Source organism: Enoplosus armatus, chromosome 16 (genome assembly GCF_043641665.1).
Source record: "Enoplosus armatus isolate fEnoArm2 chromosome 16, fEnoArm2.hap1, whole genome shotgun sequence".
Classification (NCBI taxonomy): Eukaryota; Metazoa; Chordata; class Actinopteri; order Centrarchiformes; family Enoplosidae; genus Enoplosus; species Enoplosus armatus.
In genome coordinates, this window is record NC_092195.1 from 5,581,686 (window position 1) to 5,653,774 (window position 72,089).

At 41.8% G+C, this 72,089-nt stretch overlaps 2 protein-coding genes across 2 annotated transcripts; one reads left to right on the plus strand and one right to left on the minus strand.

Annotated features, from left to right (window-relative positions):
- The first annotated feature begins 1,117 nt into the window (after nucleotides 1-1,117).
- adcy2b (adenylate cyclase 2b (brain)) lies at nucleotides 1,118-44,105 on the plus strand. Its single transcript, XM_070922342.1, has 25 exons — nucleotides 1,118-1,381; nucleotides 11,002-11,199; nucleotides 14,393-14,554; nucleotides 15,419-15,568; nucleotides 18,551-18,699; nucleotides 19,949-20,060; nucleotides 21,389-21,516; nucleotides 22,533-22,691; nucleotides 23,903-24,035; nucleotides 27,232-27,408; nucleotides 27,503-27,543; nucleotides 27,646-27,726; nucleotides 27,945-28,014; nucleotides 28,364-28,461; nucleotides 29,141-29,225; nucleotides 31,641-31,781; nucleotides 32,922-33,074; nucleotides 33,728-33,912; nucleotides 37,169-37,253; nucleotides 39,316-39,474; nucleotides 40,336-40,482; nucleotides 41,312-41,419; nucleotides 42,768-42,882; nucleotides 42,974-43,098; nucleotides 43,186-44,105. The coding sequence occupies exons 1-25, from the start codon at nucleotides 1,118-1,120 to the stop codon at nucleotides 43,336-43,338; spliced, it is 3,378 nt and encodes a 1,125-aa protein (XP_070778443.1). The 3' UTR covers nucleotides 43,339-44,105.
- A 1,897-nt stretch (nucleotides 44,106-46,002) lies between these two features.
- Nucleotides 46,003-49,010, minus strand: cfap90 (cilia and flagella associated protein 90). The gene is made up of 3 exons (XM_070921346.1): nucleotides 48,894-49,010; nucleotides 48,283-48,399; nucleotides 46,003-46,182 (listed from the first exon to the last, which is right to left on the minus strand). The coding sequence occupies exons 1-3, from the start codon at nucleotides 49,008-49,010 to the stop codon at nucleotides 46,003-46,005; spliced, it is 414 nt and encodes a 137-aa protein (XP_070777447.1).
- Nucleotides 49,011-72,089: the final 23,079 nt, after the last annotated feature.

Below are 72,089 nucleotides of genomic sequence, written 5' to 3' on the forward strand. Positions count from 1 at the left end.
CCTCCCCCCCGTGTTTGAAGCACCAATCTCTCTTCCTCCCACACTCTCTCTGTCTCCTGAGGTTTTTCCTTCCTGACTTTGTTTCTTCTTCCTCTTCCTCCCCGTCCTTCCCCCTTCTCTCTGTGTGTGTGTGTTTTTCTTGCCCGTCTTTTTATCTCGTCACCGGCTGTTGGATGGCATTTTATTCTCTTTCCCTCCACACTCTGCTGCTCTTCTTGGTTTAGCACAGCTGTTACAACCCTTCTCATTCACTCGCTCTCGCTCTGCTTGTCACACACACACACACACACACACACACACACACATGCTGACAAACACACACAGTTCTTCTTCTTCCTCTCCTCTGCTAACTTCACACCTTTTTCTCTCTTATGTAAAGTCTCTTCATTTTCCTGTACTTTGCACACACACACACACACACACACACACACAGTCTTGAGTCATATACCACTTCTCTCCACATAGGCTAATCTCACACATCACAATTCTCACATTTCCTCTCGCTCTGATAGGTACAGCTCACTCACACACACTTTTACCCACAAGCTCTCTCCACCACACACATTGGTACACACCCTCTCTCCTCTCTCTCTCTTTTCTCCCTCCCAGTCATACACATTCTCTCTCTCCCTCAGTCCTCATCTGCACCTCAGCAGAATAACATGTTGCCTCGTCGCAGCTACAGTGCCGAGCGGTAAGCAGAGGCTCCCTGCTCTCTCTCTGACCAAACAGAAAGACCAAACAAGAAGGAGGAGCAAGAGGAAGGGAGCTGAGGTCTCATCTTTCCTCTTCAGCGTCCGACCACTTTCTTTGAGAGGAAGAACAGGAGGTGGAGGAGAAGGAGGAAGATCCGTTTTCACACTGTCCTGACTCAGTTTGTCACCTCAAGCTGAAGGAGCGGCAGAGGATGCAAAGGAAACCGGAGGAGCTGAAAAGTTGGCTCCCTTTCACTCAGCTGTCCATCCATCCCACACAGCTGACCAAACTTTTCTAAGCGAAGAGGAGGAGGAGGTGGAGAGAGAAGGGGAGTGAAAGCTTCCCTCACCCTCGCTCACTTTTGTGAGCTCGTGTTTTGGTCAGTAAGAAAGCAGGACCGTCCTTCCAGAGGCAGCTACCCATGTGGCAGGAGGCTCTGTGGACCCGCGGACGCTACCTGCTGGAGAAGAGCGATGGCGGCGAGGGTGCCGAGGGGCCCGAGAGCCTGGGAGACGGGTGCCCGGGGTTCCAGGGTGAGGTGTGCGTGGAGGGCGAGAAGCCCCAGGACTGGCTGTACGAGTCCTACTACAGAATGAGCCAGCAGCATCCGCTGATCGTGTTCCTGCTGCTGATTGTCATGGGAACCTGCCTCGCACTGCTGGCAGTGTTCTTTGCTTCAGGACTGGTGAGTGACTGTGTGTGTGTGTGTGTGTGTGTGTGTGTGTGTGTGTGTGTGCAGAGGTAAGTGTTTAAACAGGTTTTTAGAGGTGTGAGTAAGTTTATCCATCAAGAAACAAGTTTCATCTTAAATATAAATGCAGCACATCAGTGCCAATAAAGAGGAACTGTTATCACTGTTGTGCATTTCACAACATTTTCACAATAGTAACAAACTTAATCTCTGACGTTTTGTCACATTTACATGTTTTCCTCTGTTGTCATCAGAAATCACTTCTTCTGAGTTTTTAGAATAAATAGAACAAGACACTGGTAGTTAAAGGAACAGTTCAACATTTTGTTAGAGTTAGATAAAAAGATGGATACCACTCTCATGTCTGTTCAAACATTATGAAGTTGGAGCTGGCAGCCAGTTAGCTTAGCATAAAAACTGGAAGCAAGGGGAAACAGCTAGCCTGGCTCTGTCTGAACTGAAATCAGCTTAGGAGTTCTTCTAAAGCTCATTACTGAACATGCTTTACTGGGGGTTATGTGCCAGACTATTCTTTAGGCTATTTGTTTCCCTCTGTTTCCAGTCTTTATGCTAAGCTAAGCTAACTGGCTGCTGGCTCCAGCTACATACTGTATTTATTGTACAGGCAAAAAGATCAAGAAAGCGTGTTTCCCAACTATTCCTTTGACATGAGCTGCAATAACCAGCACAGATGTAATGTAAAAAGGAATGTTTTGAATTAAATATGGCACCTTAAAAAATTCTAGTCACTTTAAATTTTGTTTTTGGGTATCCACCCTAAACCATCCTTCTTTGCCTCATTCCACTCGTGTTTCTCTCTGGTAGGAGTGATGACCAGAGTTGCAGCCATAGAGCAAGACCAGAGTTACATTTATTTCTATAGTGAAGCATAAAAAACATTTCATTACAGCAACACAAAAGAGTTTGCATTGCTACAAGCTATGTCAGATAGAAGCCTTCATGTTAGGACCACAGAGGCGTCTTAGAATAAAAGAAGAGTTCTGGTTTCAGCACAAGACTGAATGAGACAGGGAGGCCCATGTGCATGTGTATGAATATGTGTGACAACATAAGAGGCCGTGAAGCGGCACTTTAGATTGCAACGCCGAGTTTGCAGAGTGGATCAAGAGCGGGATGAGAGTGTAGTTCGCAGCTGTGTGGGTGTTGCTGCTTTTGTCAAGTGAAAAGTGCTGTTTTGGCCACAAACACTCAAACACAAACACAAGCTATTGTTTCTCAAGTGCTGCTTTTGTGTTTTTATGAAATCGCCATACAAAAGGAAGCCCACTCATTGCTGTGGTTGTTGTTTCAAAATGATTGTTTTGCTGCTATATGTTCAGGGCGATCTCTAGACACTGCTTTTCCGTGTGTGTGTGTGTGTGTGTGTGTGTGTGTGTGTGTGTGTGTCATGTGCTCTCAAACTAGCGCCTGGAGGCAAACATTCAGTCAGACATTGGGATCAAGCCCTCTTAACAAATTTATTAGACCACCACCCAGTGTAAGGTGGTTGCCACCGCTGCCCTAAATGAACAGTATTGCTGATATATAAAATATTTGATGTTTCTGTAATGGTTAATCCACCAGTATGTGCAAGCCAAGCTCTTTAATCAAAATGATATCTTTAATGCTAAAATATAATTATTGTTGTTATCCATGAATTCTCAAATTAACTGTCTTATAAAAAAGCAGAAAAAAATAGTAAAGCAGAAAAAATTGTTTTGTGGTTGCAAGAATGCAAGCTGTTATCAGGGCCAAAGGAGGTCATACAAAATATTAAGATATTTGGTTAATATATGTGAATAAGGACTATTTAGTTGTTCCAGTTTGTTATTTGCCTAATAAATAACAATACAATTTTTAGTTTGAAACAAGTTTTTGACAGATTTCTAAAATATTTGTGTTTTCTCATTTTTATGACAGGTGGTCTAATAAATTTGTTAAGCACTGTATATATATATATATATATATATATATATATATATATATATATATATATATATATATATATATACAGCATCACTGTTCACTGTTGCTGGTTGACATGTAAACCAACACGAAGCAAAACGAGTTCATGGACCATCCAGTGTATTTTGGAATCAGTTTAACACTGAATAGTGAAGGAAAATAAGCTTTCTTTTAGCTTTTGGAGGCAGTTGATGGCTGTTTTTTACAAATATTTTGGGGGGATTTCCATTTTTCTTGTATTGGGGGGCGAGACCCCGGCCCCTGATGCGATGACTTACTTGCTGGGGGCTGTGTCTTAAGTCACGTTACATTCAATCCAACTCAATAACACGGGCGTCCCCTGGGGGAGAACCTTCACCGATTCGATTCCTTTACTTCTATTTAAGTCAAATCAATAGATGTTATTACCCCAGCCGGTCAATTTCTCCAGGTTGTCCTCTCCTCCTGGGTAAGTCAAGTATACAGCGACTTGTGTGTTCACGGGTTAAATTACAATCTCCCCTAATAACTTCCCATCATCCACAATGTCGATCGAAATCATTCTTCTTCTTTTTTTGTCTTCCAATGTGTTGCTATTAAATGACAGACAGTCCAGTCTGTACTCATGGAGCGGTTGTTCAGTGAGGCATGTGTATTTATTACTGCTGGACAAAGAAGAATGGCAGGAATAAATAGAGGGTAGGTTTGGGGCTGGGCGGTGGAGGGAGGGGAGGATGTTGTTGTAAGTGTTCTGGCTTTATCAGTGAGCCAGCAGAAACCCAACCAAAGCAGCACTAATGCTCCCAAAATGACTCTTATCTTTGTCCTCAGATCAGGGCTGGAGTGGATGAATGTGGTGGTTTTTAGACATAGACTTCTCCACCCATACTGTACAGAATGTGTTTGTGTGTGTGTATGTGCTTGTGTGTGTTGGTATGTACATGTGTATGCTTGCACGTGTGTTCATGTTTGTGACTGTATGTGTGTGTGTGTGTGTGTGTGTGTGTGTGTGTGTTGTTTGGGTGTGTTTGTCTGAGGAAGTCTCTCATTTCCGTCTTAGGCTTATCTGCAATTTTTAGAGAAAATAATTCTTGTTCTTTCTTGTTGCCTAGAAGTTGTATTGATTGTAATGCGCGTAGGTATGTGTGTGTGTGTGTGGGTGTGTGTGTGTGTGTGTGGCCAAACGTGTGTGAGTCTGTACAGAACCAGCAATTACATGGCAATATTTTAACGTAATGACATTTAAATCACCATTTGACAGTTTAATAGAGATCAATATTATATCTGCTAATGGAACATTGGAAATCAATGAATTGGACAAAAGAGCTCCCATTATCTTCCTGACTTAGGTGATTGATTACACTGTGCTTTTAATGACCATAACGTTCATTTCAGTTCATGTTTTCTTTCCAGTTTTTGGACATATGCAACACACTTTTAGTCTTCGTATGTTAAGAATGTGTTGATATTATATTAATAGCATCTGTAAACACTGATTTGGTTCCACCTCGTTGACAGTTTGATAGATGCGGAGCAGTGAGAGGCCTGAGAGTGTTTTTGTAATGATGGATCACCAATGTATTACCGAGGGCAGGAAGGTGAGGGAATGAATGAGGTGAAATAGATGCTCACGCGTCACTGAGTGAGGTGTGGTCAGAGCTGCAGCACAACACGCAGATACAGGAGTGCAGAAACGTTGAGTTGAATTGTCAAAGTATTCCATTTTTAGATAAATCTGAAAATAAATGTGTCGGTTCTTTTAACAAACAAATCCAGTTATTTTACTTGCTGGGTAATATTTCTTTTTAGGTAAAGAGCATGGTTTGTGTTAAAGTGAGTACTCCGTTAAGGTTGGGGTTCTTTTGTTACAATAATAAACACTTGGTTAAGGTTACGGAACGATTGTGGTCATGCTTAATGGTCGGTTGGAAATGTGAAATGAACGGCAGTCTCCTGTGTTAAAGTCTTAGGTTTTGTTTGGCCCATCTATCCACCCGACCTCCTCCCCACGCAGACATTGTTGCTCTCTAACGTCAGCGGACTTCCTCCAGTCCTGCTGTCATAATTATTACTGTAGGGCTGTCATTTAGACGTAAACATACTGTATATCGTTATGGGGCACTTGCTGAGATGACGCTCTGCTGATGCTGTGGTTCTTCTTGGGAGGACAGTCTCTGACTGAACTGACTTTGATGTGTAAAAGTGGTGGAGTGGCCCTTTAAAGTTGACTGAGAGGTGTGACTGTGATTTTAAATACAGGAGTAATTCCATTTGCTTTGCATTATTTAGTGCTGATTAGCCCTTTAAGCCTTCAAGCTAACATTCAGATTCCCTTCAAACTCTTACTATTAATAGAATACCCACTTCCTCAGTTACAGTTTCACTAGTGCCATATTACCATTTTCCTGTGGTCTATCTTCACATGTATATATTTCATTATTTAGACTGTGGGAATCTTTGCTTGTACGAGTGCGTTTCAAACTGGTTTGATCCACTCAGCAGCGACGGCCCTCTGCTGTGCCCTTTGGCATCTTTTTGCCCGATTATGAAATGACAATTTCTTCACCCCATACTGATGAAGTCCTCCCCTGGGGTGCTGTGACGAATGGATGTAGGATCACGCAGCTGAAGTACCAAAATCTCTCAAGATCTCTTCAGTAACAATAACCTCAATACATGATGAACGAGGGCTGTATTTTGAAATATTACGTATTGAAATGTGTTGGGTGTAAATCCACCAGGACACTATTGACTCAAATAGTCCAACGGATATTCATAAGCATTGGAAGTATCTCAAACTTCTCCTTTCATGACAATAGATCCTCTGTAAAAGTGATTAGGACTTCACATAAGCTACCAATTAAGCTTGTCATCAAACTTGTTTTAATAATTCACATCATAATCTTTTGGGTCAAATGCTGGATGCTCTGCAACCTTTGGCCTGTTTCAGCAGGGTGTGTTAACGTTCCTCTACACGGCAAATGGAGCACTCGAGGAAAGATTTGTTGATTATTGATGATTTTCATAACCAAGCTGAGAGCAGATTGAAGAAATCTGCCACGAGTGCCGCTTCATCAGGCAGGATAAATATTAAACAGGCACCAAAACCTGGGAAGTGCATACACTATCATGATTTCAACACAAGCCTCTGTACCACCTCTCCCCTTCTCCTCACTTTCTGACATAATGTGTTTGGTGTGTTTGTGTCATTTCACTGCTGAATAATTAGATTTCTGCATCTCACTGTCTCTTTCTGCTGCTGCTGCTGCTGCTGCTGCTGCTATGTCTCTCTGGTCCCCCTTTTTCCTCCCAGTATAATAGCTGGATAAGCCAGACTGGGCTAAAAAAGGAAATAATTGTTCTGGATGACAATGCAGTATATTATGGCAGGCAGGCACAACTCCCTCCCTCTATGCCATGTCGAGGGAAATGGCTTTAAATGGCTTCAAAAGGGTTTTAACAGGATTAGATGGCCTACAATCAGAAATGTGCAAAGTGCAGATGCTTCTTTTTTTTTCTTACCGCAAATAAGTGAAAACACTGAAGTGGCGAGAGAGAGCGGCTTTCTCCCTCCCTAACCTGTGTGTGCATGGTTGTATGTGAGCATAACCTGTATTTAATGCCAAAGGAAGGGTCCCTCTCGTGTTTGAGATTGCAGTCTTGCTTACGTCCTCATTGGGATTCAATCTGCACTCCGGGCTGACTGTATGGCTGGCGTGGCGTCAGCAGCCAGATCTCACGGGATCTCTTTGCCAGACCCTGACTCATACTACCTATGCTGCATCGTGCTGCTGCACTAATACACAGCAAAACACTCTGTTCCTGCATTTGCTCTGGCCAAATAGCTTCTGCTATACTCAACAAGCAGCTCAAGTCAATAAACTGTCGAATCAGCCACAAATTCAAGGTTGAGTCTGTGGCGCCTTTTCATTTTGTTACGTAAAAGCTGCTCCGGGGGAATTGCATGTTAAGAGAATCAAACACATTTCTATGCCCACACTGATGTTCATTTTACTGTAAAATCTGTGACATCTAATCACACAGTGGCTTGCTAATTTAACATTTACAGCTGCTGGACCTGTCAGTGCAATCATGACTTTGGAATAACTTCAAATAGTTTACGTGGGTGTCGGGTAGGATCAAGTCTGTGAGAGTGGGCTCAGTGTGCGGAAGCTCTCAGTCCTCTCTTTGAGCAAATGATGGTGATTTTGCTGCTGTTCCATAATTTACACAGCCTGAAGAGGGCAAAAGGACGTAGAGAGTATTTTACGCTTACCCTGACCACATTTGCGTGTGCATGTTTGTGGGATGTGTTTGTGAGTGATGGGATTTTTATCTATTATTGTCTATTATTTATCATTTATATAATTTATTGTATAAAGTATATTTTATTATAAATCAGAAGAGTTTCTTTCACCACAGAATGTACACTTAGAAATATGCTTAGGACACACACATGCAGAGGTTACGGGCAGGTCAAAAGGATGGAAGTGTTCGGGATGACGACATTAAGGGGAACTGAAAGGTGCTGCAGTCTCCTCCTGTTAATAATTCATCACAAAGACACAGATGAATCTAACTTTCCTGAATCTTAACAGATAACTGCACAAACATTGGTTCATAATGTCTCCGTACTGAGAACAATTTCATTCACCCACGAACCACCCATCCCACCATGAAAGTTTGCTGAGAATATTAGTGAAGTCATTGTGAGAATGATGGACATACACTTTAAGCTGTAAAAAAGTTTTAAAGAGTCATTTTGTCTCATATGAAGTCATTTTTCTTGAAACAAATGAAAAATTCTGACAGCTATGCGAGAACGCTTGCACTTGATTTGGAAGTTTCAAAGAAAAAGAATCAGTGTCTTCACAAGGCATAATGGCAACAAGATATGAGGAACTCTTTGAAGAAAACTGCCTTCTAAGGATCAAACTACTGCCAAATTTGTCCCTTTTGTAAAATAACTGAGCTGTTAGGGTGGACAGTTTTTGTTGTGTACATCCTCCTAAACTAGATGTTGCAATCTCAGACCACTTCTGCATATTTCTTAATATGACCTGGCTCCCTAAGCATGGCAATGCAGTCAAACCCGTAAGTTAGCCTTTTTGTCCATGAAAATGCAATAGGTGTATTTATCAGTCAGTATGCTGACATGGAGCGCCCCACCCCTGGCAACATGCGACGCCATGGTGGATAACTTCAGCTGTGTTCTTGGTCAAATTATTGACAGCATTGCACCCATAAAAACCAAAAAGGTATCTATAACACCAAAAGCTCCTTGGAGAAATGGGGTAAGAATAAAAATGCTAAAGAGAGCCTGTTGGAAGGCTGAGCGTACGTGGCGGAAGACCAAGCTGCTGGTTCACCTCGACATCAAAATGCACTTAAGAGCTATAACAAATACACAAAGCTTTCTAGACATTCCTACATTTGTCAGATAATGCGTGGTGACCAAAACTATGCTCAATTTCTGTTCTCCACTACTGACAAACTGCTAAACCCAACAAAATCAATTCCTGCTTCGCTTCTCACGCCAATGAAACATCAAGAATTTGACACCTTCCTCGTGGAAGAAGTCTCTGATATTAGAACAAATCTAACAATTTCACAGACTAATGGATCTGGCCTGTCTCTGCCGCTACATCATCATACCACCGTGGGCACAGTGCATCATTTTTCACCTCCTATCTCTAATGATCTAGAAGAGGTGATATGGCAGCTAAACCTGCTCCCTTGACCCAGTTCCCACAAAACCTTTCAAACGTGTATTGTGCTGTCTGTCACATATTGAATGTTGTAAATAGTTCTTTACAATTAGGAGTGTTCCCCTCTTCCCTCAAGCATGCTATTATTACACCATTACTGAAAAAGAACAACTTAGACCCATCTGTGGTGGGTACTACAAGTACTAAGTAGTAACTACAGGCCAATCTCCAACATCCCTTTTCTAAGTAAAATACTACAAAGGCTTAGGTCTACAAACAGCTGCATAGTTACCTATTGCTCCACAATCTGCATGTAACTATTGCTCCACAATCTCTTGTCTCTTGACAACTTTAAAACTGGCAATTTTAACATTTGTTGTGGGGTCCCTCAAGGCTCAGTTCTAGGCGCATTACTGTTCAGTCTATATATGCAGCCACTTGGTTCCATCATACAGAAGCACAACGTATATATTCATAAGCTGATGATACACAATTGTATATTTCACTTTCACATGACCTCAGCTCTATAAATGACCTTGTCAACTATCAGATTAGACACTGGACGGCCCTAAATCTTCTGCAGTTAAACAAAGACAAGACTGAGATCCTTGTTTAGGCACTAGAGGTCAGAGACAGGAGATCCACTCTGATCTCGCTGTCTCTGAAACCCAGTGAGCAGCTTAGAAATCTAGGTTTTATCCTGGATTCACAAGCCATGTTACAAGTATAAGTAGGACAGCATTATACCACCTAAAAAATATTTCCAAAGTTAAATCCATGTGGTCTCAGTGAGACACTGAAAAACTGATTCATCCATTCAGCTCATTCAAAATGCTGCAGCCAGAGTACTCAAGTACTCTCTTGGACAAGAAAAACTGAACATACTCCTATACTCCTATACTCTTCACTGGCTTTCCTACAAAATACAGAATTGATTTCAAAATGTTGCTCACTGTTTACAGATCACTCATGGTCTAGCTCCTAAATACGTCTCTGACCTGCTCACTGATTACAAACCCTCCAGGTCTCTCAGATCATCACATCTGGTCTCCACAACTGTGCCGTCTTTTAAAAGCAATCTTGAGACCTACTTGTTCTCTCAGGCCTATGGCTAGCTAGTGCCTTCATCTCTCTGTCTGTCTGTCTCTCTCTCTCTTTGGGTATGTATGGTATGTTTATGTTGGCGGGTGGGCAGGGGATGAATAATTTCTAATTTAAATATGTCTTCATGTCTTTTATTTTGTTCATATTTGTTGTGTGTGAAGCACGTTGTGCCTACATGTATGAAATGTGCTATATAAATAGATTTGATTTGACTTCAACTGTAATGTTAACTGTAGAGGATGAGGAGGTGGGTGAGGGAGGTCTGGTCGGAGTCAGAGAGTGTGTATATTTTTGTGTGTTGACAGCTTCTAAATGCTGACTTTGACAGTGTGAGTACAGAAGTGATGCTGTAGCACATTCTCTGGGCTCAGACTGTCTGTCTGCCGATCTGTGGGCCGTCTGTTCATCTGTTTGTGTGTGCGTGTTTCCCATGTTGCGCCTCTATCTTTGTGAGGACTGAATGTCTCCTAGGACACAAAAATAAGGAGAATTCTCCTGAAGTGTGTACATTTTTAAGTTATTTGTTTTGTTGGGTTTAAGGTTAAAGGAAAGTTAGGGGTTAAACTGATCTGTAATAAGTATTTAAAGCATATCCAGAACTCATCCATGTGCCTTTGGTAGATCTTTCTTTGGTCCTCCATGCTAACATTGTAGCATTATTTAGAGTACATGACTCTTTAGAGTGATGCATGTTACAAATCTCCTCAGTGGACGGTCCCCACTTGTATATTAATACAGACTGTATATGTGTGAGTGGCCTATGAATATGCAAACAGGGATATACTGCAAGTCAGTGTTCAACTCCACCAAACTCACCTGAAACTGTACAAACCAGTAATTCTTTGTCTCTCTCTCCAGAATACAGACGACCACTTGACGTTCTTGATCACGGTTCCCGCTGCTCTCTTCCTCTTCCTGTCCATCTTCATCCTTGTCTGCATTGAGTCGGTCTTCAAGCGGATGCTCCGTCTCTTCTCTCTCCTTATATGGGCCTGTCTGGTCACCATGGGTTACCTGTTCATGTTCTCAGGAGGGATACTCAGCCCCTGGGACCAGGTAGATAAATCTGTGTGTTTGTTTTATATGTGTGTGTATCTGGATGTGTGTGTCTAAAAGGACGCACTTACCCACTGTATATATACAATATATAAACACAGAATTTTTGGTTGCACATGTGTGAGTCTGCAATCAATTTGGTTGACTGTTTGCTAAGCTCCACCCCCCTTAGCCCTTAGTTACTGTTGCTACGCCTGTCGAGTTTACTGTTCTTCGAATATCATCGAAATTCGTAGTAATTTCTGAAACAATGGGTCCGTGATATCAGACAGAGGGAGACAAAAGCAGGCTTCTCATTTCTACATCTGTCCGTCAGTTTATGTGATTGTATAAACATGCAGGATTGTGTGTGTGTGTGTATGTGTGTGTGTGTGTGTGTGAGCGCAGAATTAATTCCACGTGTGACAAATGTTAATGAGGCCTGATGAGAGCTGGAGGTGAGCAGATCAGCAGACAGACACATTAGTTTTCAGTGCCAGACTCCTTCTCTCTCTCTATCTCAGAAATCCTATTTTCTCATGCTACCGCCCTGTCTCCCCCTATTCATCAAATCCCATTTTTCTCTCCCCAGCTTCTCCACCTGCCTCCTCCTCTCCTGTTAAACCCCCTCTACCCACCCCACCATGTCCAAATTTCCTCTCTCCCTTTTTTACTCCCCTTCCCTCCTTCCCTCCTTCCTCTGGGGTGGAGATATTTTTATCATCAGACACCTGTGAGAGCATAATCATTCTGCATTATTAATCACTCTATTCTGCTCCCATGACAAAGAAAGAAAGAAAGAAAGAAAGAAAGAAAGAAAGAAAGAAAGAAACTTGTTGGGGAGCAGAAACCTGGTGAAAAGAGAACAGCTGGAATTGCAGCCCGCTCTCAGTGGGTTGGATTGATTGTGATTACTGAGAGAACAGCATGTCTGATGGAGCACACAGAGCTAATAACAGTGAAGGTCTGAAGAGAGGAGAGCCGAGAGATGAAGAGAGAAGCTGTGCTCTGCTCGGTCATTCACTTTCAACTCCTCCACCCCACCCCAAACATGCTCGCCTGCTCGCCCTCTTTCTGTACACACTAAAGAAATATCTTGTCCACATACAGTACAAGCCATGTCTGCCACCATCTAGCTGCATGATCCCGTTAGTCTGGGCTTTATTCGATTCCTCTGAAGGCCGCGGCTCTTTCCAGAAGGCAGATTGAACATGGCTGCCACACCTGGCACCCCAGAATCAAGACGCAGCCACACTGACCTGTGTGTGAGCGAGTGTACGTACATGTGTGTTGGCACATACTTGCAAGAGACGAGGGCGCTCGTAAATGCTGAAGTGAGCAAAGAGCAAAACATTTTCGATGTGGGTATTCAAGCGTGCGTCTGTGTGTGTCTGCGTTTGGGGGCAAGTGAGCGTGTGCTGCATTTGTCTGAAACTCAGAGAAGGGGTCGTGCGCTTGCAACAAGAAGGGGGGGGGCGGGGGGGGAGTAATCGAAGAAGCCGAGGAGAGATGATGGCTGCAGTTCCCATCTGGAGGTGTTTGAGGGCGTATTAGGATTCAGGCCGGAGTGCTGTGGAGATGGAGTGTTTTCTGGCTGCCTGCGTGGCAGACAGAAGCAGGTGACGCACCTGAAATTGGACTGCCATTCTCGATTCCCGCAGCCACCCAAACAGACTGGACGTCACACAGTCCGACTGCCCTCTGTCCTACGTTGTTTTTCAGGGGTGGGAGTTCAGGGTTAGGAGTTGAAGGTTATGGCAAAATGTACAGGACCTTCAAAACACCACATCTGCTCCGACGTTAGCATCCTTCCCTATGTTGGTTCCCCTGGCAACAGAAAGTCTAAGCCTACACAAAACACCTCTCTCTCTCTCTCTCTCTCTCTATGTGAAACTCTGTCTGCCAAACAATCACTTATATCCAATGTTCTTTGCTTGATAGAAAACTATATGTCAGTGGCAGGGCTAATAATACCTTTGTAACCCGGTCACTTCAAATAATGTTTATAATGCTGATGTCATAAACACTGTGAGTAGCATGTGAAGAGCACCTGCTCAAAGGAAGCAAGAGACTTTCATGAAAGTATTTCAATGAATGTCTTTTTATAAATTGTATATGTATAATAACATGACACATTGGGGTCCAAGCAAGATCAGTTTCTGTCAAAGTCTGATTCACTCCAAGCTGTCACTCTCAGTAGATTCCTGTTTGCAGACCGACTCTCTGAACCTAAAAGACACAGGAAATAAACAGACAGGCAGGAAGGTCAGAGTTCATCTGGTGTCCCAATTGGAACTGTGACCCTTTGGCGGCTGGTCGGCAACCACAGCCACCATAACAGGAAGGGGTGGACTGACAACAGGGGAAGTGGACAGGGACGAAGCAGAAGGTTAAGGCACAAGGTATCAATGAGCAACACAGTAGGAAACACACATCTACACGCCTGCACAACACACAGGATCATGCACACACACACACACACACGTCCACAGTCAGAGCAGATGGGAGGTCACAGTAAGAGGCTTTGATGGAAACCTGGAAAGAGACAGGACTGATTACAGTAAACAAGCAGGAAACTCCTTCTAAATGTTTTCCACAGTAAAGTTCGACAGTCTTGTTCTTATTCCAATATGTAAGGAAATATTTGAGCAGTCATTTTATCATACTTCAGTATTTTTGTGGTGCTCTGATGTGTTGGATTTTGTTTTCAAAGCAGTTCATCACAGGATTTTCTTTTTTTTTTTTGGCCATGCTGAGCGAGCAGCCCACTCATCTCTAATCATTTATCATAGGATCAGCAGTTTATCGCTGGATCTTTTTGTGAAGAAGAGTGGGCAGCCCATTTAACTCTTATAACTGTATTCTGCATTTAGACAAAAAGCAGACTAAGAGGGAAGATGCAGAACATAAATCTCTGGTGAGATTCAATCGCGGGCATTTTTGTGTTTGCTGTGGTTATTATTTGGCACTACTGCACTACTTGTATGATCGCGCATCCCATCAGCCCAGAATTGGTTGACCTATGATGCTAAATTAGGTAACGTGAGGGAAAACAAATTATGTAATGCTCTCTGTTCACTTAGATTAATAAAGTTAGAGCTACACAGTTGAAAGAAAATGTGAAAATGTTTCAAAACATCAGGAGCTTTGAACAGATCTGGTTTATTTCAGACAAATTTGCTCCTTTTTTTGTCTCCCGGTTTCCCATTTCCAGGTGTCCTTCTTCCTGTTCATCGTGTTTGTCGTCTACACCATGCTGCCCTTCTCCATGAGATGGGCCATTATTGCCAGCGTCATCACCTGCTTCTCGCACACAGTCACCCTCAGCGTCTGTCTGGCCTCCACCGCCACAGAACTGGAACCTCTAGTCTGGCAGGTAAGACAGATGATTGTTCATGTTGAATCTCAAACTTTTGAACATGCAGATCAATGCAGGACTGTTGAAATCTACAATTTGCACAACACTTCCTGCTTCTATGGCAGATGTAGCCGAGGTGAGTCTGCTGTGAGCTTCCCGTTTTGGTTTTCTAAAGGCCTGAATGATTGCTTCACTGCACTATTAGCTGCGGCACAGGGTTAGTTTCCTAAACTGAAATTGGTAAGGCTGTTCCATGCACGATTAAGAATGATGAGGTACGACATTTTAATAAGGTCTGGGTTGTAAAACAGTGAACCTATCCTGTATCATCGTGACACAGCACATTCAGCACATCCAGAGTCAAATGAACTGCCTTTTAATGTACTCTTAAAACACAGGCTCTGAATGAACGTACTCTCGGTACAAAGGAAATCTCGCCTCATAGTGCTTCTATTAATACACACTGACACAGCTTTCTAATCAACCACCAAAGTAAACACACTGATAACACTCAAACCACGATAGTCTCTCTCTCTTCTCTATCGTTCATACACACACACACACACACACACACACACACACAGTGGAACAGCACACCAACAATAAAACATGCTCATTGCCCTTGGATACAGCACCAAGGATAACCTATAGATATGCAGGGCCGCATTTTAAAGAGCCGGAGGTTGACACAGTGGTGGAAAAGCACAGTCCAAGTGTGTGCTCCGGCCTGGTTTTACGAGTTAATAATGTAGGCTTAAGAGGACGGAGGTAGATATGGGAAAATTACACGTACATGCATATGTGGAACATGTGTCACCTCCTAACATTATTTTAACGCCGTGTTCTTTGTGTGCTTATATGTGCCTGTGGTGTATGTGGCAGATCTTAGCCAACGTGATCATCTTCACCTGTGGTAACCTGGCCGGGGCGTACCACAAGCATCTGATGGACCTGGCTCTCAAGCAGACCTACCAAGACACCTGCAACTGCATCAAGTCCCCCATTAAACTAGAGTTTGAGAAGCACCAACAGGTACACACACACACACACACACAGATTTGAAAGTAACTCTCAAGGTTAGTTCCTGCCATCAGATTGCTGAGGATGTATGAACTTCCTTTTTCTGTTGTGTAAAATGTTTCAATATAAGACTGCAAAATCTATTCAATGCCTTAGTTACAACTATATGAGACATTAACTTAATGTCAAATGTCAGATCAAAACGCATTTTATTTCCAGTGCCAGTCTGCAGCACTTATGGCATTTCCATCGGCCTCAGGTTAGCGTTCAGTGCTAATTAGTAAATGTTAGCACGTTAACTAATATGGTGAACATGGTAAACATTATTCTCGCCAAACATCAGAGTGTTAGCGTTGTCATCGTGAGCATTGTTTTACGTTTCAGCTCAAAGTTGTCCACCCTCGCGGAGCCCGCTAGCTTGGCTGCAGACTTGATATTCTTATCTCCCTCTCAGAGCTTCTCATACTGGACGAGAGCCCAAATGAAATTCAAACTGTTTTATTGCCAAAATATTTCACTTCTCAGTTTTGTCAGGGATGAGGGGCTGGTAAGTCGGTCATGTCTAAAGAGGTATTATGCAGTGGCATTTGCTTGACATTAGCGTCTTTGCCCTGACATTAGCCATCCTCTCTGTCCAGAGAAATGACACATAAAATTACACAATTCAGTAGGGATCAGCTGTGGTTATGTCTTTGGAATTTTAAGATAATGATAAAGATAAAGTGTTTTCTCACTAATGGTGAAACACATCATTGATCATTAATATATCAGGTTTAAATGCATGTCTTTGTAGAAACATTACAAATACCCAAAACATGCAAATGTATGTACAAGTTATTATTCAAGTTATTTATGACATATTATGTATGCCGTTGATTCTAGAGGTGGGCAGTACAATCTCATTTGTTTATCTGAGTTATTTTTTCTTTTTCATGTGAATAGAAGTAATTGTAAAAGATTTATTACACAGTTACACACTTTTGTGGTTGTGTTTGATGATATTTGAACAACAGAAAATATTCACCTTCAGCAACGGTCTTCATGTTGGATGTATTCACTGGCATATGTTGCTCTGCGCTCGCACCAGACTGTGCGTGCGTGTTTGAGAGTGTGTGAGGTTGCACGCAAATGCCAGTGTATAACTAAACAATGCCAAATCTCATTCAGTAGCTGAATACAGATCACTTTAGTTCATTACTCAAACACATGATTAATAAAGCCAGATCCCTTCAGGCTATTATGCCCCCTCTGCATGCTCACAGTAAAGTGTTCATATTGTTTCAGTGCTGAATAAGTAAATAAGTGCGGGTGGTGTTGGTTTCTATTTTTAGTGCCCCCCCCAACCCCTTTCTCTACTTAATTTGCTGCTGTGTTTTAGGAAATGAGCCTGTGGTGTGTGAACAATGTAATGACCCTCTCTGCTGTGAGCCGCATTTATGAGTCACACCCCCTCAGGCAGCTATTCACTCTCTCTAATATGCACACACAGACCCACACACATGCCCGAACGCTCACGCACGCACACGCACACCAAAATCACCCTCATACAACCCACCATCCGATGTGTATGGTGCTAAATTAAAGCAAAAACCCACAGCTTACGTGGTTACACAACAGCTATGGGTGATGGATCTTGCATCTCTGGTTCTCCATTTTTTCTTATTCCCCCAAATAACTGACTATATTATACAATGACTCGTGTTGTTTAAGATATTTCCAGAGCTGCTGCAGGTGAACTTGACAGTGGAGAATATGAACATAAACAGCAACCATCAAACTTTGGTGTCAGCGTCTCAGAGTCAAACAGCAAGGGCTTTTTTCTATAGTCGCCTTTTCGCAACAACAATGTAGCCCACAAGAATCCTACAGAGAGAAAGCCACTGAAGTGGACGTGGTAAAGAGACGGGATTCGCTGCCAACAACCACCTCAGAGCAATTTAGCCATAACACATGACACTTTTTGAGTACGGGACTCTCCTGCAAGTATGGATGTGCAGCAGTGTTCAATCTTACTCGCTGGGTTTTATAACTATTGTCCACCTGAAGGCGACTAGTTTGCACCTCGCCTCTGGTGGTGGTTAAAGGCATTTTGGGGAATGTAGCAAATTGCAAACTGAACACAGATAATACATTTACGGTTATTTACGAGTCTATCTGACAAGTATACTTCAAGTTTCATGTGTAGGATCACAAGCAATCTATAAATGGACAGAACGTGCTCCATTGCTTTCCTCTGCCAGGCAGCATATTTGAAAATGAAGAAAATGCCTCAATCGCTCTTCTGTACTTGACTTTAGCTTCCTGTACTCAGTGCTGAAAGATTAGCCCCGATGAACCATCATTAGGGATGTAAAAATCTATTAAGGAGGTTAAATATTAGCTGTGGACGACAATGGCTATATTTATATGCAGTATTAGAGAATAGAACCCAACAGAACAGAATATAATAGAACAGAACTTTTCCTTTCTGTTCTGTTCTGTTCTGTTCTACCCTTAATAGAATAGAACAGAACAGAATAAACTGGTCTAATGCCACTTACATGTTTTACATGTGAACAGTATAAAACTCTATATTCCTCTGTACGGATCCTGCATATAGTCCAACAAATAGTGTAAATGTGCAATAGCACTTCTTAATTTGTGGAGAATTCTGATCATATTAGTAATAATAATCATCACTTGCCGATATGTTTTGTCTTTGACTCAAAATGCATCAGTTGTGTGAGTCAGAAATCCAGAGTTTAGCTGAATATGTCCGGCCACATTAACTCAGAGAGGCAAGCGTCCTGCAGGCGTATCAAAGTCATTGGATACATTTAACAATGTTGTCCCGTCACTGTCACTATATCATCATGTTAACGTGTAAATCCAAATATTCCCTCCTTTTTCTCATGTTCTCAACATGGCAACAAAGTTCATTGTCTTTTTTCCATATTACATCCTAGTTGCTTGACTCTGCCTTTCATCCCGACCGTCCCCTCTCTCTGTCTTCAGGAGCGTTTACTGTTATCCCTACTGCCAGCTCACATAGCCCGGGTGATGAAAGCCGAGATCATCCAGAGGCTGCAGGGACCCAACTTCGGGCGAACCGAGAGCACCAACAACTTTCACAACCTCTATGTGCAGCGGCACACCAATGTCAGGTGAGGATCCTTCTCCTTTATCTGCGCCACCACGTAATAAAGGTTATTATTTCCTGCTCTCATCTCAGCAGTTGATTGCTCCTATACCACCCTGTCCTCCCCCTCGCCTCCCGTCACCCCTCGTCTTCTTTTGTCCTCCCCTCTCCACCTGCTCTCACTTTTGGATTGCTCCTGCACCCTGTGCTCCTCTCATCCTCTATCATCTCCCAGTATTTTCCTCTTCTCCTCTCCTCTCCTTTTTAGCTATCAACTCTACATCCCATCGTCTTATTCCTTTTCATTGCCATGGCCAAATTCAATTCAGAATTAATCCGCCTCCATTGTACTCTGAGGTCACTTTGCCAAATGAAGAGGAGCCTATGTCCTCTGTTCTCCAGGACAAGAAACAAATCCAGGCTAACCATAAGAGCCTCTCCATAGAATGTCCTCTAAAATCCTGTTTTCCGTCATGACAGAAACAGCATCACTGTGTTGCCTCAGGTGTGTGTGTGTGTGTGTGTGTGTGCTCATGTTGATCTGCCTATTATCCCTCCAGTAATAACAAATCCTCACATGGTCTAGCTCACAGTGAAGAGGGCAATCTCTCCAGAACAAAGAGCTGACACCCAAGGACAGGTGGCATTGTGATTCTGCTGGGATCCTCCTACACTAGACAGTTAGTGGGGAGCCCGACACAAGCTGCTGCCTCCACTATCCTGTGTGCTGCTCTAATAATTGCTTGTTGGTGTTGAGAAACAGGTTATATTTTGTGTTTTTATGCTTATTGAAATATCATTCCTTCTGTTTGGGAAACATCCAGGTACTCATAGAGGTTTTGCAGACTTGTCACATTTCTGAGCAGCTGGATACAGAATGTCTGAAGAGATGTTTGTGTACGTTTCTAAACTTTATTTTTTTTTTCCTGCATTTTAATGTGATTTAAAAAAAATATAAATGTAAAATATTAACAGGAAAGGAAGTGCACAATACCAAAGTGATGGGGGAAACAACAGATTAGGTGCATGGTCCAGGTTACATGCTACACTCTGGACATAGAAGTGTTTCTTCAGTCAGACCGGTTAGATTTGTAGTTTGAATCCAAAGGCTTCTTAAAAGGTCTCCTCTGGTTAATAAAGTTAATTCAAAGAAATTGCATCAATTCAATATCCCAGACAGTACAACGAAAAACAAAGAGTGCAATGAACGATGGTTGTGTTATTCAGTAATTCAGTAATTCATTGTTTTATTTGCTGTTTCTTCTTTTCTGCAGCATTCTGTATGCCGACATTGTGGGATTCACCAGACTGGCCAGCGACTGCTCCCCAGGTGAACTTGTGCATATGCTGAATGAACTCTTCGGCAAGTTTGACCAGATCGCAAAGGTAACCCAAGACAAGTCCATCTCCATTATATATCACATTTTATACGCAACTCACATACGTACACCGCAAGAGGATGTTCATCTCTGTCTTTTCCAGTCCAGAGATTCTCTCAGGAAAAAAGATTTCATTTTACAACAGACCCGTAAAACATCCTTTGTGTTAGAGAGGGGTCGATTCAAATATACTGTACTGTGTGGCGTTTAGGATCCTCCTTATACAGTATGTGTATTAGGTAGGCTAATGCAGTCTCGTCCTACAAGAAGCTGCTTCACAGCTTCGGCTTGTGTAAATATTCATATAAATATTCAGGGAGACAAGAATGTGCCATTTAAAGTACCTTAAACTAACCCCCTTTCTTTATTTTCAGTTCAAGGTTTTATTAAGAAGTGGTCTCAGTCAGATTTCATTGAATGGATTTTAGATAAGTTATGACCATGCAAACCATGTACACCATCATCATGCATCATACTGAAATTAGTATGGCATTTTTAATCAAGAATTCATTTGGATTTAATGGAGAAATTAAAGCTGGAGTGCGGGACTTTTACATATGAATGAGTGTCACACAATGCTGATTACGTTTATCACGGCAGGCTTGTATGTCTGTGGAGACATCCCCGCGCTGGTGCACCGATTTTTGGTTAGTTGGACAAAAGTCCCGCACTCCAGCTTTCAGGATGTTTAAGACATAAAACAAGTGCTATCAGCTAAAGCCACCTGAAGTCTATGACAGTCGACCTGATTGGAATAGCAAATTGGCTGGTTACAAAATAACCATAAGAGAGAACAGAGTCTTGTGCTGTCAATCAGATGAAGCACGGCCTTGAAATAAATGTTTTCTCTGTCCTGCGGCCAGCGTCGGCCTCCGTACCTTCCCCGAGCGCCGTGCATGTTAACAGCTGCAGGTTGCAGCAGTGTGGGCTGGTCAGAGTGTATCTCGCGGTCTCATGGGTACTCTACTCGGGTCTGAACAGTTGAGTCAGTCTGTCTCTCGGCTTTGTGTCCAGCAGCTCTGTCCTCCCGCCTGGCGAAAGCTGCCTTTATATAAACTCGTTCCAACGGTGAGCTGTTACACATCCCACATGTGGAATAAAATTTAATGTGTTATGTGTGGGTGTAGGATTTTGGGCTTGATGGATATGACTGTGTGTGTGTGTGTGTGTGTGTGTGTGAGGGTTGTGTGGAGGTGAGAAAGCGCATGAGAGCAGCATTTTATAAAGGAACTAGTTAACAGTTACTAAAGATATTGATTCTGTTGGACAGATTATGGAGTCCGATGATAAATGTACACTTCTTCCTGTCTCTCTTTACCTCTCGCTCTCTTTAAGGAAAACGAGTGTATGCGAATCAAGATCCTGGGAGATTGTTACTACTGTGTCTCTGGTCTGCCTGAGTCGCTGCCTCACCACGCCAGGAACTGCGTGAAGATGGGCTTGGATATGTGTGAGGCCATCAAGTAAAATACCAGATCTCTCTCTCTCTCTTTCTCTCTGTCTCTCTGTCTCTGTCTCTCTCTCTCTCTCTCTCTTGCACAAACGGAAACACAAACACAAACACAAACAAACACACGCCTGTCAAACAGATTGAGCAGAAGGAATGCCAGACTTGATTTCAGCTCTGTTTGAACTCCAGAGTAAACACAATGTGAATTCAATATGATAAGCCTCCCAACTGGACAAATAAAGATTTCAAACCAATGAAAATCCAGCCTCTTTCAGCTCTGCTCTCTTTCACTCATGCATTAACACACATATTAGTTTTATAGACCAACATGTTTGCTTGCCGGGCGCTGACCTTTAATCACAATCAGATTAAAGATGCCATTCGGTGTCGTCCACCTCTGACATGATGAAGCACTGTCTGCATTTCAGTGCTGTTGTGGAGGATTTTCTACCCTGGCTAGAATTACACTGGAGGAAGCACTGAATCATTTTGACATGTGTCACAAAGCACAATACTGGTTACTGCAGCACTGGCAGTGGCAGTCTATAATTGGCTGGGTTAGGGTTATATATGTTAGTTTTTAAAATGTTCAACATTTTGGGGGATATGCTTGATTAGCCAAGAAATAGTTCCTGCATGTAACGCCCCATAACACCACAAATTGTCATTCTTACATCTCTGTTTGTGTGCAGATATTATAAAGGAGATATTATGTGTTATTTGTAATGGGACCAACTTGAAAACGCCATGGTACATCTTTATCCTGATGCTATAAATTAAAGTAATTTTTGAGCTGAGTGTTGATGGGTGTGTTTTTGAACAGACATATCCAAGCTAGCTGTTTCCTAATGCTTCCAGTCTTTATGCTAAGCTAGGCTAACCACATCCCAACTCCAGCTCTGTGCTCAACCTTGCGCCTGATATTAATCCTCTCATCACACTCTCAGAAATAAAGCAAATAAGCACATTTTCCAAAGTGGTGGAACTACCCCTTTAAAGATGAATTCTTTTTCTGTGTGCTCTCCCCAGGAAGGTCCGAGATGCCACTGTAGTCGATATCAACATGCGTGTTGGTGTTCATTCTGGGAATGTCCTGTGTGGCGTGATTGGCCTCCGGAAGTGGCAGTATGATGTGTGGTCACATGACGTAACGTTAGCCAATCATATGGAGGCAGGAGGTGTGCCAGGGTAAGATATAACCAATACTTCAAGGAATGTTTCTGTTTATCTCACTGCTGTTGAAGTGCTGCTTTGCAAATCCTTAATTATTGAGTGGTTGGCAAACTAGAGGCATGTACCTGCAAGGGTGCCAGATTTAGATCGTAAACCAGAGAGGAAGCTATGCTTTGGGATTTGACTAACACTTCCCGCTCTCTCAGTGATTAATGTTGAGTTGCACTTTAGCAAGTCAGTGAATTCCCATCTGCTCCACTGCAGTTCCATGTGGCCTAAAGTCGATGTGACTAAGTCCCAGTGGCCAGCAGTGCCACAGCATCATTATCTTGAGTTTCAGTGGAGAGTTAGTCTCTCAAGGGGGACTTATTCAAGGCTTTTTCACACTTCACAAAGAAAATGACTCAATGCTTTTTTTTTGCTCTTTTCACTTTTTGGGTGTTGAAATGGTCAGATGTTTCAGTAATCAGCATGAAATAGGCATAAATATGTCGTCCAACCTGAGAAAATATTCATATCAGAGTCAGAGCTCTAAAATCAATGTTGGCTGAACCCCAGTAATCCACCCCCTTAGAACCAAATATGAAGATACACCTGAGGGAACAACATATTGATGTGTTGCAGCAGCACCAAGAACAGGCACAATCAACACTCAGCTGAAAATATGTATGTATATATATATATATAAGTCTACTGGTTGAATAACTTCTTCCCCTTGCCCCATTACCAACTTGTTTTCAGGAAATCAGGAGATGCACGTTTACAGACTGACATGGAACATGGGATATGTCTCGTCTAATTCTGCGCTGTTATGAACATTTAAGTCAATTATAGCCACCTCATTTGACCAATCAGCTCTACATTTGTTATGTGGCCATTAGGTCTGCCTTCCGAGCACTGTAACAAGCATGGGAAAATTGGCTGGTGGTTATGTGTATGCTACATTGAAAATAAGCTCTCCAGTGCCACCACGTTGTCTCGCCGGCTGCTAATGGTTTGTCTCCTCTTATGCCTCCTGAAAGGTATCTGAAAAATATGCCCGCTGAAAAAACATATTCCCATCTCCATCACTCTCTGTTTGCAAGGGTAACAAACAAAGCTGAAGAGGGAGAATTGCACAGGTTAGAGTAGTTATAGAGCTGGAATGAAAAACAATATGTTTGATAGAGCTGTTAATGGCACAATGACGCAAGCTCTTAACCTCTCATCATCTGTCTCATCTCTAGGAGGGTCCACATCTCTTCTGTGACACTGGAGCATTTGAAGGGCTCATATAAGGTGGAGCCAGGGGACGGACAGAGCCGAGACTCCTACCTGAAAGAACATGGAGTGGTCACCTTCCTGGTCATCAACCCCAAGGTCAGAGACCGTCACTTATATGGTTTTACACAGACTGAAATATCTCAGGAGCTATTTGATGGATTGTCGTGAAACATTCATGGTCCCCAGATGATGATGCCTACTTAGTGAAATGTCTCAACAACTATCAGATGGATCGCAATGAAAGAACTACAATAACTGCAAATACCTGCAAAACGAATGGCGTTCCCTATCAGCCTCAGCTGTACTTTGTGTTCATTGCTAATTAGCAAATATGAGCATGCTAACATGGCAAACCTAGATGGTGAACATGGTAAACCTGTAGCTAAACCTTCATAAGCACCATTGAAACACCACTGCTGCACGAACATTTCTATATGCAGGTCAAGTTCACACAAAATATCCCACGCCGCCTTTTCATCCTGCCAAGAGCTCAGTAGGCAGCTAAACAATTTTGACAATGTCAGGTGTCAAGTACAGGAAAACAGTATTAGTGTGTAGTGAACCAATGGCAGTATGTTATCAAATGAACAACATCTCAGCAGGCGTTCAGTCAGTCGCTCTACTCAGATTCAGTTTGAAGTCCTTCTTTACTGCTTGAGGCTCCTCCTGTCAAAACCAGGACACAAAGGGCTGGTTAAGGACATTTAAGAGATCTGCCTCTTCTGTGAACTTCCTGCTGAGAACGTCTCTACATAAAATATGTTATTGGCATCCAGTCTCAGTGTTTTTGGCTTGGCAAACGAAAAACCGTGCTTAGCAGTCCTCTGCCTTCCTAATCCCTCCATAACTTGGCTAAGATGCACCCACCCCCTTAAATATCTGCAATAAGACCTTCCTTTTTCCTCTTTCAGGCATCCTGTGCTCACTATCTGCTTGCTTCATAGACCTCTGGGTTCTCCGTGGCATCTCTCTTCTGTAGAATGAAGGCCTTTATGCTTTCCAGTTCCTCTTTTGAAAATGCCATCAGTGACACAAAAAGCCACGGTGTCTTTTCAGCATTGATTCCTCCCATCCTGGTGATTTGGCTCCGTTCTCATCTTCTGATTCCTCTCCAAAGAGCTTGACCAAGGATTGGTAGCTTTCCCCTTAAAGTCATCACATCACTTTAAACACTCTCCCAGTTCCCAGAGAGCAGATTCCCAACTCAGCAGCACCACATTGCAGTTTCTGTGTGAGGTTTTGCAATAACAACACGTAGAGGGAACAATGTATTATTTTATCACACAGGAGTATCAGATGTTGCGTGAATTCAAACAAAAAGCATGTTTTGTTTGATACTGTTGTGATTATCATCTATCAGAAGAAGTCATCTATCTGTGCTGACATCTTCCGTCCAACAAAAATAAACATATTTTGACACACTTTATTATCAGTAGGCAACATGTTTTCAAGATCCATGATGCCGAGTTATTGCAACTCCACCAGCTGTGGCTCAGTTTTGAAATGAGAGCTTATTTGGACAATCATACAAGCTGCATGTTACCAGCTGCCTTTTTAATAGCACTCTCTGTTCTCTGTAGTGTAGTAGTGCCTTTCATGAGAGATCAAGATTGGCACTTGCATATTTTTCATTTAACTTTTTTTTTTTTTTTTCTGATTTTATAGGATCCCATTTATGAATGCAGAGTAGCAACACTTGAGTAGAGAGACCTAATTTACTCTCGCTCCATACAGCCCTACAGTAATTAACTAAACCAGCAGTTTCACGCCTGACCTGAGCCTCTGGATATTTAAAATGTGGCAAATTGTCTTCTTATAACACAACATTATGAGCTCATAGGTGGTCTATACAAAAGATGACAACATGCATCTCTGTATCCTTAATTGATTGTCACGGAGATAGCTTTCCGGTATCCTATCAGATTTCGGAAAAAAGGCTGTGGGTGCTCGTGACATTTAACAAGAAGCCCTGAATGAATCAAGGCCAAATATGGAGCATGGGTCGCAGGAGGTTTCATCTCCACTGTCATTGTCATTGATTGTCACTGTCAGAGCTGCTCAGTGCACCCGCGGGGAATGAACATCACCATTATGGACAGTGTCTATTTCAATTCTTATAGGCTCATGTGTCGTGTTTGGTCAGCCACGATACCTGTCTCTCCCGGCAATCGAAATAAACCACCAGAGGAATGGAACAAGAAACATAATCTGACTCCATTATGGCATAAATGTTGGAAAAAGGAAAATAAATCGCTTTCACTGCTGTATGGCTTAATGCAGGGCACTGTTTCAGTCAGCAGTAAAGTGGTGTGGTGTTTGTCAGAGAGAAGCACTCAGCATACATGCCAAAATAAAAGCAGAGCTGCATCATTTTCTAAAAGTGTTTTTAAGTGGCTCAAAACATTGACAGGCAGGTCACAGATGTCAAGAGCTGTCAATTGACCACTGTTCCCAAAGTACCTAGTCCTTTTTACTTTCCACCCACTGAGTGTGAGCATTAGCTACTGTTCAGCTTGGTCAGAAATGAAGTTAGTTTCTACTAAGTTGTGTTCACCAGCCCAATATGTTCTAAATGTAACTTATGTGGTCTCGCTTTCTCTTTGTGCATTATTATCTTTTGGTCCCAGAATATACAAAAGATCATTTAAAAATGTTTTCTCAATTGCTGTGAGGTTGGCTTTTTTTTTTTTTTGGAAAACATATTTTTGGATGGTACATTGCAGGACAAATTCATATTGTAGACAAATTCAAATTCAAACAGTGTGATACTGACATCGTGCATGGTGCATTGTTCACTTTAATTCAGTTTATTGCACCTCAGTTCACCTATGTGATTCACAATGAGCATTGTTTACATGACATTAATTAACAAAACATGTTCACAATGAGAGGAAATTATTTTCTGGACTATCTGGAATTGGAAAGTATTAACGTGGATTGCAAAAGCGAGATATTTAAACTTGGAAAAAATAAATTGGAAATAAATTGGAATTCATAAGCAATAAAAGTCACCCATGCTCAAATCAATACACTCAGGGGTTTTGAGGCTGAAACTGATGACACACACAAACTGGTGCGACTAGTAGCTTATGTTAGCTAATATTAGCTAACTTTAGATAGATTTAGGTATAACAGACATTACGGAGTCAGCTCACTGACTTGATGACTGTTTTCTCACTGCGCTACCATGTCACAGTTAGATAGTCTCACTCTGCTGGCTTGGTGTGATTCAACTCACAAAGAAAGGTCAGTGATCGCCTGTTTCCTTCTCTATTCCTGTTGGTCGTCACAGACTGAGAGGCACAGCCCTCTGTTGGGTGTGCGCCCTCGTCCCTCTCTGGACGGTGGGAAGATGAGGGCGTCTGTCAGAATGACCCGATACCTGGAGTCCTGGGGCGCTGCCAAGCCTTTCGCCAACCTCCACCATCGAGACAGCATGACCACGGACAATGGCAAGATCAACACAACTGTAAGTCCAACACAGTGCTCTCTGTATTTTGAACATACACACACGGATGCAGACATCAGTCATAAATGGTTGAATGGTCTGATTCCTGTTTCAGGACGTTCCAATGGGGCAGTACCACTTCCAGAGACGAGAGAGGTGAGCTAGGAGCAATACTGCATTCATAATCGTCATGTAATCTCTTTGACTTTTATTCTGTGTGCAGGTTTAAATCTGTCCTCCCCTCCCTTTCGATCCCAGGTCCAAATCTCAAAGGAGGAGGTTTGAGGAGGAACTCAATGAGCGAATGATTCGCACTATCGACGGCATCAACTCGCAGAAGTGAGCATCATGTCTGCTGCACATGCACTTTGCACTTTTCATAAAATCGTAGCTATATTAAATGTGTAATAAGTATATATATTCAATTCATACATTACTATTTGGCTCATTGCAGCACCGTGAAGAGTTACAGAATAGTTTTCAGACACCACGTAACAAAGCCCGGAGCCTGGTCCCTCCACATTGTGTGAATGTGTGTGTTTCGCTTGTGTCTCCAGACAGTGGCTGAAGTCTGAGGACATCCAGAGGATCTCATTGTTCTTTCACAACAAAGCTCTGGAGAAAGAGGTAGGCGAATGCAAACAAACCACCAGCCAGCATTGTTCATTGTGGAAACAAATCAGTGGGACTGTATTGTTCTGTTATCAGTGGAATAGAAGTCATTAAGGAGGCTGCACCTGAACCTGATAGGACACTATATATATATTCCATACAACAACCTCAAATTTCTATATTTTTCTCATTTATAGATTGTGTTTTGTTTCATACTTGTTTCATTCAGCACAGAAGCTGTGTATATATTTTATATTGTGCACGCTCAGTGTGAATTTTGCCTTAGCATGTGTTACTGCTGCTACATTACACATCCTCATAACGTTGTACCCAACTTTCCAATTGCTTATTTTTCTCTCAACAGTACAGATCCACAACATTACCAGCCTTCAAGTACTATGTCACCTGCGCCTGCCTCATATTCTGCTGTATATTCATAGTGCAGGTCCTCGTCTTGCCCAAGTAAGTCTGCACCGCTTCACAGGATTTATACTGCACAGTTCTCATAGCGTCAGCAAACTCCAGCTGTGGCAGCGGGTTGATGTGAGAAAAGCCATTTGACGCCAGCTGTCTCATCAACAGGACCACGCTGAAATGAAAGAGGCAGGGGAGCAAGAGGCAGAATGCTAAAAAGCAGATCGAGATGAAAGGGCACCGTGTCTGGTAGTGATTATAGATCAGGTGAATCAAAGTGTGTCGCCTCTTTAATGGCGAGGAGAGAAATTCACGGTCATGCTAATTTACTGCCTCTGGGAGCCAAAGGTGTAATTCAGCATCTGAGAGGCCATTGATTGTCTAATTCGCCTCTCTCTCTCTCTCACTCCCTTCGCCGTTGCTCCGTGTGTCGCAGCATCGCTCCGCACAGTTAGACGTGACATCATCTGTTTTATGGCAGGCATCCTTAAATCAGCCACACTGTGTTCCTCCTTAGAAAAAGGGATGCGTGGACATAACTGCATTACGGAGCACATACAGTAAGCTGCTGGCCAATCCGCGGTTGTGCTTACTCAGTGTAAATGGATTGCGGGTCTGAGGCAGAATACATTAGAGCCTTCATTACATTTATTGCCCTGGATGGCACTGCAGATGGCCGAGAGGTGCCAAGAGGGTTTAGAGTAATGTGTGTGTGTGTGTGTTGCAGAACTGCTGTGCTGGGGATTTCCTTTGGCCTGGCATTCCTGCTGTTGGCTTTGATCCTGCTCCTTTGCTTCGCTGGCCACATTCTGGTGGGTTTGCTTGGATTTATCAGTGAATACACACACACACACACACACACACACACACAGTTGCATGCACACACCCTCGCCAAATCTGTGTTTGAGACAAAAAATATTGAGTATTTTTTCTTTTTGTATAGACATTCTGTACGTGCGTGGTCCAGTTGTCTTCTATATGCTGATAACAGAGTAATTGTCCTACAGGTTTATGTCATTAACCCTAACCCTCTCTGCGGAACACTTCCTTCAAAGTCTCCTGCAGACATCTGCCATGCAACTCTGACTTTGTCAAACCAAAACAACTTTACAGAAAATGACTTGATATATGTCTGTTAGGTATATATAGATAAGGAACTATAAATGCTATATCTAGTTTATCTGCCAAAATCCATTCAGAATATCTACATTTGCAGCATTAAGCAGTGTCTGAGTTTTAATATTCTCTACAAATCTCCCAATGTGGTCTCTTACGACAGTGGAAATCATGGGGCAATAGGAAGCAGCTCACAAGATACCCTCTGGACTCGTTATAGTGTTGTACTATCACAAGATGCATTGACCTTTCATGAATTATGTGGCCATTAAGTTTTACTTTCAACTTTACAACTACTGTGGAAAAATTCCCTATCGGCCATGTAATCCTTTATAGGGTTTTTAAAATGTATTTTTTTGTCATTTCGACATACATTGTTTGTCTCATTTTAAGGGTGTTTTTGTCAATTATTGGTGTGGCAATCGTCAATTGTTGATGCGGTAATCATCTCAGCTGTTTGAGATTTGAGACCCCACATTTGATTGGCTGTTATAGCCTGTGGCTTTAGTATAAAGATGTGTTGTTTCACAAATTTGATGCCTCGCGAGGGTCCGTGAGCGAAACGTTGTATCTCTAACAACAGTGCGAGAATTCATTTTCCTACGCACCTGTCTACTCGGTGTGCACTAGATAACGCTGAGCTGGCAGTTCCACCCTTCGCTTGATCTGTTCCCAAGATGCAACCTAACAAGATAAAGCCCCATTTTACTGAAACTGGGTGCAAGTGCAGAAAAGTAGACTACTGTCTGCCTGTATTGTAAATGTATTTGTGCTACCATTGGCTTTTGTGTTGTCACTGTATCACCTCACCTGAGCTATCCAACAAGCACTAAACCATTCCCAGTGGCGGTAATCAAGACAGTCACCACTGTGGTCAAAATAAAAGATTTCTATGGAAACATTTTATGAGATTTTTCATGTCAGAGTCAACGCTTGTCTTCTACACATTCCCTAAACACGCAAGCACACCATTTTTACTCTGAGGACCATTTTTAACAGCTGCACAACTCAACAATGACATGCCCCCCAGTTATCTTCTGCGTTTTGCTTTTCTTCACTAGGTCCTATATTCTTCAATTCTGGTACTCCTTTGAGGCTTTCATATTTGGCATGAATGTGTTTATTTGTGCTGCAGAACGCGAAACCTGACCAAAAAAAAGGATTTAACTGAGCCGCCCAGTAAACTGTAATGTATAATATCACTTTTAACTGTTTAGCTATTGAAATAACAATGAAATGAATCATTCTATATTTGTGAAACACAGAGTGTATTTCCTGAAGGGATGTTTCTGTCACTGCTGGAACACTGTATCAACTGCAGCCAGTTGTTCTATATGTTTATATGAGCTGATCTACCTTTTCTTTTCCTTCATACAGTAGTTCATCCATCAGTTCACTGCTGTTGATTGTTATCCGGCACAAGTGGAGGGATGGGTGTTATTTACAAGCTGCTCCAGCTACCTGTCACAAGTGTTTTATGGACAATCAATAAATGGTTTCTCCTCCAACAGCCCATATTCTCAAGAGGGTATTGTCACCCAGTAAGTGGGTCTCATTAATGGGGGGGTTATCAATAACCTTTGGTGTGCCCTGACCCAGATATCAGCGTTATACACTGCTTCAATAAGAACCAACTGACTCAGGTCATGTTTAACTGAGCTCCATGTGTCGCTTGGGTTTGTGTAAGTAATTATTAAAGGGACATATTATAGTTAAAGGACATGCTCTGTTCATATGTGAAAGAGAGCATTACACAGCTAGTGCGATCAAATGCTTTTCTTGGAGAACGTCTTTTCAAGTCAAATGAGCTTAGCTGGTACTAAGGAGAAAGCACCCCTGAAACCACCAGACAGAAAATCTGAGTCTTGGTCCTATACGTTGTTCTGCTTTGCTGAGATGTAGTAAAAATCAACTGAACTGCTCTGAGCTATAAAAACAACAGATGTGACTTTGTAAATGGAGTGATTTTCATCTAACCAATATCTTGGTATTCACTTTAAATATTTTAAATATTTTCTGTTTGCCACAGAGAGGTGTGCTTTGGGTCTTTCCTCCTCGTCTCCCCCTTTCTTCCTGTTCTAATCATCCCCTCTGTGTCTTTGCCTCCTCAGCAGGGAAGGAAGGGGTCCCTCTGCTCTCTGACCTGGTTCCCCACTTCCTCCCGCATCATCGTCACCAATAATCCCTGGCTACGATTGGTCCTCACCATGATGACCACTGCTCTCATACTGGTGATGGCCGTCTTCAACATGGTGAGAAGCCGGTTGCAGCTTAAGATGTTTAGGATGTGGTTGGTCCACTGATGTACTAGGTGATTGTGGAACAGTCTGGGTCACTGCATGTCCTGACAGTAGCTGCAGTAGTACATGGGAATAATATTATTCATTTGATTTAAGTCCTACTGGGGAGGAAAGCACTACCATTAATATAATGCAGCTAGAACCAAAGCACCTTCAAAATGACATTTAAACTGTAAAACACAGTAAAATAAACTGCCAAGCATCCCGACAGACTGCTATTTATGCTAAAGATTTAAATTTAAGGATTTAGTTAGTCTTGGTTAAATGTGTCTTTATTTCATTGCTGCAGTCTGATTATGACTTATGACTGTATAATACAGTACTCAAGCATTGAGCCTTCATAATACATGAAATTGTTTATAACAAGGCATTACACGTATGATGGTCACACTTTGCAAGGTTGAGTAGCACATTTGTTTATAATTGATGTGCAAATTTGGCGTGATACAGAAGTCTTCAGGCCTACGGTTGTGCTCTGTCAGTAATGACAATGTTGATATTTAATCAGTTCAGCCAACATCAAATCACATGTGACAGAGGAAGAAACAAAAGTACAATGAATCTCCACAGCTCATGCGGTGAAGTTGTAAACATTTTATTTGTGTCAAAACAAAAAATAATCAATACATTGCGATATCAGAATCAGAATCAGAATCAGAATCAGAAACTGTTTATTGCCAAGTAACATACATTACAAGGAATTTGCTGTGGTCTGAAGGTGCTATTGTTTTGATAACAAATAAGTAGAATATAAAAGCTAAAATAACAATAAGAATAAAAATAAAAATAAGATAAGATAAATAACAAACAGTGCAGTGACCAGATATCTTCTATACATACTTTTTAGAGAAGAACAAGCAATACAGGCTGAATATACAAACCACCAGGACATTTTTGTATTTGAGTCCCACCTTTTTTTGATATTCGTAACACATGAAGGCATCTAACTCTACCACGGTCGCAGATTACAAGGATGATCTTTTTATGTATTTAGCCTGCTGCTGTACTTAATGTGAATCAGTTCTGGCTGCTGTGACAGTTAAACAATGGGCCAAACTTTTTGCCCGCCATCCTCTCTGTTTTGTTTGTTAGTTCTTCGTGGAGGATCCTGGAGGAAATGTGGAGGATGTCCTGACGACTACTCCTCCTGAAGTCCTGATAACTACTCCACCAGTGAATCGAACCAATGACAGCCTGTTGGGCTCCCTGGAAGAAAACACAGGAGAAAACACGTTTTATCTGCCAGTAAGTACAATATGGAGAGGTCAACAACATGATCTGGAAAGAAGGGAAATATTACTGAGCATTAGTATCCAAAAAACAACTTATTTGCTTTTACTAGCTTTGTTTACGGCATATACTGTAACATATTGTTCACATGTCGAACCCGCTGCCGGCACTGGTTCACCGTTAGACTGCTGCGTCGACGGCCATGCCAATGTTTTCCAGTTTATCCGTTTCAAATCTGTGAAGCTGATGCCACACTTTCACACCAAGCAAGAAAAAAAAGTCACTCCAGAGAAACTGAGGTGTGCGTTTTAGTCATCAGTGGTACAAGTTTGTCAGACATATCATTTAATTCTTAAAGCTCAAAACTTTAATTCTTTGTCCTGTTTATTCTTGATAAGCATGGTAGAGGACTTCTCACACAGTATAAGCTTACATAATTACTATTTGTATCATTATTTGCTATTACATTAAAAAGAATTGTGTTTTTTGTATTATTACATATTTTCATGTCAGTATGCAAACTGTAGTTCTGTTCTTGCTTCCTAACCATACAGTGTGTATGACTCACCGCCCATGTTACACTGAACGAATAAAGCTACATTGCACACACATCTCATGAGGTCACACGGTGCTTCACCTCTGTCTTCTCCCTCTCTTTCTGTCTCCAGTACTTCATCTACTGCTGTATACTGGGCCTGGTGTCGTGCTCAGTGTTCCTGAGGATCAACTATGAGCTGAAGATGGTGGTGATGCTGGTTGCCGTGGTGATCTACAACATCATCATCCTCCAGACACATGCCTCCCTGCTGGATGGATTTAGCAAAGCGCTGTACCCCACCAATACACTGGATAGGTACCTGCAAACAGTACACACACATACACACACACCCTCCTATCTACTCTAGGCAGTAATGAAACAATTATTAGGCCCACTTAAGGTCAAGTCTATCTGTTTGAAACCCTCCCCCCTCCTCTGACCCAGCAGCCTGCTTGCATCAGTTGAGTCGAGCCTATTAAAATGACTAATAAGACTGGACCCTGGTCTCAAGGGAAAGATTAACGCTGAGGTAGCAATATCCCTCATGACTGTCGATCAAGTGTAACCCCTGGAGAGGAGGATGATGAGTGGCAGAATGAGACACAGCAGATGGAGCTGAATTCATTTTTTTCCACATTTGACTGACAGCTGGAGTCTCACCGCTGAGAAGATCCCATTATGCAAAAAGTTTTCAGAGCACTAAGAAAGACTGGTGAAGAAATACTTTTTTCCCCCCCATCTCTCATATTTATCTCTTTGTTTCTCTTTCTCACTTTTATTAGCATGAAGAGTGTGCTGCTGTCGCCAAAGATAAATAAGAAGTAATAAGTAAATAAGAATACTTATGCAGTGCTAAATGAAAGGGAAATAGACCAGGAATGCCTGATAAATCAAGTTTGTTTCTTGACAAGCATCAATTTACACTTCATTACCGTGAAAGATATCTTGGCATGGCATTAAGTTGTATGTCTCACTACAGTTTGGTGAACTGACGTCACATGAGTTCGTCCTCTAAGTGGAATCTTAGGCATTAAAGATTGTTTTCAGCATCCTTTATCATTTTAATGGTTAATTTACTGTACATCTACACTTAATAAACAGACACAGGTAACTATGAAAAGATTTAAAAGACAATACCAGTTACTGTTCATGTCTTTTTACAAATCATAATTACTACACATTATTGTGTTTCATTTTCCAAGGCATACCGTCATTTTTAATCATTTTCCATTTTTCGTCAATTTTAGGGAGACATTCAATTCAAGGTGCTATACAGAGTAGCAGAGTTTGGCAATCTATCCTAATTTACATGTTTCTCCATGGCAATGATGCTCTGCCTTTAAAATTAGCCAGTAATTCTCCGCACATTATTACCACACGATACAGTAATCAATAAAAGTAGATATGATGTTCTCTTGATTTTCATAACGTATTCAAATGGATTGGGTCACGTGATGCTGTCACCCTGAGCAGTAGAAGGGATTTAATAATGCAGTAAAAAGGCAAAAGATCCTTGCTTTTCTGAAAAAGGAGAAAAAACAAATAGCTTTATTATCTGATACCCTCTTAAATGACTTGGAGCATTTGCAATTGAGAAGGAGCTTGGTGGGCCATGTGTTCTACTCATCTTATAACACAAATAGCAGAGGAGTACCCATATTCATTCACCGTATGTGTGTGGCCCTAATTCACATTAAGCTGCCTTTTTCCCTTAAGCTTTTATCTGATGTTTCATCAGTATCCACCCCATATCTCGTGTTAGGGGGCGACTTTGTGCCTGACCCAAGTCTAGCCAACCCCTTGGAAGCCCCCATCAGACATTTTGAACAATTGATCTCTTCCTGTCATCCACAATGGTTTTGGTTAGGATGAGGGAGTGATCGATTGGCATACATGTAAGCTTAAGCATCCGCCCTCCTCTCGCCACTGGAGGATGAGCCCCACTCTACTGAGTAGTCCTCCATTCATTGACTGTATTACTGAACAATGGAATGTTTTTATGGCTGCTAATAAGACTCCAGGCGTCAGCCCATCTTTGCTATGGAAACAAACAGCGTTTCTCAGGGGGAGTATTATATCATACACCACAGCTCAGAAAAAGGCTGCTGTTAAAGAGCAACTCGACCTGGAGAATACAATACAGCAGCTGGACGTACAATTTAAAAGCACACCTTCCAGAACCCTGTCTAAAAAACTGGAGGCAGCCCACTCAGCCTTAAGTCAGTTGTTGATAAGAAAGGCAGAGTCAACCGTCTTCTTTGCTAAACATAGGCTCTACGAATCAGGACAGAAACCTGGCCGACTCTTAGTGAGGTTGGCAAGAGGCAGAATGGAGGCAAATACGGTACCGTCATTGCTGGACAACAATCAGCTCAGGCACTACAAAACCAAGGACATCAACAGGATAATGAGGCAGTTTTATCAGAAACTGTACTCATGCGAATGACCCCTCTGAGGGGAGGAGAAAGGAGTTTCTCTATGATCCCTGTCAGAGGACCAAAGGAGCAAATGAAATACACCAGTGTCTGAGGAGGAGGTCGGTGGAGCCACAGCCTCCCTTAAGCCGGGCTCAGACTACAGGAGTTTTAAAACCCTAACCCATTATGATTTTGATATGATGGCAAAATGTACATCTCTTGTTTCTGTTGAAAACCATTAACCTTCTGCAGGCTGGAAAATGACATAATTGGCAGTAATGTAACGAGTACTTAGGTAATAGTAAAAGGGTACAACTTTTAAAAAAATATATACTACACTTACTGTACTTAACATCCTTATTTTCATATTAACCATTTTATAGGAGTTTGTTTTTATTTCATAATGGTGCTTTTCTCTTTTATGTCATACCACTTTTTATTTCATGTCACATTTCATCATGACTCATTTCATTCCATAATGTCACTTTTCATGACCGTGGTGTGGTCACCGCCCCCTCACCTTTCAGCCAATCACAGAGCAAGCTAAACAACTGCTACCCGATTTATCCAGTGAACTCCTGTTAGCTAGAGGAACTGAAATAAAAAAGAGATAAAATGCAGTTATAGTGAAAATTAATTATGAAATGATATTCCAGAGTAATGAATAATAATAATAATGTCTTCAATTATTTCACAAATTGTTGGTTCATTTATATATTTAATCATAGGATTGTCATGTATGTAATGTGTATTTTTTTTTTTTTATCTTTTTTAATATTGAAGACTTTGGGGTTCCATACAGTTATTCCCATCGAAGATGTAAATCTTTTTAAAAGAGGTCACAAATACATATGGTTTCATTTCATTTACATTTGATGCACTAGTGAGTATTTATGGCAGACTGACTCAGAATAAACTACAGCACCATCACCACCATCATGATAATGTAGCACCATGTCGCCCAGTGTGGCTCATTTATGTGTTTTTAATAGTTTAATGACAAAACTGAGAAAATGTGTTGTATCAGACTTTGGCCACACAGACTATGCTTATTAGTAGAATCAATTCATTGTTGGTTTTGTTTTTGTTGATTATACAATATCACCAGACGATCAACATTGTCATATATGTATTCTTTCTGTCTCTCTGTCCAGACCAGGAGTGCTGAAGGATCTAAAGACGATGGGCTCTGTGTCTCTCTTCATCTTCTTCATCACCCTACTGGTATTAGCCAGGCAGGTCAGTGGTCTTCTCACCGGCCACCACTACGCCATATCACTATGTAAAAGTGTGATCGTTGTAGCCTATATTTTCAAATATAAGTTATAACTTTACCAGGGTCATTCACTACAGTTATATGCATCCCAGTAGGCCATTCAGTGTTGTCACAGAATCTTGTTTCACTGAAAAGGAGAGTTTTTTAGATACCAGTGGGTTTGAAATGATCTTCACTCTTTTCCAAAACGAAACTTGGAGGCAAGTGTACCTGTGTTCAAGGATTTGGCTAAATATGCTCAAAAATCAAAATTCGTGCTCAGATGGACATTTTTGAAGCGTTGCAGTAGCCAGGCGGGCCCGCTGCCTCCATCTCCTCTGTGTCCACCATCTTCCCTTCATGTGAGAGCTAAACTCAGCTGACACAGATTTGGTGTGCGTGTTTTATCTTTTTTAGAGAACCATCCATCAGCTCTGACCCCAAAGCAGATGTTCTGGACAGAAAGACTCCCCCCAGAGCCTCTGTACCCAAAACTGGGGCTCCCCTGAGAGCCACAGTTGGTCCAAACAGCTCCATGTGTTGTTCTCATTCTGGGTCACTGTCACCAGAAGGGAGGGGGGCATTTGTTTTGGAAACACAACTTTGCTGTGCTCTTTGTTACTGTCATATCTTATTCCGGGCTGCGCTCTTATCAAGGTCTTTCAGGGGTAATTGGGTTTGTCTGTCCGGATGCTGTTTGGGTATAAATTAGTGCAGTAAAATGCTTCATCAATTATCATCAAAATAATTATGGAAACAGGTCAAAAGGTGGTAAAAGTGGCATCAATCGAGGCCCTTGACACAGAAGTGCGTAAATCGGTACCAGATATGAGGGCACAAGGCCTCGGAGCATACATTTTACAAGTTTTTAGCCTTCTATCAACAAATTTGCCTTGCAAAAATGTTCATCGTCAACCCTAATGAGCCCATTTCTAGCCATTTAGTCAGAGGGAGGAGAAAGCAGGTTATGAGAACGAAGGCATCTGTAATTCATCCCTCAAGAACAGATGCGCGATGGAGCAAAGCTCATTTACAGGCTTGTTAGCTGGTTTCTCAATGGCATCTGGAATGAACGTTGTTTCTTCTGGCCTACTTTCTAGAGTGGAGGTGCTGGTGTTCCTCTCTCCACAAGAGAAGCAAGTGCTCAAACTGCACATACACAAATGTACACAAATGGTTCAGACTAACTATCCTTAGAGGGCTGAAAGCTAGTCTGTATTTCGACTTCAGCCTCAGGCTATCAACACTATAGCACAAGATCTTAGCACAGCAGTATGGGCCTACACTGTTGGAGCTAAATTGGCACTACACTTCAATCTCAAGGGGGAAAGTATTCAGTGCACACATGCATCATCCAGACTGCTAACATGAAATACATCTCACAGGAGACTGAAAACGCTCCCACACACACTGTAGGGGCCAGCCCACAGGTAGCCTGGAGCTTTCAGATACATACGAGCATAATGATGGTGTGTTCACGGGACCCGTCTGATGCACAAACCCACTCTCCTGGGATGTTTTGACCCCTATAGATAGAAAACTCCCTCAAGCATAAATAACCAAAACATTAAAAAAAGAAGCGGTGGCTATCTTTTATGCAAAACACTCCCGCCTGCTTACTATTTCCTTGAGCAATGAGAGCGGAGCTTCGTGCACTGGTTCATTGTCGTCTTATTGGGACATTAATTTTCTATGAATACCAAGCAAGCCCTTTAGTTTCACTCGGTTATGTTTTCTCAGAAATCCTGCACAGTTTCCATTTAGTGGCAATGATTAGAGCAGAATGCAGGCAGCCTATTTCTAAGAAACACACTCATATCCTGGACAAATTCCTGTAGCGGAAGGACGAGTGTATGGGAGGCTGATTCAGATACATTTGTGGCTTCTCTGATCAACCTCCAGGCCAAATCAAATATCAGAATGAACTAAAACTGTCAGTTTCTTTCCTTGATTTTGGTGTAGGTTTCTTCTGTGCCCTGTAGCTTTGGAGCAGTGTTGGGTGTGAATGACACAGGTGTCTCTTTACTCTGTGTCCTCCTGTAACAGAATGAATATTACTGTAGGTTGGACTTCCTGTGGAGGGACAAGTTCAAGAGGGAGTGTGAGGAGATCGAAACCATGGAGAACCTCAACCGCGTTCTGCTGGAGAACGTCTTACCTGCACATGTCGCCGAACACTTCCTGGGACGCAACTGGAAAAACGAGGTGAATTTCCACAGTAGATTTTGTTGACCAGGAGCACTCTTGTCATCCTGAGGTTGCCAGGCAACCTGCAGAGACGACAGAAACTTACTGTGCCCGGCTAGTAAACAGTCTGGCACACAACCCCAAGTAACACAGATTGTAGGAAGATTTTGTTGTCAGGCTAGCTGTTTCCCCGTTTCCTGTCTTTGTGCTAAACTAAATGGCTGCTGGCGGTAGCTTCATATTTATCTTACTGACATAACAGTGGCATTCTCATTTAGCTGTCTGCAAGATAACAAATAAGTATTATAAATATATGTGATTGAATCAACATACTCTGCATGTGCTGTTAATTCATATCCTTCATCAGCATTTTCTTTTGTTTTTTTCAACTGTTACATGTTGTGTGCATCAGTTTCTTTTCCATTATAATTTAATAAACACATTTTTTCTTTTCATTTTCTTTGTTACACTCTTCATGCTCTACTGCTGTCCCTGCATACATGCTGTAATTGGTGTAGCCTACTTGCCCGCCATACTTTCCATTCCTATATTTCTCTGTAATTTGTTCCAGTGCTGTCCATTTTTGGTTGCACTCGGTACCCTCATTTACTCCACTCGTGCATCCGTCCTATTCTGCCTTTCCTATGATGAATGCTGTTACTATTTTGCTGCTGCGGTGACCCAGTGTCCCCACAGAGATGACTGAAGTTTCATTTTATTTATTTAAAGAGTCGGTGGCGTTGTTCAGTGTTTGGTATTCACCTCATAGATCTTCTCTCTGTGGTTGAGACTCATTGAAACCACCATTCGTCTTAAACGTCCCTTCACCAGTGTTCGATCAATACATCCAGCTGTTATCTTCTTCTTGCTCGTTATCAGGACCTTTACCATCAGTCATACGAGTCGGTGTGTGTGATGTTCGCCTCCATCCCAGACTTCAAAGAGTTTTATACCGAGTCTGATGTCAATAAGGAAGGACTGGAGTGCCTCCGTCTTCTCAACGAGATCATAGCAGACTTTGATGAGGTAAACTACTCTCACACTGATAATCCCAACTGAACGACAATGTGGAAAAATAAATGTCCTACTTTTTTGAGAGGCAGCCACACTGGGTGCTTATGCTCTAAAGTAGTAGTAGAAGCAGGATAATGTACCAATAAAGGTCTTTTCGGACGGTACACGACACCACCTGCGTACCTGCTTGGTTCCGTGGGGTCTCACCGCATGTGAATAGACAGGCAGACAACGCCAGGCGCTCAATGCGTGGTAACCATGGAAACGGCTTCCATGCACTACTGTATCCCTGCCAGTGCACCTGTATTTTCTCTAGAGGCGATAGCCACATGTTACAATATATCTCCTAGAAAATATTGAAAGAAAAATCTATGACTAAATAACATAACTACTCATTTTCAAATGAGTTCAGTTAGTAAGTTTACTTGAGTTAAGGTTAGTTTGGCTGAGTACGCCAGCTTGTTCTCTGTGAGTAGGCCTAGTGTTCAGTTGACTGTGGTATCATATATCACAGCGGCAATCCTAGTCTTTGATGCCAACTGTTATTGTTGATAGCTAAAGTTGGCTAAATGAGCCTAGTCGTAACTTTTTGCGTTACCTGATACACCCAGTACCAAGCCCTCCTGTTTATGTCCTGATAACTGTTTAGGAAACAGGCTCTATTTCCATTGGTCAAAACATCTTATGGTCCACAGCACCCTTTTCATGAGGATCCGCACACCTCTTATTGAAACTAGGCACAGATGAAGGTTTCCCGTCTGAAAAGACTGGCAGTGAGCTGGTGTTTTGTCCTCCTCCTGTGTATGTTATGTTATGTACCGTATTCTTCATGTGTCCTCAGCTGCTGTCCAAACCTAAGTTCAGCGGAGTGGAGAAGATAAAGACCATTGGTAGCACCTACATGGCTGCAACTGGACTCAATGTGACACCAGGACCAGAGTGCGCACAGGCACGCTTTTACACACATGCACTCATTCTCAGCTACAGCTACACAGCGTTTAATGCTTCACAAAGTGACACACCGACTATGAGGTTAAAGCTCCTGCTGTCCAGCTTTCATTACAGCTCATATTGGATAATAGAGGAGCAGGCAAAGAACAGGAGCCTTTTTGCACACCGTCACCACCGTTTCAGAGTGCCAAACAGTTTTGGCAGCCTGCGCTCATATTTAATAAACTCGTCATCTTTCATTTATGGTCGCAGAACAGGATGAAGCTTAAACATCAAAGTATTTACTGCTGTCCAAATACATTTGGAGGCTTTGTGTGGGTTGCGTATGTGCGACACATTCAAGCATCAGTGATTTATTACTACACTCATTTGAATGCATCGGTGTTGTCACTGGAAGCAAATGAGATCATCACTCAGAAATGTGGCAGCACATTGTTTTTAAAAAGAAATCCCCTTGATTGGTAGGAAATCTGCTTAATTGACCGTTGGCTGAACCCCACCCCCCTTAGTTACTGTTGCTACGCCTGTCAAGCTTTCCATTCTAGCACGGCACATGTAAGTCATTTTTGTAGCAATGAGCGTTTGATTTTGCACAGCAGCAGGCTTCTCGATCTATCCGTTTTGTTGGCTGAAATGACAACTGTCTGTAGTTAGCTAGCTAATTAATGCTAACTCTGGTAAAAGAAAACATACTTGGAAAAGCAACACAGAGAGGTTAGATTCTTTCTTTAATTTTCATATTTTAAAACAGTAAAACAAGACAGGAAACAGGAAACAAGTTTGACTGTTGCTCAAGTGTAAATTTGCCCAAATCCAATTCACACAGTGAATGTGTCATTCCTGATTGGGGCTTTTACTAGCATAACCTCTGACCCCACAAAGTAATATAGTTACTGCAGCTAAGGATGTGCTCCTTAACACTGTATGTAGTAAGCTAGTTTGGTGGACATGCAAATGTTTGTGGTACAGCTTACGATAAACACAGTAATTAATCCATTCCTTATAAATCTTATGTTTTTGGATTTAGAAAGATGATTTTTTTTTTAAAATAGACCACCCTCCAAAGTCTTTAAATGCTAAGTGTTGCTCTCTCTAGTGCTCCATGCACTGCTTCAACATGATAAATCCAATCAAAGTAAACTTGATTGAAGATGCAACAGAATGCAAATTTGAAAGACACAAGCAAGAATAATAATTCCACCGCATGAGATTGAGATTCATCATGGTCGTATGTATTTACTGTCATCCCAAGTTATTACTGTTCATTTGGCATTGACATATTGAGGTCTAAACATGGTTCAGATAGCACCTTTAACTTATTTCCTCCCCCTCTGCACTTCCCTCAGGAACATGACAGACAGTACATGCACATTGGCACCATGGTGGAGTTTGCCTTTGCTCTTGTGGGGAAGCTAGACGTCATCAACAAACACTCCTTCAACGACTTCAGACTCAGAATTGGTGAGAACGTTTCTTCACAGCATAAATGTGATTGTGGATGATATGTGATTATTCTAAATAATATCATTTGTGATTTGGTGTTTCTTGCTAGGGATAAACCATGGGCCAGTAATTGCAGGGGTTATTGGGGCCCAGAAACCTCAGTATGACATCTGGGGGAACAGTGTGAATGTGGCCAGTAGGATGGAGACGACTGGGGTACTAGGAAAAATACAGGTGGGACGTCTTATACAGTACAGGTACATGTCTTCCAGTGTGCTGGTATACTTCTTATTCTAGTCATGTTTCTTTCTCTCTGAACAGGTAACAGAGGAGACAAGTCTCATCTTGTCAACACTAGGGTACATGTGTTCGTGTCGAGGCATCATCAACGTGAAGGGCAAAGGAGAGCTGAAGACCTACTTTGTCCACACAGAGATGACCCGATCTCTGTCACAAGGGACTGTGATGCCTTGAGCGTGCCACGCAAACCGAACAAACAAGACTCGAGAACACAATCACACACACACAAAGTGGCCGTATAAGTGATATGTCATGCTCTGTAACTAAAACCCATTACCAGAAGCCGACAGTACAATGGATAGACAATTATTGAGAACCAGTTTTGTCCTTAGCAACACAATGTAGAGCAATCCGAGGTGCACCGCCACAGTACTTCAACACTGCATTCCGGATGGTTTTCACCTCTCAAGTGTAACAAGGACTTTGCCCCAAGGAGTCTCTTCACTGTCTAAAGGAGTGCCTGACTAAAGAGAGGTTTGCTAGATGAGTGATGCTCTCGAGGACAGCAGTCACCCGTCTGTACAATAGTAGTGGTGTGGAGCTAATTACCCATACCGGTGTTGCAGTGCTTCACAGCCTTATACTTGAGCAAACTGAGCTGCCTGCCGAGCTGCGTTTTATATCTGCCTGGTTGCAACTGGGAGTCGGTTTGTTCCATTTTATTCCAAATGGATGTTACAATAGTTTATTGTCATATAGAGCAGTTGATGCCAACAAATCACCAGTGTGATGGGTAGTTTGCCAAAACCTGTGAATTGTATTTATAGCTTTAGAGCTGCATCTGTGTCCCACTGAACAGTAGGAGGACTCACAGGCACAGGATTCAAGAGGAAAGTAGAGGTTTCTTTTTTATAATCCATCTGGAACCAAACCAACCGCGATGTGTGTAAATGTTCACTGCCATCCTTTTGTTATTCATTAAACATTTGTATATAAATTGAGGTCCTCTGTCTTCGCGTGTTTGTTTTAGCGCTTTAAACACGAGTGCACCATGATGGACTAATCACAGTATAAACATTCACAGGATGTCCTCACAATAGAGGCAAAAGCTTCAAAGATCATTAGTTTGAATGATTAGAGACAATGCAGGTTTTCATTTGGCAGATGTATTCATTGTTGTCATAAAACATGCCAGAATGCATAAGTAATACTTGTCTCTATTTTTACAGTAGCGATAGCAATAGTTCGACATTTGACAATATACGAACTGGTGGAGAGTTAAGATGAGAAGGCTGATACCTCTCTCATGTCTGTCTGTTAAATTTCAGGCTACAGCCATCAGCCCGTTATCTTAGTTTAGCCCAAAGACTGGAAATGGGGAAATAGCTAGCCTAAAAGGGCATATTATCGTTTTTTTCCCTTTTGATTCCTGTGCAGATTAAACTAACGAGATATAACATGTTAAATAATTATCTTCAGAGGTGCTGGGGAGTGGATTTTGTTGTATTCGGACAGAGTCATGTGAACTGTTCCCCATGTTTTCCAGTCTTTGTGCTAAGCTAAGCTATTCGACTGCTGGCTGACAGCGTTTGTATTTAATGGACACATATGAGAGCTGTATTTATCTTCTCATCTAACTCTCCACCAGAAAGCAGACATTTACCATTTACCTGTCACATTTAAAACACACCCTCTGGTATACAAATATCAATCATCACTGTTACTAATACTTAGTAATACTTTGGGGTTTTTTGTATGAATACTTAACAAAACTTTATATAGTAGTATATCAGATATATTTTTTCTTGTAAAGTATATAGATAAAATATGGACATTCAGAAATGATTTGCAAAGCAAATACATGAAGTAATAATAAGATGCATTAAGCAACATTTACTGCAGGACTAAGCAGACATCTCTGAGGACAAATCTGCTGATTGAGGTGTGAAAACATTGTTTTACAAAGACTCGTTTGGCCAAATACTCATTTGTATTTTCATTTCAGTCAGCTATTTCTCTCTTTCTGCTTTTTTACACACCACCTTGTGCATTAGCTCCTAATCTTCTTAAATAAACACTGCAGTTCTAACACCAAACAGATTCAAATGCCGTTATCATTTCTAAGAATAAAGGGTCTATTTCTGCCAGAGTACAAAGACAGCAGCAAATGAGAGATGTCGGTGCTCAAAAAAATCCTATTATGTAGGAGGGTGGTCTCAGTTGCGTGGGTTGGGAATTTATACACAGAAAGAATGCAAGAACTTGCAAATCAAGGAGGTTAGTGACGCACTAAAAGAACTGTGTTTACACAAGGCAAGGTAACTAAAAATTAACTGCATGAGAGAAAACAGGAGAGATCAAATACAGGTAATGTATAGTGGTAAATATGTTTACAGTTTATGTAGATTCATCTGGGTCCCTCTTTCAGCAGTAGGTGGCACGCTCAGTAGAGAAATCCTGTCAGCTTCAGAATTCACATTGTGCCCGTCATCCAGGACATTCAGTCTCACAATAAAAACATCATCGTCATTATACTGAAGGCATGAATCTGAACACCAAGACTCTGATCTTTGATTTCTGAGCTGCAATAGCTGGAAGACATTGTTTGATTTAAAGACTGTCTGCACCACCTGTACCCGCTCATACCGATACAGTGATTTCAGACTCAAAAGTAGAAAATGGAGCTTGAGTTTCCAGGAAAATGTCGCTATCTTCATATTTCCTGTCTTTTGACAGATAATATTTCACTTAAAATGACTATTGCTTGCTAATTACCAGTTTATAATATATATCACAATGAAATGATTAAATGACCTATCAAGTAAACTGAAATTTACGCACTGCAACACTGGTTTATTAGTAAATACTTTCATCTCATGCTGTGATACTTCAGGCTTTTCAAACAGGGGCCACTGAGCCGTATCCTTCTGCCACATTCCAGATGATCCCGTTTTTCATGAAGAATTCCGCTTTTATGTGAGCCACACGTGTGTACTGCCGGCCTGTCTGGTAGAGGACGGGGACAGGACGGCGGCCGTATTCTGAAGAGGAGCGCACAGGAACGGCTCTGGTCACTTCCTGGGGTTGTGCAGGACGACAAGGCAGACATTTTCATTTCTTGTGATCAATATTGTGACTGTGGTATATAAATTCAAAACCTATTGGTGGTCAACGCAGCATGAAGTGTTTCTTTTGTACGTTTTTTTGTATGGCAGATCCCCCACAGCCCTATCAGATGAGCTCAAGTACCCCCTCACTGACTGATGGGCTGGCTTCATGGAATTGTTCAATAGTATTTTCACAGCACAGAAAATACAGAGGCTGCGGTGGATCTGTGGCACACATGATGACCTTTTAGTAAGTAGCTTAGTAAATCTGTTGCCAGTTTTCATATCAGCTCTCTTACTCTTGTGAAGGTATAAATAATGTCACTAGCATTGTGTTTTTTTGCGATTTGAACATTTTTCAATATAGAAACGATACTTTCAGCTGTAGTCTGTGGGCATTTGAAAATGAGTTTTCAGTCGTGCTCAGACAGTTTTGTATATCATTTGATATGGCCATGTCACATGTGTGTGTTGGGTTGTTATCGCCTATATTGAATGCACGAGGTAGCTGTTTACAAGTGCTGCCGTACTGATTCACTGAGACATTTTTAGCCCCAAATGTGTCCAGTGAATGCTGAGCATTTCAGCGTTGACAGGCAGGGGTGTGACACCGTAGCAAAACATGATTTTAAAAGCCATAATCATTACAGTCGAGGCAAAAGTACTTGTACTCTGCCAGAGCTGAGACGAAAAGATGATTGTTACTCCGCCTCTGCCTTTCATTTGGCCTCTTCATTGCCACTACGTGTAATAGGGTACAATATTGGCAGGAGTGAGAATAGTCCCAACAGATGAAACTATTAGCGACACCATAATGTTATATTAGGAGAAGTGAGTTGCTCAGTGTTACCCAGGGCAGCAGTGTGTCTCAGTGTGAGGCGGGAGGTCAGGCCAACTATCTGCAGAACAGACAGTACCTGCTTCTGGCTGTGGCAGATTCACCAGTGGGTTTTATATTTGCATAAGCCTTGGTGGAAACTGGAACCAAAAAAAAGTAACACGCTGCCATTCTCCTCTGAATAGTTTATACAAGAAACAGTTTTTAATTCATATTCAAATGTGAATTCTGGAACAGAAACGTCCTAATTCAGCCGGAGCTGACAGCCAACCACTCAACTCACTGTAATTACAAGCTCAGCAGTGTGTGTGGCTGCTTTGTTCACCACCCTCTCTGCTTTCAGTGACCTAGAAACTCACTGTGAGCTAGTTTTCTTGACATGAATAATAATACTCTGTGGAGACGAAATGGCTTCAAAAAGGAGCCACGAACAAATGCCATGAAACTTAGAAATATATGTCAGCCACCACATGGCATGAAAAAAACGTAAACAGACTTCGGCAGCTGGTGTTCAGGAAACACCATGGTTAGCTGAGTAGAATTGTAATGCTTATAATGGACTGGTCTGTGGTCTGTGTGCCAAGTGTGTAGGTGGTCAGTGCTATATGGCAATGATGGCCATTGACGTCATTACTGGGAAAGAAATAATGGACTGTAATGCAGTCGTTCATTACATTCATTACATTAGTTTACATATCACTGTAAAACCACTGTGCAAGGTTTACTTGTGCTACTACATGTGTAAAGCAGCCTTTTGATGAATGAGGAGGCTGAAGAATGAAGAATGTAAGACTAATAATGTAACCTAATATCTGACAGTACATGAAAGTAATGCAGTCATTTTCAACATGTCCCCTCCAGTGGGGAACATAACATGAAAGTCATCCCTGACAGCGTAGTACCACTGATTCAGTGGTGGGCCAACTCAAAATGTGATGATTTGAATCAACGTATGTGTGTCACACAAAATTAAATCCAGTACAGAGTTTGGATTACCAAAGGATCTATATTCTCTACACTCAAATAATGCCTGATCCATGATTTCTCAACATACAAAAAAAAGCAGAATTTTAGAGGCCATTTAGAACAATTCCCAGTAAGTTGGGACAAGTCCAATATCTTGCTGAGGCTAGGTTAATACACTTGTCAGATTAATTTAACTCATGTTTGAGTTCATCGGCAAGCTAGAGCAGTTCAAATGAGATTAAATAGTCACAGAGGTGTGGTCTTTACCTCTTCGTTTATGTCGAGTCCTCTCCCTTTACTATGTTTTCTGTCATCTCGGTGCAGTCTCATATCATAACCCTCGGCCTGGTGGAACACTTGGTCGTACGTGGAGACTTCCGGGACCTGCCAGTGGAGAGGCGGTGAACAAGTGTTTATCATTCAAAGCCTGTCGTCGAAACAGAAGGGATGTTTGGTTTTTTTTGCCACTTTGGGAAAGGTTCAATTTGCTTTACTCTGAAGGAAAACATCTGCAAATCACTATCTAATACAGGTGAAGTGTAATTGTGTTGTGTCTAGCATGCTGTATATTCTGGGGACACATTTGTATCTAACGTTAAGCTAACTGTTACATTTGATAAATATTACCTGACTGCCATTGATAAATTAGGCAGGTAGCTTTAGCTATTAGCTTTAACTGCATTCCCTGAACCTCTCCAAATATTGGCTACAGTATGTGGAGACTGTGTGACCCATTTGGACATATTTTCTGTTGTGATATTGTCACAGTATCTTTATGAATCTAAATACGTTCAGTTAACTAGCTAGCTAGCTAGTTACATTAGCAGTGAGATTAGTTTAGCAAAGCTTGCAACATAGTTCCAATTCCAGCACCTTACTTTTGAGTCTTTGTTGAAGTATGACATTTCCTTCGGCTCCTTTCGTCGTGGTGGGATGTAACTAAATGACGACAAGGTAGAAAGCGGCTTGGTTTGTGCCTCGAGTGCTACGTCCATCTTCTTGGCTAAAAAAAATGCCCTCAGTTAAGGTAGTAAAACCGCAGAAAGCTGAACCCCCGGCTTGACAAGGAGAGAGTGCTGGCGTCTGTGGTTGCTAGGATACCGATTAGCTCAAACTGATGTCTGATATGCTGCCTTCACAGGCTCTTTGTTTGCCTGTACTTCAGAGGTTCAAAGAGCTAAACGTGGCGTTTCAAATAGCTACATGTCACCTAGTGTCCATCCTCTAAACAAAGTTCTTATGAGCAATATAGTGAGGAATGTCAAGGACTGGAGCAAGACATTTTAGTGAGACACTTTGAGATGTAGCCTAGTTGTTACCAATTATAGGCTTTGAGGGAACAACAGCCTGCTCCTGGCTGCTTTTATTTATTTATTTAATACATTTCTGTGGATCTGCTCTTTTTTTATTATTTAAAATGATCAACTTTCAATTGATTTAGCTGAAAGACCACACTTAAATATATGACGTGGTGGGAAATCGTTACCAATGCATCCTTTTTGTGGAGGCACAGAGCTATTTTTGCTACAGGAAAATAACAAGGAGGAAAGCCACAGGGGGGATTATTAAGTTAATTGTCCCAACTGCCTGGCTTTTACCATCTATTATTGATAAAGCTCCCATTTCTTTCACTTGGCAACTTGGGGGAGGCCAGTAAGATAAATCCTATATTCCAATTTGTGTATGAAACTGGTTTAAGAGACAGGTTGCCTTACTATATCATTACCCTGCTGAGTGTTATAGTTTTATATTATATTACAGTTATAGATTGCTGATAGTCACAGGAAAATAGCCATCAAATTGTCTGTTAGTTGTTACATTATTGCTACGGGATTGTAGAGAGTCAACAGCGGACAATCAAAATAAAGTGATAGCACATCCTTGCACAGTTGCACCAGTATCTTCCTTTATGCTAATAACACTTCAAGGTCCTGCGAAGATCTCTCACTGCATCTGCTGTGTAACACAGAATCAATCTATAACACTGGGCAGACTATGCCTCAAGCACACTGTGGAATATGTTCTTCAGTTATAGGTCACAAGAAAGTCCAATTGCTGGGGGTTCAGATGAAGTATAAATAACATCACAGACCCTCAGCAGTATGCAAATATACAGATGGTGGACCTCAAATTGACTCCAATGGAGAAACTGGGGAAGTTGCCACAAAACAACTTCTGTATGACGAATCTATAATGACCACAAAGTCGCTGTGCCTGGCCAAGAATTAGCCCACACGTAACCACATATCAATGTTTTTATACAAATTAAACAAACAACATAGTAGAGGTGCTGATGGGCTGACCCCCCCCCCCCCCCCCCCCCCCCCCCCACATCCAGCTGACTCCACAGCTCTGCAGGAGCAGAGTCTCTCACTGTGTTTACTCTTTTATATACTTAATTAAACAACTTTGTTCCCTCCTTCATGTCGCTCCCCCCTGAGCCGGGGTTGTAACAATCTACTCTTCTAACTCTTGGCAAGAAAGCCAATCAGCCTCAGTTTCCTAAAATGTCAAACTATTGATTTAATCAGAATCAGAATCAGAATCAGAAACTGTTTATTGCCAAGTAACATACATTACAAGGAATTTGCCGTGGTCTGATGGTGCTACATTTTTTTAACATATAACATATAATCTGACAGACAACAAGCATGTAAAAATATAAGGTAAATAGATAAATAATGTACGAACATAAAATAAAGTGTCCAGTAGGGGGTGGGTGCGTTAATGTAACGCAGAGGGGACAGGGGCAGTGCACGTTAATATAACGTATAACTTGTGTGTGTGTTGGTTTTCTGGGGGGGGGGGGTTAATGTTCTCGGGTTAAATTATATTTTTGAAAAAACTAAACTGAGGATAGCATTGTGTGTATTTTGATAGAATGAGATGATGTGACAAAAAAATGAAAATGCAAATACATGTATATAACCCTCTCACACAGATACAAACACACTTTAATCTGTGACTTCACAGAGTGTGTGTGTGTGTGTGTGTGTGTGTGTGTGTGTGTGTGTGTGTGTGTCTTGCACAGTGACAGTGGCCTGAGAGAAAACTTGCATTGTCCACATAGTCTTGTCTTTTTCCATTCAGGAGATTACAGCCGTGACATACACCTTATTTGTGTGTGTGTGTATGTGTGCCAGCCAGTCCCACCTGCTGTTATTGTTCTCTCCCTCCACGTAATTACAACAAAGCAGCAGGGGGTGGCCAATAAGAGGACACCACTCACTGCACCATGAGTTGGCCCAGACCACAACACACACACACGAGGAACCACAATACAAAGCCCTGAATCTCACTGAGAGCATGGGAGAACAGATTTTGATTTTTTTTTTTAAACTGCCAGCGATTCAGCAGCGCAGTTCAAGAGGTTTCCTACAACAATGACGTAGCGGACAGTGGGGGTATGTGGACGAAGAGAGAGAGACGGACAGAGTGAGGGACGTGGCGCATGATCACCGCCTGCTTTCTTTCATTTTAGAGGTTGTCTCAGAGCACAGCAGTAATTACTGCTGACATTTCAGGGGATATATTGCTATTTGGCAGGAGTCACTGTGGGAGTGAAACCACCTGAAGGCAGGGGGTCAGCCATTCAATGGTCCTGAGTTATTAAAGGGGGGTACCAATGTTACTGAGCCTTGTTCTCATCTGCATATTTTTCCCCACTGCTTCAGATGATGTTTTATTAATATGGAATGAAATGTTGAGCTGTCTTCTTTGCACGTATTATGTCGTTCAAAGAAGCACTGAATATTTTACTGACAAGTAGTCCTCATCAGTATGAAGCCAGGCACGCAGCCAATATTAACTTTCAGAAGGTATCCTTGTTCCTGGAGGAAAAAAAATATGAAGAAATTGCTAAACTAAATAGAACAATTTGACCTTTGAACTTCATCAATGTTATTAAAGGCCCAATCAGCTTTTTACTATGAGCAATGGCCTCCTACATGAACATTTCTTTCTTTGAAACAGTTTTGCTTATTTTACATGTTGGTTTTCTGTATTTGTCTTTTTGCTGATTGTTTTCTGATTTTAAGTGGGCAGGGCTGGAAAAATGTGATGTTATGTATTGTACTGCGCACCAATCTGAGTTTAACAACATTTGAATCAAAGCGTGATGACAGTATTTCGCTTGTGTTGCCACCAGTGTCAATCAAACCTGATTAAACCACACCCACACAGCTGTGAAGAAGCAGTTAAACTGAGGTTTTGAGTGGAAAACTCTTAATAAAGGATGTTGTTTTCCTAACTTTGTGACCGTCGCTTATTCTGTCATGAATATAAGAATAGTTTTCAGGGGCTTTAACAAACAAAGTAGCTGCACAAGGCCTATAAAATAGAAAAAAGTATACAAATATACAAAGTCAAATATTGGTGTCTCTGTCAGTACTGGTTTAGATTACTTTCTTGTTTTCTGTTTGAAACAGTGATGTGATATAAGCATTTTGTTTAAAACTAAGAGGAGAGTGAAGGAGAGGAGATATTCATCTCATTCTTCCACACCCAGCCTTCATATCCCTCTGTGGATGAAAGCCAGTCGATCACTAGTATCAGCCTCCCCCCTGCTGGACATGACAAGTAATACATCAGCACCTACATGGGAAAATTCATTTTCTGAACAAAGCACCATAAACAGTAGAAGCAATAGAATAGATTATATTATATGTCAATATAGAAAGAGTTTTTTTCAGCTTGTCAGTGAATCTGAGACGTCTTGATAAGCAATGAAAAGGTCTATGAAATCAAATTTCCTAAACTTAAAACTGTATTTAAATCAGCACCACTGTCCGTTATGCTGAACATTAGTGCAAATCCATAGGAGCCCTCTTTCGATTGGGACAGCTCCTGCATAATAGCAGTGGCACAAGTAAAGACGATACATTGTAGGGTATGTAATCAATGAGCACAGGCTGCATGCTTGCCTTCTAAAAGCTTGTAAGAGCCTGGGAATAACAATGATAAAATCTAGTCATAGCACATCAGGTCACTAAGCCTGTGCAGCTGCTTAAAGAGAGAGCATGTAACTTTTTAAAGAAGAAATAACCTTTTTATAAGCCTTTTACAAATTAAAATCAACTGATCAACAGAAGGCAAATTACAATCAGTATAAACAAGCATTATTACTTAGGCTACACTCATACTAACAAGAAGATAAGACAGATAAATGCTAGGCTAATATAATCAACAAAGTCTCATAGAGAAAGGTGACATTAGCTGTGTTTACCCTCTGCCTCACCCGGTTACCATCTGTAGTATTATTCTCTGTTGCTGCAAACATCTAATTTGACACATGGGCATCAAATTCTAATCTTTTGAAACATCTGATAATGTTTTGATAATGGGTCCATACATACAGAGTGAAATCTGTTACCCAAATGTGTTGTCAAAGTGAGTGAGCTTCAGCTATAAATGTTATGAGCATCAGTTATAAGTATTGGACTCATTTTTTAACACAAGTAAAAATTCATTTTATGTATAAATTGTAGACCTGCATTTAAATATCCCCAATGGGCCGACCTCTGTACTGAACCTGAATAGTTAAACAGCTGCTTCATAGGAAAGAAGGCAGAAATAAGGCTGATGTGCAGTCCAGTTATGGTTAAGTCATGTTTCATGTTGAGTCAAGGACAATATAATGTAATCTCATAAAACAGATACATAAAGTAGATAAATCCACTCAGTCAATCATTTTCACTCACTAGAATTCATTAGGAGCATTTCCTGTGCTGCTCTCATTACTAGGACTTTCTGTTCCCTCCCAGAAAATATTTACTTGACATTACTTGACTCTGATAATTGGCCCTGGGTGTCATTTTAGTAACAAACAACCCACAAGTTGCGGGCGATCAGCGTGTAATAATCCACACACAAGCAGCAGCGTCGTCAATAATCTTGAATGCTGCAGCATAAACCCTGCTTTGACTCGGGCACAATCAGTGTGGTCCAAACACTTGGGACTAGAATTGACATAGTATTGGATGTATCAACCCCATCCATCCATCCACCCACCCACCCACGCACACACACACACACACACACACACATTGCTGGAGGTTCTTCTTTTGCTGATAGGGATTAATGGAGACTCAAACTGTTCAAAATTGGGTAAAGGAAATTATGATGTAAATAATCTTAAGAATAATTGCAGACAAAAGTGATACAAACATAAAATTGTGATAATAAAACTAATTCAATACATTTGATTTATCAACAAGATGACATCATCTTGTCCTTTTATGATGTATTTATTATTTGATTATCAATTTCACACTGCTTTTTAAAATGTAATACTGAACGCTTTGGGTCTCCATAGAGATTCAGTGATTGTGTCTTGCTGGAAGGCACTTCAGAAGGCTGGATTGTGTCTAATACAAGGTGAAGGATGGTTTCTCCAGCAGCTGCTGCTTATAAACGGTGGGGTTAAATCATGCACAAGAAGTCTTAATATGATCAACACAAGTTTCTTGTTTTCTTACTCTCACGGGAAAGAGACAGACGCATCAGTTCGGGCCTAAACCAGCAGATGGCATCAGTAACACAGCTGAGATCACAAAGGACAGAGTAAGGAATGCCATGATGGAGACTCAATCAAAACAGCTGACCTTCTCTGTTTGGATTGTATCCGGGAGACTTCACCAATCACTCCACTCCTCCCTTTTAGTATGACTAATTAAACTTCCACCCACTTCTTATGAAAACATCACAAAAACAATCAACAGTAAATGAATCATAGTCTGTTGAATTCCCCCAAAACTTAAGCATAATTGGGCTCGATGAGACAGCTCAGGTTGCACATGGCCTATAAGCCTGTCATTCACCTAGTTATCGCCACTGACAGTCTGTAGGTATATGCCTTCTTCTTGTCTATGTGTAGTTTTTATTACTCGTTGCTTGTAAATGTCCTACGTTTCCCTGTAAGTTGGACACACACACACACACACACACACACACACACACACACACACACACAGTGACCACAGTCGTTCCTTGATGACCCAGTCTGCTCATTTCCGAAAGCTTACGGAGATTCACCGAGCAGCGACCCGGCCCCTCCCGCCCCCCTCCTCCGCGCTACAGCTACTCTCCCCTCGGCTCCACTCCGAGGAGGAACCCGGTGCCCCCGGCTGATCGTTTCCAATTACGTTACCGCAAGATGGAGGTCTGCAGATGGCACTGCTAGCGTGTACGAGTCGCCGTAACCGTCCGTGTGTCTTCAATGACGCCTTTGTCGGGACAGAAGTGATTTTGTGCCACCTTTAAGTCGATTTTTTTGGGGATCTACTTGGGAGATACTGAGCTCCAGGTTCGGGTTGTGGCAGCCATGAGCTCTGGGGAAGGAGCGGAGGAAACGACGAAGGACGCCAGCGACATAGCGGCGTTCTTCAAGACCGGTAAGCGCAAAAAATAGTGGAAGAGGTCGGACTGAGCTCCACTGAGAGCTGCTCCCTTTGGTCCAGCTTTAGGGAGATTGTTCCCGTCCGTGTTGACTGTTTTCGGGGCTCAGACAGTGAAGGATAGGCAGGGCTATGGCCGATGAATTTCGTAACTGTTGTCATAAGCGAAGTGTACAACAAATAGCAATGGCCATCACAATTATTGAAATCTCTGAAAAGGGGTTTCTTGAATGCTTTTCTCTAACAACATCAGATAGCCCACCCGGACTGTGTAGCCAGGCAACGTTAGCTAGATAGCTAACTGTTCGAGTTCCATCTTCGGACACCGCTTCTAGATTTGGCAGATCTTGGCTAACGTTGCCTAGCTTTATGTGTACTTTTCTTTTAAAATACATTGTTCTATGTTTTGCTCCTTCCACGGCACTACTTAAACTCGCTTACACTAGTGTCTGCTGTCAAAATGAGGATGTGGAAGTTTGACCCAGTAAACGTCAGGAGAAAAGAAAACATAGGAAACGCAAATGTATGTTCTCCAGCAAGCTCAAGCCCGACACAGCTTGATCAAAGCGACTTTTTGGTATTAAAATTAATACGCCGTTAAAATGACATATGGGTGAGGTATTTTGTTATCTAGATCCAGTAGAGTGACCGCAAATTTCGCTGAAACGAGAAAAGAGGCAGCGGCTGTCCGATAATGGACTGATGTGTTAACTAACTAGTTTCAACGTTAGCCTCCTATGTTAGCCTATAAGCTAGTGAATCCTGAATCAGATTTGGTGAATCCTGTCTGCTGGGCTAGCTAACAAACGCTAGCCAGTTTAGCATCGCTAGCTTGCCTGAGTTGACAAAGCTGGCGTGTATCTAAACAGCTTATTGACGTATTAGGTACAAACATACACAATGGGTGTCTGTTTTAAGTTAACTGTTCCGTTAAGTCGGTGTTTGTTGTTTTCTGTGCTGTCAAAAAATAGCACAACTGTGCAAGCTATGTAAACAATACATGGCGTGGCACATACAGCCTGGGTGTGCACTGTGTTGGATAAGCTAGCGGTGTAACATTGCTATCAAGGCCAAAAGGCTCCCTATTATCAATATCACGGTCTGCTGGTTGTGATAAAACCCCAGACTGTCAGTGACACTGATTTATCCATACACACCATACAAAACCGTTGCTTTTAGACATGGTTTAATGCTGCCCATTAGCATGTACAGATTATTAACATTAGCTAAGTAGGCTAATTAATCATCAAGGACTGTGACTTGGAAGTCCCAGCACGGGCCTACAGTGATTTCATAGGCTGCAACAATGGCTCATAAACTGTGAATTCCAGGGGTCCCATCAGAGATTTAAGAGGTCCAAGAAATATATGGGAAAGTTTTATTTTACCCAACAGAATTTGCATAGTGAAACCATATGTAAAGATGTCTTATTTGTTATTAATTTCCAGGCCCTCGCCTAATGTACAGTATAAACATTTACATATACAGCTGGTAAAATGATTAATAATATATTTTTGAATTGGAGTTTCCTGGGATACAGTTGAATGAAATGGTGATCCATGAGCTAATGCCTGTCCATTTGTGGGTCTTTGGCATGAAAAAGCTGGTGAGCTTATGGGCTGCACTGGCATATGCCAGATAACCCTCTAGCTATGTTCAGTGACTGCAAGCAGTGAATTAGATCCAGTGCCTGATGTCATGTCTGCCAATGTCATAATCTAACTCATCTAACTACCAGCTTTTAAAACAAGTTTCTCCATGAACCAGTAGCTGCTTGTGTAGTGTATGTGTAGTGGTAGCTGCAAGTTCAATTTTCCAGGTGATATGTGTGCATTATACTCTATAAGTATTAAACTGGGGCATACGAGAACAGTAATACACCGTGTGTTCTGCTCATAAGCCAAATCACTGGCTGTTCTAGTGCACTGTCATGTGTTGGACCATTGTGGAAGAACTGAGATTTTGAAGTACAGTAAACAAGGATAAGAATGCAGAGTATTGACATCCAGCCTCTGGCTCCTGTGGTTTTGTGTCTAGCGAGATAATAAGCACAGGGGGAAGTTCAGTGTCTGTATTGAGCTGATCTGATGGCTTCCTCTTAGGGAGAGAGGCGAGAGGCATCCTGTAACTCACTTGCAACCATACTTTGTATGTTTTGTTGATGGTGCACAGCTGCAGCCAGTCTGCTTCGTTGTTAATCAGATCTGTTGCTAATTTGTAGCATAATTAAAATGTTTAGATTTGCCTCCTTTTCTTATCACCACAAGCCCATCTGCTGCAGTTTTAGTTTGTAGTTCACAAATAGCTCTTTATTTAATATAGCACTTAAACCGCATATTCACTTTAAGTCTTTGTTTTGAGAGCGAAGCAATGACACACAATTAGTTTTCGTTGCACTAAAATTTTCTAGCAGTGGGGGGGCTGCTGCTGAAATGAGAAATTGTGGACAAAATGAAAACAAATCTGTGTGTTTTTGACAAAAACCCACTTGAAGGACCATGAATGAACATTTCAGGCCACTATCTGCTCCATGTGTAAAAATCACAAGAATATATTTACACTGATTGTCAAAGAAGTATAATTTAAATTTCAGGCCACTGTACTTGATGTAACTCTAATGGTTGAGATGTAAGTCCTGCCTACGTCCAAACACCAAATTTAGCCACAACAAACCTTTACCCAAATCCAACTATCTCTAATGTTAACGTAGATCTTAACTTAAAATTTACAATTACCTCACCCAGTGTATCTTATTGGGAGCCACAATTTTGTGTAAACATGGCTTACAGGAACATTTTTTCACAATTACTGATGTTTTATTGACAAAACGCTACCATAAGCTGCTTTCTTAGTCTAACTACCATCTTACATAGGAAAATATGTTTATATATTTTTTTCTCAAATAACACACCTTGTGGAATACTGAAGCTATACTTAGCACTGATTATGAGGTGTGTGATACTGATCGTGCTGCAGTCGGAAACAGCTGTTCTTTATGTTAAATATGACCCAAGTTTTCTCAGGTGGTACGGTTGATTTGTCGCTTGCTGTTAGGTGCTGCCTCTGTGTTGTTGTACCCCTCTTAGAGTGCCTGGCACCATCAGTAGTGTGCTGACGTCACTGAGCACAACAGGACAGTGATTGACAAGACCACCTACTGTATGAGATAGAACTATGAGAACTATATTGACAGGTATTTGCTGTAAAACTGAGATTGCATTTGGCTGACAGTGATTTGATATATACGTGCAAATCATATCTATTATCTTTGGTCTCCAAACAATGTGTCGCTACTGGGGGCATCAGAAATACTTTTTGGTAACTTTTCTGAACATTTCTGAGCACAATGTCTGGTTCATATTGTACACAAAGTTTTCTCAACCCCAACTGGTACTGAATTAATTTGTATGGCTATTGGCTTAAATACAGTTCTATGTGGAGCATTCTTTTTGAAGGTCTTGTTCAGAATCAGTCATCTCTAAGCCTGAGTATAGATAGTGTACCCGTGGATTTGTGCAATAAGGTGGTTGGAAGGCCTGAGTGTCACGTATGGGCTCCCCCACCTCTTTGTTTTGCACGTGAACTTCCTACTCATAGATCTGGGATTCTTGTTTTGACATGCACAGGTTTGAGTGTCTCGCCGCAGGCTACACTTTTTCTCCTCCTTCCACCCCCAGCTCCATCCCCATCTCTTTTTCCATCCTTCAGCATTTGGTCTCTTTGTCTTTCCCATGTACTCCCTCTTCTCTTTCTTCCCTGCTCTCGGACTGCCTGCTGTCTGAGTGTTCATTCGCCAATGTCTGTTTCATGTTTTCCTCCCTCCCTCCCTCATTCTTGTTGCATCGTGTTGGGCCTCTCCATCCTGATGCAAAATGACAACTAATAAAAAAAAATGAGCTTCCCCCCTTCTCTCTCCCCTGTCTTCCAGACTGGAATTAATACCTAGGCCTCAGAGCTCCGAAACGGGGAGTTTTGTTGTGGCATGTTGTCAATCATCAAGTTATTCCACTCCAAACATATCTTTGGCTACACTGATGACTAACAGGCTGATTTAGTGTTGATTTCATACAGTTATTACTTGTTGTAGTGTATAGGGTATGATTCAAAAATGAAAAAAAAAATTTGCAATCCACACTGCCAGGGCCTTAATGAATGAATGAATGAATGAATGTTTAGAGGCTGCAACGTGCCGTTCACAAGGTTGGTCTGTATGTTTGAATGAGCATCGCTGTGTACGTGTGTTTATGCAAGAAAGAGAGTGAAACAGACGAGCAGGAGAGAGAGAGAAATCTGATCCAGAGCATGCATTTATGACTCAGGCCCATTCACCCAGGATGAGGTCTACACACACACACACACACACACACACACACACACACACACACACACACACACACACACTCTGAGACTAATGGGTATTGATCCCGGAGATGGAGACTGATTGAGGTCCCTCAGTAAAGGTTTCCTTCAGGCTGCCAAGTCAGACACAGAGCAGAGGCTGAAGCCTAATGCTGTACAAAGCAGATTTCCTTTATCATCCCGTGTTTATGGGATGGAAGTAAACAGAGGATTGGTGCATCACAAATCAATGCAAATGAAGGATTGAAGGCTGGGTTTGTTGTTCACTTTGTTTTGCTCCTTTCTTGACCACATAGATTATTTACTTAATTACTTGACAGGTTGTTCAGAACCTGTAATCATAGAGAAATGCCCAACTAAATGATTACAAACATGCTATTTGAACCCAAGCCTCCATTGCCAAAAGAACTGTGCCATTTTAAAGGATAACTCCAGCAATTTAGCAATGTACCTCCATGACAGACAGATTTTAAAAAGCAGCAGAGGCTGAGATATCCTGACTTTTAGTATAATGAAAATATGTATATCATTTTTTTGAAAATCAATTGAGAAATTCTCAGAAATTGATGCATGTGTTTTTGGCCAATTGCAGCTAATTAAAACATGACAAAACTCTAACATTCTCACATTGGTGCAAAAATCATATGTAAATCTAATGTAGCCATGAAGCAGTTCTACTTATTTGCAACATTGTCCACAGTTTTCTAATACACCCAGAGATATTAAAGGGATAGATTAAAGATGTGCCGATCCAATACGCCCAAATGGTGTGGATAGCTTATTTTATTAGGGAGATCAGGTATTGGCCATGATGTGAGAAATCCACATTAAATACAGTTTCTTTGTCAGTATCATTCTAAAAATTCAGTGTTTCCACTATCGGTTTGATTAATTGAGTCTTGGTGGGCTGCCAGTTCAATACAAATTCTATAATTTGGGTAAATCAGATTGGTCCTTGTCGTCGGTAGATGCAAATGTCAAAGTCAGTTAACGTATCGGAATCGGTATTGGGAAGGATAAAGTTTAATCTCTGCATCCCTAGGATAATTTCTGATGGAAGACAAATGTATCGCCTCATCGCCCACCCTTACCTCCAAATGGCCAAAATATTAGAGTTGGTGCAGTTATTTTTTTTTTTATTTAGCTGCAAAAATGCTTCAGAGCACAGAAATCGGGCATTGGAAAGACAAATTTGAAGAAGTTCAGGCTGAGTAATCGGGGTAACACTCAGGCATCATGTGGTTCGCAGTACGAGGGGCTTTGTGATAGGCAGCCGCTGTTCTCTCTCAATATCTTTTCACACTTACTCACACTCACACAATCACTTACTCTGATTTGCCGCTCCCACTGACCCTGTCTCTGTCGCCTCCATCTCGTCTTCTCCCTGTCTTTGTATTGTTAAGATCACAGCGTACTGCATTCACAGCCAGAGCGAGTGGCCATCATTACTCATACACACATGCTCAGCTACAGAATATCAGGTACCTCACACACCTGAAGTAACTGCACTATTGTGCAGTAGAGAGGAGTGATCATAATAAATGGAAGCCAGCTGGAGGGAAAGATGATGGTTATGAGATTTTAGCCTTTTATTTAGCCAGGCAGCTTCAATCAAGAGCAAATGGATGGCCGGATAAAAAGCTTTTTAGAAAGGACTGGAGATTAAGCTAAAACATGGGGATAAAGCACTCCTTCTACTCCAACTGTTCCCTTTATTGTGGCATTAAAATTTGATGTTTCAGTTAAAAAGGCATTCATCCCTTAAAATGCAGCACAAATACAACACTGAACACATGGCAACAAGGCGAGCAATGCAGGCACTTGGAAACCATTAGTGGCACAGACCGCCATATCCTGAATAACAACTTCTTTCTGTCATACACTCACATATCTGCATCGAAAATTGCAGAAAAATGCAGAAAATATCAGTTGGTTTGTAAAGACAGAATCATTTAAATCGCTGTCATTTTCCCAGGAGTAGTTGTGTAAACACATCATCTTTCTCATTTCTAATAACAGGTGCAGGTACATTAAATTTTAAAGGCAGATTATAGCTAGCGGAGCAGGCCAAACCCCCTCAATCTGCTGCGAGGTCAGCTTGAGTGGGAGGACGGTGATTTTTCTTTTCTTTTATTATCTGTTGCAGGCCGCAGCAGTATGATCAGCATTTTGGTAAATGATTAGCATTCAAACACAGAGTCGCCAGTCTCTCGGGTCAATGAGAAGAATGACATGGCAGATCGGGGTTAGTGCACATAGCCTGTGACATGCTCGATTGAAAGCGAGTGTTTGTGCCAGAATGGAAGGAAAACTTCAAAGGTTATGTTTGACTAATCACTTTGTAGAATTACTCATCATGTGACAGAAACTCTGTTCACTCATAAAGCTTAGTATAGTCTGAAAGTGGGACAGGTTCCAAAAGTTACACTAAACCGAGCAATCGCAACACACACTTCTGAAAAGCTACTAATGTCAGAGCAAGAAAAGTGAATTAAAGCTCCACAGCTACTCCTATGTCGGGTTTTAGCTTTGTGTTAGCAAATAAATCCGTATTTTACGCAATGTAGTCGTAGCATCATCAGCATTCATTTGGATTAGTGTTTTTTGCCACCCGATGAATGTTAAGTCCAATATTCACTGTCATTTTAGCTCTGTTTTTGGTCTCTGCTAACTGCTAAATGCAACATTATGTCCACCAGCTAGTCACTAACTGTGTCTGTCTGCTGTTTGGTGCTGGGCAGGTAGTGTACAGTGGGTTTATAGAGGTTTCTCACTGAAAATAGCTGCCTGTAGCAGCCAAAACAATGCTGAGAGAGTGAGACAAAACAAGTAAGTTGCGGGCTGGAAAACCAAAACAATGAGCTGAAAGACGCTAAAATTCTCCATGGAGCTGAAGGGAACTGCAGAGTCGGGTAATAATTCTCTGTGGATTCAATATTGTAACCCATTGTTAATATAAAAGTTGATTAAGCCACGTGTTGGTCAGAAAGAGCTCCGTGTTCAGTTATCTTGCCTTGGATATAATGTGGTTAAACACTCTCTGTGGTAAACCTGATGCCAAGCTGCCACATTACATCATCTTGCTCAAGGCCTTTGTTGCTGAACTGTGTATCATGTCACAAGCTTGTGAGGACTGGTCATCTGCGTCAGGTTTACTTTGGCATTAATGACGTATTCCACTGTGCAAAGTCTGGGTTTGCCAGCTGTTGAATTAATGTCATGAGGTGGGCCAAGAGGTACATTTCTCATGGTGGCATTATGGCAGTGACAGTTTCCTGTCTGACCCACACTAGGTTTAGAACCAATCAGACAGACGTTAAATGAGGAAATCTTATGAGGTTGTAAAAAACAGGAAGGAATCGGTTGCAAAACTGCCTCGCCACATGTAAATGAAGAGAGAATCTACCAGCAGTATGGTTATGGTTATTGATGCAAATGGAGAAATTACTAATGCAAATTAAAGATTTTGGGGACTGCCATACCTCACAGATTGGGGTCCCCAGCAGAAATGGTTGGAAAACCCGGCCCACAGATGCCTGGCTAAACTAAACACTGTAATTTTTCAATCTGAACACGGTGAGCGAAGCCATCAAAAGCCATGAAGTGAAATGAATGGCGGCACTGGAGTCGTTTGTAGCCCAAAGCATGTATGATGTCAGCGTGAACTCTAAGGCGTACCACAGTAATACAAACCTAAACCAGAACAAAAAGCACCAGATTGCATTTCAGAGGGAGTAACGTTCACTTCCCCAATAGTCAGATGCTTGTAAACAAGTTTTGTCTTTCTCTGGATGTGCCGTACATGGCAATGTGGAGAGCGGCCTGTAACAGCTTACCAATGAGGAAGGACAAGTTTGTGGAGTGGTTTGAAAACGGTGATGAATAACATTGGCCCTGTATGTCAGCTATGCTGCAATGAAGTCATTTCAGAAAGGGATTTAATAAGACTGCCATAGCTGCACACGTTGATGGTAAAAATGTATAGCTGAGTATGCAATGTTTTGAAACCAGAGAGTCAGTTTGTTATTAATAGTATAGTGAGCAGATTGCAGATCCTCTCAGAGAGGCTATGGAGTGTGTGGGAAAGCAGACTGGCCAAGAACTGTTTTAACAACAAATCTGCTTCCTTAAACAGGAATATATACATGGTGTGTTTGAGAGCGCAGCTATGTGGCAGCAGTACAAGGCCCTGTCCCCGATGGTGTGTGTGTGTGTGTGTGTGTGTGATGGTGTGATGTTGTCAGCTCTAACAGCATTAGGCATGTTAGAGGTGAGAGTTCATTGGATTACACACGCTGACCTAATCTGGTGTTTATTCTCTGGGATTAATGTGTGAGTGTGTGTGTGTGTGTGTGTGTGTTTTCGTACATTGGCGTAGAGGTGAAGAGAGGGAGGTGGGAAGTAGGAAGATGGATTTGTGGTGCATCAGTGCACATGGTTACATACACACACACGCACACATAAATTGTTTGACATTTTTGGGAAATATGCTTATTTGCTGTCTTGCTGAAAGTTAGGTGAGTAGTTCCTGCTACTCTCATGTTGATCCATAAATATGAAGCGGGCGCCAGCCTAGCATAAAGACTGGCAATAGGGGGAAACAGCTAGCCTGGCTCGGTCCCTGACCGTAACAAAGTCCCAAAATCCCTGCAAAAACCGAAATATAAAAAACATTGTGGGTCGTGGTTTCATGGGGGTGTATGTGCTGGAATATTTTGCCACTTCATCCCCCTTAAAACCATAAGTTATCCCTTTTTTTAAACTTTGGTTTAACAAACGAGACATAATGTGTTAATTAGTGAGCTGGTAAGTGGATTTTGGTTCGGACAGAGCCAGGCTAGCTGTTTCCCCGTGCGGTCAGTCAGTCTTCTCATCCAATTCTTGGCAAGAAAGTGAATAAGGGTATATCCCAAAACGTTGAACAGTTCCTTTTAAATGTTGTCTAAACACAAGCAGGCATAGAAAGACATAACATATATACAATTGGCAAAAATGTGATATAAATCAGGAACTATCTGATCAAATAATAAGTAAACAAAACAAATATGTCCATGCATTCGATGCCTTTCGTCATATTTACGTCTAAATATATTTACTGAGTGTCCACCAAACAAGGCTGTGTTAGCAGTCTGTCACCATGGTAACAACAGCTAACATGTCTGTCTGTCTGACCCATGCTACGTCTTTACTGACAAGCCTATGTAAACCAGGTCGGCCTGGGCCTGTGCTATCAGTGAGGCTTTACCACCCACACAAACAGACACACAGGTTGCAGCCCAGATACGGACCAGGTAAGACCAAAGGCCAGCTGATAAGAGCTAATAGTGACGATAGGTTTCTATGGTCTGGGATCACACGCTGCATTTGGATGCATTAAAAACAAAGTTGTACCTGTGGTGCCACTCCAACCCACCTGCAAAAATAAACCAAAACAAAAGAGCAGAAGTTTGCTCATAGCTGTCAATCAGAACACTTGTGAATCAGGGCAAGCAGAGCAAGGTATTCAGTCAGTTTCAAAGTAGGTAATGAGAGGTGAAAAAAGGGCTATTGAGTGGCAGTTGGCTTTGGTTAGTACAGTTTTCCGCTGTTGGATAAGAGTTATTTAGAAGTATAATATAATGATATCAAATATAGTCTGTTAGTCAATTAACCAGGGAACTGAAATATTAGGGTATTTGTCAGATGTGTAAATGAAAGAGTTTTTGGCTTGTTTAAATCCCCTCTTAGGAACAACTGAAACGCACATACAGAACACACACACACACACACACACATATGCAAACCTCTCGCCTCTCTGTGTGTTTATAAAAAGGAGCTTGTCCCACTTTTCCCTCTCATCCGCCGTGCTCTCGTTTGGTAATTTCTCTGGCGTGATCGCTAATTGGTGTGAGCTCGGGGAAAATTTGCCGCCCCGCCGCTGTCTTCTTAGAACAAGCTGGAACGAGAGAGGGAAAAGAGTCGAGGGGGCAAAGACAAAAATGGAGAGAAGATGGAGAAGGAGGAGAAGGCAGGAGGTAGGTTTGTCGGGGAGGCGGGGGGAGGCGCAGGTTGCAAGTGGCTGTGAAATCACGTGTGCAGATAACCATTTTCTTTATGCATTCTTGTAAGAAGAGCATAAACAATAAGCCTTGGAGAGAGTGAATGATTTTATTGTCCTGTCAGAGGGAAATAAGGAAGTCTATTCAGTGCAGGTAGAAGAGAAAGGTGAGGAGAAGCTGTGAGTTCAAAGACAGAGAGAGAGCTAGACCTTGGAAAGATAATGAAGTGTAGATGTTAGTGCCAAGCTGTGCTAAAAGAGTTTCTACTGGTTAATGAAAGAGGTCAGTAAAAGAATTGAATCTGCTTGCAATTGATTAGGATCAGTGTGAAAGATTTGCCAGAATGGTCTCTGCTCCTATTTTGAGTGTAGAAAGAGACAGAGAGAGTGTGAACCAAACTAGGACAAGTCCTGAAAGACCATTGTACTCCTTTTTTCTGTGGGTCTCCCGTGCATTCAAAACTGCTATCTCACTGTTGCCCTCCCCATCTCGCTCACTTTCTCTTTCTGTCTCCGTCTCTTCCTCTGACTACTTTTCACCCCGTGTTTCTCTCCTGATAAGGGCCAGTAACCGAGAGGAATTGATCCACTGTAAACATCACAGTCTGTGGCCTTTGTGTCTTTTAAAGCAAAGGCTATGGACCGCTGGGGTCCTTGAGAGCATCCCAGAGGTCCCCAGGCAAAACTAGGAACAGTTTAAAGCAGTGGCCTTTAGGGCAGAGCCGTGCTTTTTCATCTTGGCTACAGTATCTAATAGAGGCTATTATGCACCTGGGATCCCAGGTGAGGGCAGATAACAACATGGTTGGATAGAAAAATGTGTGTCTTGAGCATCAGGTGAAGAGTACTGGTTTAATGAAATAACACTTTTCACATATTCAGTCTGCTCCTATCACAGATTTAATTTTTATATTATATTATATTATATATTATAGATTTACTATCACAGACATAGTTGTGATTCAGCTGATTGTCTGATGTTTATTTCCTTGTAAAAGTGTTTGGGTGTATTTAAAGTTTGAACTTTGTTTGGAATGAAGAAGAACTGGCTGGGTGGTTCACAATAATTAATCCCTTCAGGGTTACGGATACAAGTACTGTGACTGTCACACCAAACAAGAAGCTGCTTTTAATGGTAAAATGAACAATTGTTTATAAGTTGAAGGTATAAGCCGCAGGGGGAGTATGTTTAATGGTTATGTTTGGGTGAATGGTGGTTGGGAATAGGTTAAGGTTAAGCCACTGATCAGTTTGGTTTTAAGTTTGCGTGACGGTCCAACCTGCAAATCCTGCGTTTCATTTGATTGTTGGTGGTGTGCGTCCTTAGAAGATTAACGCTACTTGTCCACAGGGTGCAATGAAGCACTTGAGCTGTGAAGACAGGATGTGAAGCAGCCGTGGAGTAAATAAATGAAAACATGATGGCAGAAAGTTTAGCAGAAACTAATAGAGCTTCACTGCTGCAACCATTTCTGCCACGACATTAACATTGACAATAAAAAACCTCCCAGAGTGTTGCTGTGTTTAGTTTTGTTTTTGTTGTGCAAAATTGGGTCAGCCATGATTCTGCCCTGATGTGCCCCCCAAGTGGATATACTTTGTAATGCTCCAGGTACACACACACTACACAGGCATGTATTAGGGATGCACCAGTCCAACCTTTTCTCTCCCGACACTTTCAGATAGCTCATTTGGGAGAATCTGCCAATAAGTATCCTGATCCTATACTCTCTTTCCCAAGGAAAGAATCTGCATTCCACGTTGCCCTGAATGCATCATTTTTTACTCGCGTCACAGTACCGATCACCTTGTTTGACTAAGAGGTTATCTCTGGGAACTGCAGTGCATAAATACCACAGCAATGAGTATTTGGCTCCAAAAATGGAGACCAAGATAACAAAAACACAAAACTCTTTTATTTTCACTTATACATTCAGTATTACCTACCACCTGACTATGTTGATTATGAGTTTCACAAGTTGACATCATGCATCCTGCAAGTTTCACTCACTGCATCGGTATCTCACCACCTACAGCTCTCCTCTCAGATGGGTGTTCCCTTAGGTATTACACTGTTAAATGTATTGTCCATGGCCCTTGACATTTAAATGTTTGCTAAACCCCTACAGCAGTATCTGCCGCTACACTCTCCAAGACAGCTTTGACAGAAGAGTATTGCTCATTGTTTTTGTGCCTTACACCTCATTGGAGTCAGTGTGAGCCAGACAATAGGTATTTTCAAATGAAAGGGGGTCTTTCCTATTTGTGTTATGAGTCAAACGATGAGTGTGCCTGCCGAGAAGGGAAAGGCAGGGGCCCACAGAAAGGGTGGTCTTGCGTTAATGTGGGCTCAGAGACAGAAACAGTGTGTGTCGGGACAAGAGAGAGCCGTCTGTGGAACGGAGCTCACTTTAGGATACAGTGTAGCCAGTGTTCGACAGAGCTGAGGTCCAGGTAAGTCCACTAGTCCACTGTATCTGAGTGTGTGCATGTTTCGATAGGAGGTTGGATGTTTTGTGGGATTGGGCCCGTTGCATTTTTTTGCTTTGACATTTCCTCAACGGCCGTTAGTGTGTGTGTGTGTGTGTGTGTGTGTGTGTGTGTGTGTGTGTGTGTGTGTGTGTGTGTGTGTGTGTTGTGTGTGTGTGTGATCTGTTTAAATTTATCCAAATAGCTTGGCTGACGTCTTAGCAGTGGGCTTATCCTACTATGGTCTGCAACAAAGTTGGCTGTGTGTGTGTGTGGTTGGATTAACCCACTGCTTCAACGGCCACATCTCTGTTCATGACTGTGTGTGTGTGTGTGTGTGTGTGTGTGTGTGTCTCTTGTATGCACACATACAATGTTTTATCTCCTTTTTGTCCATGCGTGTTTGACTTTTGGCTCAGCTACAACTCTTATTGTTTAGATTGTGATAAGATGTGGGCAACCACTACTGTAGTCTGGTATTACATTGTTGCACACTGTGGCTTAAGTGGACATCTTTGGCATTGCAAATATGTGAAGTATGTGGGTGTTTGGTCTTTCTCATGCCTTCCTTTTTTCTCCTTTTCTCCTTCATCCAATTCATTCTCTGTTAAGTTCTCCCAGGTAGCCACATAGCTTTAGAGAAAATTCCTTTGAGATCTTTGTGCTTCTCTTCCCATGCCATGTTTATGTGTGTGTGAGCTCTCTCTTATGAACACAAGCCCCTGTGGCATTGGCAGTGGCTGCCAGCAAGTTTGCTCATGTGTAGTTCTATGCGTACTGCGCTGCTATATGTTCATTAATGGAAATTGCCACCAGCAGAATATTACTAAATCATACATGTCTGGTAAGAGCGTTTACTGTAGCAGCCACTACAGAAGGGAACCAGTTGTCATGTAGAGGACTGTTGTATCATTAAGACTGAATTAACTGAGATATGGAAACCGCAATGTGATACAGGGATATTGGAAAAAGGGAAACTTTTTTCTCTTGTCCCTGAAGGGCAAAGGTCACGGTTTGTTACATAAGAAGCTAGAAGGAGTTAAGTTTCTCGCTCAAGGGCCCTTTAGCAAGGCAGATACTTCCTGGTAACAGGGGTTGAACCTGGACCCTCCAGTTAAACACAGTCTGACAAACTGTAATTAAATGTTGACTTTGTACTTTGTAGCGTGAATGCCGTATTTCTAAAGTTTACTTCGCAATTGTCGTGAGAAAGCTGTATTCTTTCAGTTTTATAAACAGTTGTGCAGTGTCTAGGCATTTTATAACCCTTTAAATGCATGAATCTGTTACTGCAACTGGACCTCCTAGATCGTATTTCATTGTCTCCCTGTTACTTTAAACAACACGCTCATTGTCCATTGTTGAAGTCAATTAAACCCAAATTTATTGGATATGGTGCCCTCTTGTAAATCCACAGTATTTCAACCATACAAGCGTCTTGAGTGGGAATCTTTCCCATCTATCAGTCCAGTGTGACATGAATGTGGCATAAGTTGGATCGCTGTCCTGAACACTTGCAAGTGTAAGCATGCGAGCGAGAGGGTTATTGTTTTCCAATACAGAGTCAGCCGAAGAACAGGTTTCACTGTTGCTTTAATTAAAACTCGACTCTTGTAGGTGTGACTCAAGCAATTACTTCATTGCAACTCCCAACTATTACTGCCAAAATATCCTGCTTCAGTAGTAATGGTGGGACTGTAATAACAGTGCCAGTTCAGGCCATTTCCTAGCAAAGGAAACAGTGTGATAACACACGATTCATTCGCATGCATGTACGAGAGAATGCCAGTTAGCTGCTAAATTTGTCACAACTGAGCCTCTGTGGTAGTGTGTGTAATTTTACATTTTACTTTAAGTTCATTTACAGCACATTTGCAGCTTATAGAATTCTACTTTGTATATTGAGGAAAGAAAATGTTGAAATCCCATATTACAAAATCAAAAAGACACACCGTATAGTTTGTATCTATTTAGTGTGTCACTCATACACTGCATATACTGTATAGTAGCATCCAGTCCATATTGTTAGATACTTGACAGCAGAGATCCTATATTCATTACAGCCACCAGCTTCTCTCTGCCTTAATGCAGCACTCTGTAAGGTTAAACAGGAAGGAGTAAGCCTGAGTCAGAACAGAGGGTGCATGTGTCACTGAGTCAGCCAGTCGAGCATCCAGCCTGTTTACATGTTGACAGCACATGACACTGACTGTATCTTCCCCTCAGTCACTGCAGCAGCCTCTCACACACACACACACACACAGACTATAGGCTGGATCAATAGGCCGATTGTTGTGTTAGCTGAGAAACCAGTGGGCCGCGGTCATGAGGTATAGGCTGACGGGAAGATGACTCCTGCATGCCCTGGTCCAGTGTAAGCAGAATATGCTGTTTAAGAACATGGAAAATTGTCAAATTGGTGGTACCATAGTTAAAACAAAGGGAGTTCTCCATCAGCCTTTAACTCATGTAAAAACCTCATTCTGAACTCCTCAGCTCCGCTTGTGCTGGACAAACAGCACCCTCTTCCCTTTGTTTTTGCTGTAAAGTAATGCAGCAGATTTCTATATCCAGCATGGGGGCACATTGGACCACCACAAAGACTGGCAGACTGTCTTATTAGTGTCTCAACAACTATTGGATGGATTGTCAAGAGACCTCTCAGTGACTTTGATGATCCCCCAACTTTTTCGCTGGTGCCATCATCAGGTCAAAATTTGAATTTGTCCAATACTTTGGTTTATGACCAAATACCTGCAAAACTAATGGCATTCCCATCAGCCTCAGCTGTACTAATTAGCAAATGTTAGCATGCTAACTTGCTAAACTAAAGTGGAGAATAAATGTAATGTCATGTAATGGTGGAAGGTTGGCTTTGGAAGCGATGGGTCCTCCATGTCAGCAAAGCAGTGGGATGAGTGTTGGGTAATTTAGAAATAAAACAAAACTTTTTTTGGCAGAGCAATTTATAAATTGGAGAGCATTGTAATAAAATCATGCTTTTTGAAAAAGCCGACATGTCACTATTGTATTGTTGTATTGTCCCATTCATCCTCCTCTCCATTGTTCCTTTTGCGGTTGTAGACATTTTGACTCAGAACATCAAGCAAAATCAGTTGTTTCTATGTTTGTAATTGTTTGTTTTGTGTATGTGTGTGCCTACAGATGGATCCCTCCCAAAAGAGCCAAAAGGAGATGTATCGAGTCAGATAGCAGGTAAAACAAACAAAGCCACACACACTGCACACAGTGATTAAAACATTTGCAGCTGTTTTTCCATCCTCCCCATTTTTACATGTTTTTTTATTATAGTGGAAATAACATTGGCACACACACACACAAGATTAATACTTCAGTGTTCCCAGTGACAAAGACAGGTCATTATCGCCATCATCTGTCACATCTCCCTGACTCCCCTTTCCTCTCTCTCTCCACCCCTCCATCCCCTCTCCCCGCCATCACATACCATGTTCCCGAGCCCATGATTGGCTACCTGTGTCTAGCACATGTCTCCGTAGTGACAGCAGGCTCTCCATGATGAGTTGAGATGGACGATGTCTGTAGCGTTCGTTCTCAGTTTTTTTTTTTTCTCCCCAGCCCTCTCTCCATTATCGTTTGGTTTTACATTTGATATTTCTGGTAGCTTCTGCTGTCTCCTCCATCATGATTTATTCACCCAATGTGCCATTCGCTCATCCTAAAATGGCCTTTCTTCTCGGTCATACTCGATTTTTCTGTTGTTTATTAATACAGTATAGTCCAATCCAAAAAAGTGTGTTATTAAGATGGTTCATTCCTGCGTAACAGAGGGTTGA

Excerpts from the sequence above, each read along its gene's own strand:
- adcy2b (XM_070922342.1), top strand. The coding sequence starts at position 1,118 with ATGTGGCAGGAGGCTCTGTGGACCCGCGGACGCTACCTGCTGGAGAAG. Across the intron at positions 21,517-22,532 it reads GATATGTGTGAGGCCATCAA|GAAGGTCCGAGATGCCACTG; the intron begins GTAAAATACCAG and ends TGCTCTCCCCAG. Across the intron at positions 39,475-40,335 it reads GACGCAACTGGAAAAACGAG|GACCTTTACCATCAGTCATA; the intron begins GTGAATTTCCAC and ends GCTCGTTATCAG.
- cfap90 (XM_070921346.1), bottom strand. The coding sequence starts at position 49,010 with ATGGACGTAGCACTCGAGGCACAAACCAAGCCGCTTTCTACCTTGTCG. Across the intron at positions 48,400-48,893 it reads ACTTCAACAAAGACTCAAAA|GTCCCGGAAGTCTCCACGTA; the intron begins GTAAGGTGCTGG and ends CTCCACTGGCAG. Across the intron at positions 46,183-48,282 it reads GACTCGACATAAACGAAGAG|GAAGTGACCAGAGCCGTTCC; the intron begins GTAAAGACCACA and ends GCACAACCCCAG.